Raw genomic sequence first — 72,089 nt, forward strand, 5'->3', positions numbered from 1 at the left:
AAAAAGGGCAGAAGACAAAAGCATAGAACAGAGAGACTAAACCAAAGTAATGGCAAGAGAAGAGCAGGATACATAGTTCCGACAAGAAAGGAAGAGAGAGTTTGCAAGCATGGTTGAAGGAAATTGTAACAAAGGAAAAGGGAAGATGTGTGGAAAAGAAAGAAGATCGGAATGGCCGCTAAATAGTGTTGGAGAAGAAGATGGTTGCGTAATTTCGAGAGGGAAGAAGCATTTCTCCCAGGATACATAGTTCTGACAAGAAAGGAAGAGAGAGTTTGCAGGCATGGTTAAAGGAAATTGTAACAAAGGAAAAGGGAAGATGTGTGGAAAAGAAAGAAGATCGGAATGGTTGCTAAATAGTGTTGGAGAAGAAGATGGTTGCCTAATTCCGAGAGGGGAGAAGCATTTCTCCCAAGTTGAAAAGAAACTTCATTTTGGTACCAAAGAGGAACTGAAAATTGGAAGAATAGAGGAAGAGAGTTTTGGGTTTCTTTAAGAAGAAGAAAAAAATGTTGTAGGAGAATTGTAATTGTGTTTATTATTGATAATAGGAGCCCTTTGAATAGGGAGTTACAAGGTACTCAAAAGGTAATAGAATCCGAATACAATTGAATACCTAGAACACTTTCCTATTACAACTCTAAACCCTAGTTTGTAGAGGCACACATTATGTCGACATCCTTCAACACTCCCCCTTGTGCCACTCAAACTTGGTGATGACGCTTTGATCATTGCCTCACTAAAAACCTTGCCAGGTAACAAAAATCCTGTGAGACAAAAATAAACCTTGTCGAAGGGCAAAAAGAGCACAACACTTCCTTTACTCTTCGGGATCGAACATGTAGACATCATACCTCCCCCTGATGTCAATATCTCCCCCTGATTGCTACAATCATGGGAGTTCGGATAACTTTCTTAATCCGATGCTACTCACATGTTTCTCGAAGGTGGATTTAGGTAACGACTTAGTAAATAAGTCCGCTACATTATCCTCTGATCGGATCTGAATCACTTCAATATTTAGAAGTGCTTGTTGTTGCTGATTGTAAAAGAAGTTGGGCGATATATGCTTGGTGTTGTCGCCCTTGATTAAACCTAACTTCATTTGCTCAATACAAGCTGCATTATCTTCATAAATGCATGTAGGTTCATCTGTGGTAGACTTCAAACCACAAGTTCCTCGAACATGTCTAACTACAGACCTTAGCCATATGCATTCTCGCACGGCTTCATGTAGAGCAATAATCTCTGCATGATTTGAGGAAGTAGCAATAAAGGTCTGCTTTGTAGACCTCCAAGATATCGCAGTGCTTCCCATGGTAAAGACATAACCTGTTTGGAAGCGACCTTTGTGAGGGTCAAAGAGATACCCTGCATCAGCAAAACCCATCAAGACATCGTTGTCATGTTGATGGAGGGGAGGAGGAGCACGGAAGGTGGCGTTTTGCCTTGTGGAGTCTGATCCCACACTTCCATTATTTCTCTTCTCTCTGTAGGGATAAAACAAGCCCATATCAATCGTACCTCTCAGTTATCGAAAGATTGTCTTTATTCCAATCCAATTACGGCGTGTTGGCGCAGAACTGTGTAGAGCTAACAAGTTCACAGCGAATGAGATATCCGACCTTGTGCATTGAGCTAAGTACAATAATACGCCTATTGCACTTAGATAGGGCACTTCAGCCTCTAATAAGTCTTCGTCCTCATCCCTTGGACGAAACAGATCTTTTTCAGGCTCAAGACTACGACCGATCATAGGAGTACTCACAGGCTTTGGTTTATCTTCATTAAAGCGCCTTAATAATTTTTGAGTATATGCTGACTAATGGATCATAATTCCATCACTACGGTGCTCGAGTTCTAATCCGAGACAAAACCGTGTTTTACCAAGATCTTTCATCTCAAATTCGGATTTCAAGTACTTAGTAATTTCCTTTAACTCATCTAGAGTTTCAATTAGGTTCATGTCATCGACATAAACTGCTACAATTGCAAATCCGGAACTTGTCCTTTTTATAAGCAGGCATGGGCATATTTCATTATTGACATATCCCCTCCCAATTAAGTAGTCACTTAGACGGTTATACCACATCCGTCCCGATTGTTTCAATCCATATAGTGAGCGTCTCAATCTTATTGAAAACGTGCTCCGTGGTTTAGAGCCACTTGACTTGGGTAATTGAAGTCCATCTGGAACCTTCATATATATATATATATATATATCTCTGAATCTAGATCCCCATAGAGATATGTTGTAACCACATCCATAAGCTGCATGTCAAGATTTTCGGAAACTACCAAACTGACAAGGTAGTGGAACGTTATAACGTCCATTACGGGAGAGTATGTCTCCTCGTCTCCTCGTAGTCGATTCCAGGGCGTTGTGAGAAACCTTGCGCCACAAGGTGGGCTTCGTATCTAACAACCACATTTTTTCTCATTACGCTTTCTAACAAAGACCCATTTATGGCCAACAGGCTTTATACTTGGGGGTGTCAGCATTATAGGCCCAAATACCTATCTCTTTGTTAGTGAATCCAATTCAACCTGGATAGCATTTTTCCATTTAGGCCAGTCTGCTCTTCGTTGACATTCTTCAACGGAGCGAGGTTTTATATCATCATGTTCTATAATTCCTTGAGCAATAGAATATACAAACACGTCATCAAGGATAACAGAATCTCGACTCAACGTCTCATGTACACTAGTGTAATTCATGGAGATCTCTCTATTCTCTGGAATTGGTTATGACATTGGATCGTCCCCCAATGATGTCTCTTGGACATAACCATAATCCCGAATATCTTCATAAGACGGGTTATTTATGTCGATGATTAATGGATCTTTTTGTGCCAAACTCGCTTTCTTTCTCGGGCGAGAATCCATCGAACCATTGGGCCTCCCACGTTTCCTTGCTGGGAGCCCGGCCTGAGCCACATTTCCATCACCATTAGTGGTGGTGGCGCCATTCCCAATACCCCTAGGGGTGGCGCCATGTCCACTATTTTTAGGGACATCAATCCTTACAGGCACGTTTGCAGCAGGTATATGTGATCTTATCACTTTAGCGATGTCAGAAAACGCATCAGGCATAGAGTCTGCTACGTTCTGAAGATCGAGAATTCTCCGCACCTCAATTTCAGACTGTGCGGTTCGGGGATCAAGATGAGACAAAGTGGGGACAGACCACAACAATTCTTGTCGTTCCTGTTAAACATTATTGTTCTTATCTCCCCCTAACGACGGGAAGACTATCTCATCAAAGTGATAATCCGCAAATCTAGCAGTAAATTGATCACCTGTCAAGGGTTCTAAGTAGCGGATAATGGTTGGAGAGTCATATCTAACATAAATGCCCAATAGTCTTTGAGGACCAATTTCGGTGAGCTGTGGCGGCGCAATTGGCACATAAACTGTACACCCAAATATGCGTAAGTATGAGACATCAGGCTCATATCTAGTAACCATCTGGGACGCAGAAAAGGGTTGAGTGGCAGTAAGCTTCAGATGAATAAGCACTGCTGAATGCAATATTGCATAGCCCCAAGCAGAAACAGGGAGATTGGTGCGCATAACCAATGCTCTAGCAACCATTTGAAGTCTTTTAATGGTGGCTTCTGCGAAACCATTTTTGGGTATGAATGTGAGGAACAGGGTATTCAACCTCAATCTCAATGGACATGCAATAGTCATCAAAAGTTTTTTATGTAAACTCTCCAGCATTGTCAAGACAAATTGACTTAATGGGATGATCAGGGTGGTGAGCCCTTAACTTAATGATTTGTGCTAGGAGTTTAGCAAATGCAGCATTTCTGGTGGATAAAAGCATGACATGTGACCAACGTGTCGATGCATCAACCAACATCATAAAATATCTAAATGGTCCGCAAGTTGGTTGGATAGGTCCACAAATATCACCTTAGATTCGTTGCAAGAATGGAATATTTTGTTTAGTGTCCTTTGCATAGGATGGTCTCGATCCTAATTTTGCTAAAGAGCAGGCTTTGCAAAACTAAAGATGGGCTTTAGAAGCAACCATGGAAGAATCCCGTTGAGCCACGAAGTAACAACTGACTTGAGAAGTAGAGAAAGGAACCAAGGAGGCATTAGTGGTGTCAATACCACTGTTGGGCCGCAGGGGGTAAGCGGCTCTGGCCCTCCCTTGGACCGAATTTTGGTTCAAACTTCTTTTCGTTTTGAAAAATGAATGTCCGTGTGAAGTCTTTAGTATACGGATCATCATATCACTACCTGGGTGTCCCAAACGATCGTGCTAAAGCCTATATGTGTCAGAATCCCATAATTCATCTCTCATGACATGGTTGGATTCAATGACTCGAATAGTGGTTGCATACAACCCACTAGAGCGACACATAAGTTTCTCTAATACTCGTTTATGTCTGTAGTCATTAGAGGTGATGCAAAGGTACTCTTGTCCATTCTCACAATGTGTTTCCACATGAAAACCATTGGTTCTTATATCTTTAAAGCTAAATAGGGTTCTTCCAGCCCTAGGAGCATATAGAGCTTCGGCGACATTAATACTTGTGCCATTTGGCAATATAAATTAAGCTGGTCCTTGACCATGAATCAATTGTGATGGTCCAGCCATCGTAGTCACAGAAGATCGACTAGGCGTCATCCATAAAAACAATTGCCTATGTCGCAATATAGTATGTGTGGTGCCACTATCAACAAGGCATTCCAACTCTCCAGGAAACATACTGAAAAATAATAATAAAGTTCGGAATTAAGACATGTCCAAGACATTCAATAATAAAACGATACTTTATTAATAAAAATAGCCAATGATTACATCAAAGGTTCCAAAAAGTCTAATCTAAAATAAAATCAAACTAAGACACATTGTACTCACTCTATCCGTTTGGTAACTCCAATCAAATATGACCAGGAAAGTAGAGAGAGATGTTGGTGGAGCGAGGCTTGCTTAAGTACCAATTATCTCAATGACTTTCCTAGACATCATATTTTATTGGGTGCGCCACATAAGAAAGAGTTAATACAATTGTCATTTATTGACTATTACATAATTCTTGGAAAATAAAAAGGACTATTCTAATTAAAGTCTGCAGCATCCTTGTCCACTTCATCTTCAGCTTTGAGGTCCTCTATGGTGTGATTAACATCTCCACCATTTTCTTCTTCTTCTTCTGCAAGGTATACTTCATGCTCTCTCAGGTCCCTGTATGCCCTGTATCTTGCAGCTAGTTGCTCGCTTGCCTTGCATTGCTTGAACCAATGCTCACTTGATCCACATCGATGACACACATCATTGTGGTTGCCTCCCTTCAATTGAGGTGCACGTTGTGCATAGGAGGATTGGCGCCACCACCACGGCTAGGGTTGCCATGACTCCCTCTCCCATGTGTGACATTGCCACCACGTGTATCTGCTCCAAACTTGCTGTTTCCTTCCTGATTAGGGCAGATATATGGACTCATACGTCTCTCATGTCCCTTATTCTTAGGGTTCTGCTCCTTGTGCCCTCCTTTGGGTGCATTATAATTCGCCTCATGAACGCTCTTAGTTCCAATGGGCCTTGAATTATAATTCCTTACGAGTATGTTATCATGTTTCTTAGCTACAGATATGATATTGATAAGCTGATGAAACCTCGTGATCCGTCCAGCATTGACTTCAGTACGGTATTGCTTTGATACCACAATGGTTGAAACGGGGAAGGTGGAGAGAGTCTTCTCAATTAGCTCTTGCTCTGTGATTGGTTGTCCACAGAATCTCAACATGGATTGTAAGCTAAAAGCCTCTGAATTATATTCAGCAACAGACTTGAAGTCAGCAAAGCGCAAATTGTTCCATTGAACCTTCAAGTCAGGGAGGAGGGAATCTTGGACATTGCCAAAGCGCTCTTCTAGCGCTACCCATAGCTCTCTTGCATCCTTGATCGACATATACTCCAATCTGAGTGCCTTGTCCATATGGCGTCGCATCAAGATAACTGTTTGAGCATGCTTTGTAGGTGTTCGGACGAACACAAGATCCTGGTTAGGTGCCTGGATTATGGGTAATATTCCCTTTTAAGTGAGGTGGTTCTCAACATCGATTACCTGACTGTGGTAATCCGAACCTGTTGAGTCAAGCATAGGAAAGTCGAGCCTTGGTTCATTCGACACCTTGAAAATAAGAAAAGAAGATATATTAGTTTCGGAGCTAAACTTCCACGAAAACTAAAAATAATAAGATTTCCGAGCCATGCTACCAAGAAATCAATTTCCAAGAATCTCTTTTGGATTAGACCAAACAATAATGTTTTAATATGGTCACAATTTGATGCTTACGGACGCTCTTAGTCCAAGCATTGTGAACACTCTTAGTTCACACGAACGCTCTTAGTTCGTTTAATTATGAACACTCTTAGTTCATACGAACACTCTTAGTTCGTTAAGCGTGAATCCCCACAATTCCGCTTTGTTAAATACTCAAAACCATTTGGCAACATATATTCCAATATTCTGCAGAAAATAAAAGAATTTAAAATACATGAAAGCAGCAACTTTTTAATTCACAAAAACTTACGTGATGGTTCTTGGCTTGAGGACACGCGCGTGTTGAAGCAGGCGTGTTGGGGCAGCAGCAGTAACAAGTGGCAGCAAGCAGCGGCAGCAAACTGAAGCAGCAGTTTCTGCAGCAGTTTTGGATAGTAGGAAGCAGCAGTTTCTGCAGCAGTTTTGGACAGCAACAAGCAGCAGTTTTGGACAGCAGGAAGCAGCAATTTCTGCAGCAGTTTGGACAGCAACAAGCAGCAGTTTTTGCAGTAGTTTTGCTGCAGGAGCAGCAGGGATGCAGCAAGGGCTGCATATGTGCGGTAGGAGGCTGTGGTGGTTTTAGGTGTTTTCGGCTAGGGTTAGAGGCTGCAACAGTTTTAGGGTTTTTTCTTTTTCTTATGGGCTAGGGTTAGAAATCGTGTTGATAACGTGTTGTAGGAGAATTGTAATTGTGTTTATTATTGATAATAGGAGCCCTTTAAATAGGGAGTTACAAGGTACCCAAAAGGTAATAGAATCCGAATACAATTGAATACCTAGAACACTTTCCTATTACAACTCTAAACCCTAGTTTGTAGAGGTACACATTATGTCGACATCCTTCAACCAAAAAAAAAAGGCAGCAATCACATGCAAAGTGAGGAATAGACTGGAAGAAAGCAAGACAAACGAAAAAGAAGGAAGAGAGAAACCAAAAATAAAGTAAAAGCAAGAGGGACATGAGGCATGGTGTTGACAAAATAGGAAGTGAGAAAGGGTGCTGGACATGGTTCATTGCCGGCCATAGATGTGGTAGAGAGAGTTTGCAAGTGTGTGGACAGAAAAAAGTAAACAAAGGGAAAATGGAGGATATGGGGAGCAAAAGAGGGAATAAAGATTAAAAAACAAGAAGGATGATCAAATTGAGAAAAGAGGTGGATTTGATTATACTGAGGATGAGTAGTGGTTTATTCTTGAGGGGTCACAAAGATGCATTGCCATGATAGGTGTGAGAAGAAGACAAAGAGTGAGTAGAGTACAGAAAGTGATTATGGAATTTCATATCTAAAAGGATGATGAGAGGAGAAGGAGCTAGAACAAGATATTAAAGAGAGGTAAAAGAAATTCTATATGAAATTGCTGAACAATGATCGATGAGAGAAACATATAAATAAGTGCAGTGGAAACATAGGAGAAGCAGATTGAAGTAGAAGAGAGATCATTATAGAAGAGCGGCCAATGAAGAAGAGAGATGCAGCAATGCTAATGTAGAAGAGAAGACTGTTTTATAATCAAAAAGTGAAAGAAGATCGTGGTTGTTGTGCAGCTAGAGGTGGAAGAGAGAACAGGTAGAGAAAATCAGTTTCTGGAATATGGAGATTTCTTGGAGCCTTGGATGCAAAAAAAAAGTGCTTGATCATCAGGAAACAACAAATTGTTGCCAATGAGTGGTATGAGAGGCTTCAGGAGAGAGAATAATATGTTGAGAGGAGGGAAGGTGCCATGAGGGGGATCAAAGAGCTTCTAAGCAAGAGTTCTAAATGAATGGAATTAGCTTTTGTAGAGAAATGAAAAAAGAGGTAGTTTGTAGGAGCAGAGGAGCTGAGAAAGCAAATTAACAGAGGAAAGTAGTTGCTATTCTCCAAACAAAAAAATCTAAGGTTAATCGAAAAGAAACTATGGAGGAGAAGGGTTGTTGGGATTTGGTGGAGAATTGAAACATGGTGCTTCTACCATGATGGTGCTAGAAAAGTTATCAAGGGAAAGGGAATTGAGACCGAAAAATTGAAGTGAAAACAGAGGACACTAAGAATTTAAAGAAGAAAGTAAACAGACTAGAAATTGAAATTGAACTGAGAAGGATTCAAAGATGTTGCAATTGGTTTTAGACCCGTGGGTGTATGGAGAAATTTACTCCATACACCCAGGGAGAGTTTTGGAGTTCACAGGATCAAAAGCTGTTAGGCAAATTGCTCTGATACCATGAAGAGAAATTGAAATTGCTTGATTGAAGTGAATGAACCATTACATAAGAGAACACATATAAATGCTACAATTGTGAGCAAGCCTAGCCGCTATGATACAATAAGATCACATGTGATTGTTAAGAGACATGTCAGTGGTGCAGTTCAATACGTGGTTGTGCTTGGTCTTCTTGGTCTGCAATGTAGCAACAAGCTTTGTCTATTGTACTTGGCTAAGAGAGCACGAGTTGTCTCCCAATTGTCTTGTGCGGAGTGTGTTGTCTTCTTGTGCAGCCCTGTAATCTTATGATTTGCTTCTAGTAATGTCTTCATCTTATCAAATTAGAGGATAGATCTAAATTCCTCAGTTTGGATAGTTTTGAGAAATGAATTTCTGAAATCATCCCTTCCAAATGATTATTACTCAAATCGATACCCTCCAGCTTTGATAGTTGTCCAATACTTTCCGGTATACTTCCACTTGAGTTATTACTCCTGAGATGCAATTCTTTCAACGATGTAAAGTCTCTAAGATCAGGCAAAGATCCTGGAATACGAAAATTTTCTGAGAGATCCAAACTCTGTAATGAGTTTCGAGCACATGAATTAGACAATAATCGAACAAAGTCAGAACATTGTCCTGCCAGATTTTTTAATGTACATGATTACTTGTAGATGGTTAATTAGTGTTAATTTTGTTAAGTGCATGATTAATTAGTTAGTGACCTACAGCTGTATTACACGTGTTGCTTTTCTGTGCTAGCTCATTCATCTACATATATAGCTGCTACTGTACTCGTTTTGGTTGTTGTAACAGAAACACAAGAATATAAAGAATTCTCTCATTTCTTCTCTCTCATTCTTTCTCTTCTTTCTTCAAGCTCTAAACCCTAGCTTTCATGGTATCAGTCGCGCAGGTCACGACCTCGGGTTTGCTCATGCTTGCTTCTGCTTCTCAAGTCTACTAGTCTTGCTTCGTCTGTGCTCGGTTTCATCTTCTGCACATTTCAGATAAGTCTTCGAGTTCTTGAAGAAGGAAAATCTAGATCTACAAATTTTCAGAGTGATTTCTTGACTGTGAAGCTTCAATTTTTATGCTTCTCAAGTCTACTAGTCTTGCTTCGTCTGTGCTCAGTTTCGTCTTCTGCACATTTCAGATAAGTCTTCGAGTTCTTCAAGAAGGAAAATCTAGATCTACAAATTTTCAGAGTGATTTCTTGACTGTGAAGCTTCGATTTTTGTATATTCAGAATTTGATTGTGAATCTATGCAAGTTCCTAGCTACTTGATTGAATATTGTGAGAAATTTCATACTTCTTGAGGTTCGATACTCTAGTCCTTGAAATATTTTTAGTATGAACTCATCTGCAAGCCATAATTGTGAAATTGAAGTCATAATTGTGCAATTGAAGGTGCTAAAGTTGTTATAATTTGATATAATCCTATGCGGTTTCAAAACCCTAGACTTTTCTAAAAGAATTGTGAAGATTTGTGAAGATTGTTGATTCTTTGATGCTTTGTGAGGTTTCAAAACCTGAGATATACTAGTATTGCACAGATATACACTCGATTTTAGTCTCTACTTCTTCTCTTACCAAGATGACTGCTTCTACAACTCAAGCCTCTACTGTTACTACTCAGACTACTGTGTATCTTCCAAATATCTTACTTGATGAGTCCAACTACCCTACATGGCTGTTTCGTATAGAATCCTTCCTTAAAGGTCAAAATCTATATGGATATGTTGATGGCTCCAATCCATGCCCCACTCAGTTTGTGTCTGCATCTGATGGCTCTGGAAATGTGGTATCAGCTGAGTATACTAACTGGAAAATACAAGATCAAAGCATTGTTAATATGATTGGTCAAACTCTTAGTCCTATGGCCATGTCATGCGCTGTTGGAAGCAAGTCTGCACAAGACATATGGAATAGGCTGAAACTCAAGTTTGCAGCACCTAATAGACAAAATATTCTGTAACTCAAGTCTAATCTACAGAATCTAAAGAAAGGAAATGATGATATTGAAACTTACATGGACAAGATTAAGGCTGCTAGAGATGCACTTGAAACTGTTGGAGTGTTTGTTGATGATGAAGATATTGTTGTTACAGTGTTGAGAGGACTACCTTCTGAGTATGCTGCCATTAAGACTGTAATCAGGGCTCAGTTTGTTGCTTGTTCTGTTGGTGAGCTCAAGACTTTACTTAAAGCTGCAGAGATTGATATTGAGAGTGAGACTCAAGCCTCATCAACCTCAATCCTTACAGCCATGATGGCCAAAAATACCATTTCTTCTGGTTCTGTCTCTAGCAACACACTTGGTTCTTCTACCTCAAGTGCTTCTTCAAGTGCACAATCTCAAGTTCCTCCTGGATTTCCTCCTGGCTTTGGTCCATTACTCACTATACCAACCAACAATAACATCCACCTGTCTTCACAAGCTCCTTATGCCTCCATTCCTGCAATGCCATATGGAAATCTTACTCAACTGAATCCATTCACTATAACTGATCCAAGTCCATCCATGATTGGTTTTTATGTTGCAAGACCAAATGGACAGTTTGGAAACCATAATGGTAGACTCAACAATAACACTGGAGGCTACAGAGGAAACAACAACTTCAATGGAGGAAATGGCATGAGTAGAGGAAATGGTATACCATTCAATAATCAGTTCAATGGAGGAAATGCAGGATTCAACAACTTCAGACAAAATGGAGGAGGCTCTAACTTCACATGTCAGCTTTGTGGAAAAACAGGTCATGGAGCCAAAACATGTAGGACATTGCCTAGCTTTCAGAATTTACAAGGAAACTTAAGCACTACTGGTTGTCAATATTGTGGCAAACCGAATCATACTGCCGATAGATGTTATTACATCTTTGGTTTTCCTAGCCAGCACCAACAGTCAACATCACAACTTCAAGCTACTCCAAACATGTAGTCCTTGCCAGCTCAATTTTTTCAGAATAATCAGGCATCCCAGCAGTTTCAGAATACTCCGCAGAACACTCAAAAGCAGGGAGTGGCAATGTTTGCTTCCTCCAGCAACACACCTCAATATTGGTTGGCTGATTCTGGTGCTACCAATCACATGACTAGTGAAGTGCAGCTGCTCAACAGTCTTACTCCATATACTGCCACAGATTCAGTGCAAGTTGGTGATGGTAAATTCTTAAATATCACTCACATTGGTAACACAAAACTGGGAAGACTGAAACTCAACAATGTTCTTCTTATACCTGAACTTGCTGCTCATTTACTTTCTATCTATCAATTGTGCAAACAGAACAATTGTTCTGTTTGGTTTGATGAGTTTATGTGTGTAATACAGGACAAGGTGCTGGGAAAGGTGCTATACAAGGGACTGAGTAATCAAGGGCTCTATCCAATACCATTTGATCTGCCACTGCATCTTCAGAAATCTCATGGTTCAAGTAGTAAATCAACTAGTCCTCAGAATAATTCAGCTTATGTTGGAAGAATGACTAAGCATTCCTTGTGGCATAAAAGGCTAGGACATCCATCAAGTGAAATAGTTACTCATATGTTGAATAAATGTAACATCTCAAGTGTGTCAAAGGAGAATTCTGCAGTTTGTGAAGCTTGCTTACTTGGAAAATTTCATAAGCTGCCTTTTCCAACCTCTCAATCCAGGAGTCAAGTTCTATTTGAGATTGTTCATTCAGATGTGTGGGGTCCTTCTCCTCATCTCTCTTTAGATGGTTTCAAATTCTTTGTGTTGTTCATCGATGATTGTACTAGATATACTTGGATTTTTCCAATGAAGAATAAATCTGAAGTACTTAGCTATTTTCAAGCTTTGTGTGCATTTGTTGCGACTCAATTCTCTACTCATGTTAAGTGTCTTCGTAGTGATGGAGGAGGAGAATATACAAGAAATAAATTTAAAGAGTTCCTATGTAAACAAGGCATCTCACATCATGTTTCATGTCCCTACACACCACAACAGAATGGCATTTCTGAAAGGAAGAATAGGCACATTAGAGAGACAGCTGTTACTCTCTTACAAGATTCTCATCTTCCAGCAATCTTCTGGTATCATGCTTGTGCTATTTCTATATATTTGATTAACAGAATGCCTACAACAACATTGGATATGAAGTCACCATTTGAGAAACTTTACTGTAAAGTTCCATCACTAGAGCTAGTCAGAGTATTTGGTTGTGCTTGTTTTCCACTTATGACTCCATACAACAGCAATAAATTGCAACCAAAAACTGCAAAGTGTGTATTCGTTGGGTTTGCAGCATGATACAAAGGTTACATATGCTATAATTTGACAAGTAAAAAGTGCATTATCTCCAGACATGTGTTTTTTGAGGAAGATCAGTTTCCCTTTGCCAATATGAACAATGCTTCTACTGCATCCTCAACACACAGTCCCTATTCAACAATTACTCAGTCTCAGTTCTCACAGCACCTTGCAGCACCTGTTCTTGTCAATACCAATACTCATCAGGTATCAATCTCTCCCACAATACATAATCAATTTCATAATACTTCATTGTTTCAGGATACTGATATTCAGGTTCCTAGTCCTTTATTTGCCTCTAATCACATTGAAACTGATAAGCACAATTCTTCATCTATTCCCTCTGATCATCATTTGCTTCCTGCATTTCATTCTGAGTCCAACACTACCATCAATTTTGGAGAGGATACTGGTACAGTTACTATTGATACTCAGCCAGGGAATGGCTCTATTTCAGTTGTTTTAGATCGTGCTCCTCCCAATTCTCTTTCCCAACTCTCTAGTTCCAATCTTTTGCATCCGGTTCAAGGTCTCTCTGAGTCCATAGTGAATAATCATACTATGCTTACCAGAAGTAAGAGAGGGATATTGAAAAAGAAATGCTTCCTATCCATACTGAATAACACATCTTGTGATGATACTTCTGCATCTGAACCTCAGAATTACAAACTTGCTATGCAATGTCCGGTTTGGAAAAATGCAATGCAGGAGGAGTATGATGCCCTTGTTAAGCAGCAGACCTGGTCTCTTGTTTCATTACCTCCAGATAAGAATCTTGTTTCATGTAAATGGATCTTCAAAATAAAGAAAAATGCTGATGGTTCAATAGCAAGACACAAAACTCAGTTGGTTGCCAGAGGTTTTAGTCAGGAGTATGGAGTGGACTATGATGAAACTTTCTCTCCTGTAGTGCGGCATACTACTGTTAGGTTGATTTTGAGCTTAGCGGCACAATCTGGTTGGATTCTACACCAAATGGATGTCAAAAATGCCTTTCTTCATGGCATTCTTAATGAGGAGGTTTATATGACTCAACCTGGAGGTTTTTAGGACGCTTTTCAACCTCATCTTGTATGTAAACTACATAAATCCTTATATGGCTTAAAGCAGGCACCTAGGGCCTGGAATGAAAGGTTTACCAATTTCCTCCCAAGTTTAGGTTTTAAGTGTTCTTATGCTGATCCATCTTTATTTGTTAAAACATCTGGCAGTTCCACAGCTTATCTGCTCCTCTATGTGGATGATATTATTCTTACTGGCAATAGTGAAGCTCTTATTTCAGAACTCAAGTTAGCATTGCAGACTGAGTTTGACATGAAAGACTTGGGGAAGCTACATTTTTTCCTTGGTCTTGAAATCTCATATACTCCTGATGGTCTCTTTTTATCCCAACATAAGTATGCTACTGAGTTAATTCATAAGGCTGGTTTGGATGACTGTCATACACATCTTACTCCTTGTCAGTCTGGGATCAAGTTGTATAAGGATGGTAGCTCCCCTTTGTCCTCTCATGATATTCCCTATTTCAGAAGCTTGGTTGGCTGTTTGCAATATCTCACTTTCACTAGACCTGATATTGCCTACAGTGTGAATTCTGTTTGTCAATTCCTTCATTCTCCAACAGAGGCTCATCTCTTGGCTACTAAAAGGATTCTTCGTTATGTTAAGGGAACTCTTAATCATGGCATCTATTTCAGGAGGGGTTCTTTGCATTCACCGCAGTACACACTTCAAGCTTATTGTGATGCAGACTGGGCAGGTGACCCCAATGATAGGAAATCCACCACAGGGTTTGTTATTCTACTCAATGGCTCCCCAATCTCTTAGTGTAGTAAGAAGCAAACGGTTGTGTCTCGTTCTTCTACTGAAGCTGAGTACCGAAGTATGGCTGACACGACCTCTGAGCTTTAATGGCTGCAGCACTTTCTGCATGATTTACACATTCCTCTTGCTAGCATTCCAACTCTTCACTGTGATAATATCTCAGCTCTTGCCCTTGCTACTAATCCTGTCTATCATTCCAAGCTCAAGCATATTGAGGTTGATGTTCATTTCACCAGGGACAAAGTCAAGGCTGGCTCTATCCGCTTACAATTTGTGTCCTCTCATGAACAACTAGCTGATCTGTTTATGAAAGGGCTTTGTTCACCTCAACATCTCTACCTATGCTCCAGCTTGATGTCTGCCTCCCATCATCAAGCTGAGGAGGGGTGTTAACGTACATGATTACTTGTAGATGGTTAATTAGGGTTAATTAGTGTTAATTTTGTTAAGTGCATGATTAATTAGTTAGTGACCTACAGCTGTATTACACGTGTTGCTTTTCTGTGCTAGCTCATTCATCTACATATATAGCTGCTACTGTACTCGTTTTGGTTGTTGTAACAGAAACACAAGAATATAAAGAATTCTCTCATTTCTTCTCTCTCATTCTTTCTCTTCTTTCTTCAAGCTCTAAACCCTAGCTTTCAAGATTGTTGCCCGAAAGTGCCAAGAATTGCAAACTACATAACTGGGCAAAGGAATGGGGGATGCTTCCTTCAAGTTGGTTAAAAGAGAGATCAAGATGTACAAGAGAGCTCATGGTTTGAAACACATCGGGGATTGAACCAGTTAAGTGGTTGGATATGAGGTCAAGATAAACAAGGCTTGTCTTAAATAACCATGGGAATATTGAAGAATTGAGATAGTTGAAAGAAAGATCAATTCTACCAAGAGTCTTCGAATTTATGTGAGGAAGAGAGGAAGATTGATCAATTGGAGGTAGCAGACACCTCCTTAATGCCAAAACTTTTAGCTTAGGGAGCTTATTAACTGTTTCCAACCAATCGAAAGCATTAGAGAGATTAAGAGAATTAATTGTTAAGTGTGTTAAAGAAGAAAGATGAGGGAGCCAGTTGAGGTTTTGCGCAGGAGTGGAGCCATAATTAAAGTGAAGTTTGAGATTTTGCAGGTGAGTCAGATTTCCAAGGTGGTATGGAATTTGACAACTAATAGAAGTCCCAGAAAGATCGAGGTATCTTAAGCGGCTAAGAGATCCGATGAACCTCGGAATTGGACCCGAACCAAAGTTATTGTCACTAAGGTCCAAATATTCCAAGTGCTGCAACATAATGAGTTTAGGACTAAGCTTACCTCGCAACATTTGTTCTGCAAGATCGAGTTTAATGACATGGCCACTTTGATTGCTACATGAGACTCCTTTCCATTTGCAACAATCTTCTTGTAGGGCTTCACTTCCCCATGAAGAGAGTGATCCATTGTAGTCCATGAGGTCTTGCTTGATAGCAAGGAGTGCTTGCCTTTCCGTCGCTATGCACTTCGTCATAATCTTCATGCTAGTATCTGGATGAGCGACTCCGGAATGGAGTCCAAGAGAAGGATTCGTGTGTAATACTAAAAGCACCACAAAAGCATTAAAGAGTACTTGGACTAAGCACCTTCCGTCCATGATGAATGAAATCAAGATGAACAGAAGAAAGATGCAAAACTTCAAACGTAACTGAGATAAAGCACAAATACTTGCAACACTTGAAGGTTGAAGCTAGTATGGTTTCTAGCTATGAGTACTTCTCTCAAAATTAAATACAAGCATCAACTATTTATATGCGGAGGTATGTATTGAGATTGATGTTCATTCTCATACAATTAGGACCCATGTAATAGTACGGTGCAACAACTTTTGACTGGGATGAATGGCTATAACATATTACAAGGCATCAAATGATACTTTAGGAAATTGGAGGTAAAAACGTGGTTCAATTTAGTACTGCTGTAATTTGAATAGGAATGAAGAAAGCAATTACTTATAATTTGGCAGTCTGATAAATCATTTGATGCGCACAAAAAGCGTTGGTGGGTTATGCATGAAAGTGAGACAAAAAAAGTGTAAAAGAGAAAAATTCTCTCACATGAGATATTGTGTTTTTGGGTATTTTATGAGGGACGGTACAAGAACTTTGAGATTTGGATTAGGAGATTTAATTCATGTATATTGTATTTATTTTATTCAAATAGTAAAAGAGAAATTATCTTGAGCGGACGTTGGCAAGAAAATTTTCGAATCATGTTAAATCTCATGTCAACTGTTTTTTCTCTTAGTTGTTTATGCTACTTTATTGTAGTATTGTTACAGAGTGTGTCAACTACTGAATCTCGATTCGTTCGTGGGGTTAAAATCTCGATAGTATGTTTGCCTAGTTGTATCTACACCTATAACTTGTAGCTTTGTTTATTGTAGTGTTTGTCATGAGACCTTACAAAGCGAGTGTGATGTCTCACGATCACATGCACCTGTTGCACGTCATTCAATATAAGTTATCTACATGTATAACTTAAAATTTCACCACACATGCAGAAACATATTTATATAGTGTTTATTTCACATTCTAATGTGAGATTTACAATAATGCTTATAAAAATTTAGGTTTCTCCAACCATTATCGATTAATTTGAGTGGGATACTCATATTGCTTTATCAACAACAATAAACTAATTAAGTGAAACTTTATGATCAAAAATATCATTTTAAATTCCTGTCCACCCAAATATTATAAGGTAGCTCCACCAAATGACCACATTCTTTGAAGATAATGGGTCTTCTACTCTTCTTTATGAAAAGCACCCAGACATAGGTGAGTCTTTACCAGAAATCTAATATTTTTTTCTATAGAATCGCTATAAATCTGTATGTAATTAGGATTTTATTTAATTAGGATATCCTGTAATTATGGAAAGATTGTTTCCTATTAGAGTTAGACTACTCCTTTGTACTTGTATATATACCCTCATTGTGGGATGAATAGAATCATCAAATTAACCATGAATTGAAGTATTCTTTTCTACTTGGTATCAGAGCAGGTTCAATCCTTTGAACTTTGCATCCTTTGAATCCTGAATCCTGAATAACACCACAAACCGCTGCGTACCACCACCATTGAATTCCAAACCACCATCACCCTACTTTTTTTTCGAAAAAAAATTCAGATCCATCTTGAAAACCTAGAAAACCCAATCCTGCAAAAATCCCGAATTCCTCAATGGCCGGACCTGTAATTGAAGGCGAACAGTCAAATCCTGAGACGACAATGGTGTCATCCTCACAAGTCATCCATCACCACTACACCACCTAACAAGACAACTCTGCGTTCCCAACAAGTGTTGTCTTGAATGAATCCAACTACACCATATGGGCTCCTCTCATCCGGATGCGCATTGGAGCACGAGGGAAGGTTGGTTATCTGACCGGAGAAAGGTGTGTAAATTGAAGAAGATTTTATGATGATTCTGATGAAACCCGGATCTTTGAATTGAACAAGAAGTGTTTTGAAGCAAAGCAAAATGGACGGCCTATTCCTACCTACTATAATGAGTTAGTGGCGATGTTCCAGGAGATTGATCAAAGGGTGGCCTCTCAGAATGATAATGTTGCAGCTGTAGTTCAAGAGACCTCAGCGATGTCCCTGATGCGTGTTCACATGTTTTTGAGTGGACTTGACCTAGAGTATGATCAAGTGCGTGGAGAAATCCTGCACAAGGAACCTAAATTCTCTTTGGAGCAGAGCTATGCTTACATTCGCAAGGTGCAATCAGAGAAACAGGCTATGGGGCATTCGATACCTACAAAATCCTCTGTTATGGCTGTCCAACGCAAACTAGGTCCTCCTCCAGGCTTCTCACATCGTCCTCTAGGTAAACCAAATCCATATGCAAATAGAAAGTGCATTGTGTGTGGGGAACTAGGTCATAGCAAAGAGCGGTGCTATGAAGTGATTGGTTACCCTGATTGGTGGGACTTCACCAAGAAACCACGAAAGAATCTGGGCAAGGCCGCCATTGCTACTATAGAGGAAGAGTGTCTAGACAATGCCTCCGCTAATGTAGCGCAATCAGGTATGAAGGGTAAGGTTACTTTAAATAATACATGGATAATTGACACAGGTGCATCTGATCATATGACCAATGACCCTAATCTTGTGAAAAACCTTAGACATTCCCCTCAGGTTATTGTCTCTACTGCTGATGGTACTCCAACTCCGGTCACCGGAGAAGGTTCTATTGTTTTATCTGATATATTAACCCTTGAATCTGTCTTAGTTATGCCATCACTAGCTTATAATCTCCTGTCTGTTGGTCAAATTATTTTAGCTCTTGCATGTATTGTGACCTTCTATCCTTCTTTCTGTGTGTTTCAGGACATTCTGACTCGGCGGATCCTTGGTTATGGTGTTAGAAGGGGGAAATTGTACTACCTAGATCTGACAGAGACTGGAGAGAACCAGAAGCATCTTTTGGGGCAAGCTAATCAGATCATTGGGGTAGAGAATGCGAAGGAAGCTGTATGGTTATGACATCGCCGTTTAGGTCATCTATCTTTTAGTTATCTTAAGCAGCTGCAACCTCATTTGTTTTCTATTGTCAGTGATTTGGATTTCCATTGTGACATTTGTGAACTAGCCAAGAGCCACCGTGTTTCATATTCACCAAGTCTTAATAAAAGTCCTGTTCCTTTTATGAAAATTCACTCTGATGTCTGGGGTCCTGCGAAAATTCCTTCTCTTTCTGGAGCTCGATATTATGTAACATTTATTGATGATTGTACTCGCATGACATGGGTATCATTACTAAAGAATAAGAGTGATGTATTTGGGATGTTTACCGAATTTCACAAAATGATGGCAACTCAGTATCAAAATCCATTAGAGTGTTTCAATCTGACAATGGTGGAGAGTTTGTGAATGGCCCTATGATTGAGTTTTGCCGGTCACATGGAATTCGTCATCAAACCTTTAATTCTTATACTCCTCAACATAATGGTTTAGCAGAACGGAAGAACAGGCAATTGATGGAAGTTGTTCGTGCTTCCTTGTTTGGCATGAAAGTACGTACCTCGGTCCTATTGGGGAGAAGCAATAAAATCAGCAGCATATCTTATCAACCGTACTCCTTCACGAGTGATTGAGTTTCAGAATCCTCATCAGAAGCTTCATACACTTTTGACCATCCCTTCTATGCCTAATTTGGAGCCCCGGGTGTTTGGGTGCACAGCCTATGTTCATATTCCCAAGCCTCAACGCAGCAAGCTTGATCCCCGTGCCCGTAAGTGTATCTTTGTTGGTTATGCTGACTTCCAGAAGGGTTATCGATGTTATGATCCTCTTACTGGCACTATACATGTCTCTCTTGATGTTGCTTTTCGTGAATCCGAGCCTTACTACTCAGAGGGAGCTTCTCAGTCTTCCCTTCAGGGGAAGAGAGGTTGTGAAGGAAATCCTCGTTTTCGTTCTATTATTGATTTTGATGTCTTTGAAGACTTGGAAAATTTGGAGGATAGATTTGAAGGTAGAAATTCGGAAACAGAAAATGTAGTTGCCGAACAGAGCATTGTAAATTCCGAAATAGACAATGCGACTGCCGAACAGAGCATTGTAAATTCGGAAATAGACAATGCGACTGCTGAACGAAGTTTTGCGAATTCCGAACAGAATGCGACTGCCGAACGAAGTGTCGCGAATTCCGAAATAGAAAATGTAACTGCCGAACAGAGTGTTGTGAATTCCGAGACAGAAGAGACAACTTTTTTGGATAGTTTGAATCAAAATCAAGACATATCTAAAGCTCACACACAAGATATTTCCCCTTCTACATCACCAACTGAAGATCCCGGTCAGAATGATCCACCTCAGGTACCCCTAAACTGTAATGAGTCTTCTAGGTTAGAAAGTGTCGAACCTAGGAAATCACAAAGGGTTACCAAGGGAATTCCTAAGAAACAATATGAACCAGATATCAAAGCCAAAGCTAAATACCCTATAGCTAATTTTATGTCTAACCATAGGATTTCTGGGTCACATGCACTTGTTGTTGATCAATTATCTACTGTATCTATTCCTAGTAACGTGCAGGATGCATTGACGGATCCAAAATGGACAAAGGCAATGAATGAAGAATTGGAGGCTCTTCAAAAGAATGCAACATGGGAGCTAGTACCTATGCCAGTTAGAAAGAAGACTGTAGGATGTCGTTGGGTATTTACTATGAAGCTTAATGTCGATGGAACTATTAATAGATACAAGGCGAGGTTGGTTGCCAAAGGATATACACAACGCTATGGGATTGATTATGAGGAGACTTTTGCACCTGTGGTAAAGATTAATACTGTCCGGATTCTAATCTCACTTGCAGCAAACAAAGATTGGCCCTTGCACCAGTTTGATGTGAAGAATGCATTTCTTAATGGTAATTTGGAAGAAGAAGTGTACATGGATGTGCCCCCAGGTGTTAAGAATTACCCAAGTGACGTTGGCAAGGTTAGGCCTCATCATATGGCCCTTGGGCCCTAAGCCCGCCCGGCCCGGCCCTTCCATTAGGGCGGGCCGGCCCGACCCTTTCTCAAATAGGGTAGGGTAAGGGTCTTGCAAATGAAACCCGGCCCTACCCTACGGCCCTGCCCGATTGAGCCCGATCCTAAAATTTATATTTTATTTTTATTATTTTTCTATATTACAAATTTACATAAAAAGAAATAAGAAATATGTTATTTTAGAGAATGGGTATTAGATTGAACATTTGAACCCAATTAATTTATGTAAATCTAATTTTTATATCATACACTCCAAAGAGAATGGACATTTATTTTTTTATAAATTTATATTTATATATCATACACTCCAAAGAGCAACCTCTATCAATTCAAAGAAAATGAGAAAATCAACCGTTGGATGTGATTATTACAATAAATTATGTGTGTGGTTAAAAATTTAGTCAATTTCACCATAGTTTCGAACCCGATCGGATTGGTCAACCATATTCACTTGTATGTTTTCTTGGTTGACCGATGGCGTGACAACCGCAAAACGTGCTAATTTTTTTACATCACATTTTTAAATATTTCATCAATGGATGTGCGTAGATATAAGATAAAAATTTCAAATTTAATTACAAATATGTTGGTCTATATCAATTTGCCTCATAAAGTTGTGTAACTTATACATTGCATTTAAATGATTGAGGTTACCCTCCATGAGCAAAATGGGGGACGAAATGGAATTTTTTAAAATAAACCGCTGGATGTTGTTTTCATATGAATATATGTTAGTGGTAGAAATTTCAGCAATTTCCGCCTTCGGTTGGACCTCGATCTACCCGGTCAACTCAATACCCTAAATAGAACATAAAACAAATATGCTCTTAACCGGTCCTTGGCAATTCACTTTTTTCGATCTTTCAGGTCCCACACTCTCAAGGGTAGGGGGTCTACTTACTGATGTCAAAATTCCGCAACGTTTGTCCGCGCATGGAGCCTCTCACCTTAGGGAAGTTTGCTTGTGCAAAGCGTTGACCGCTACGTTTGACGCCTTATTCACGGCAGATCGGCCTAATTTCTTTACACAATACCTATCAATGTTGTATAAACATATGAGAATTTTCAGATTGATCGATTTTCATTTCAAAATTTTTGGATCGCACAAAATCCTTATATGCCTTGTAATGTAGTATAACTAGTTTATTAGGCTTGTTACCCTCCATGAGCAAAATGGGGGACGAAATGGAATTTTTAAAATGAACCGCTGGATGTTGTTTTCATATGAATATATGTTAGTGGTAGAAATTTCAGCAATTTCCGCCTTCGGTTGGACGTTGATCTACCTGGTCAACTCAATACCCTAAATAGAACATAATACAAATATGCTCTTAACTGGTCCTTGGCAATTCACTTTTTTCGATCTTTCAGCTCCCACACTCTCATGGGTAGGGGGTCTACTTACGGATGTCAAAATTCAGCAACGTTTGTCCGCGCATGGTGCCACTCCCCTTAGGGAAGTTTGCTTGTGCAAAGCGTTGACCGCTACGTTGGACGCCTTATTCACGGCAGATCGGTCTAATTTCTTTACACAATACCTATCAATGTTGTATAAACATATGAGAATTTTCAGATTGGTCGATTTTCATTTCAAAATTTTTGGATCGCACATAATGCTTATATGCTTTGTAATGTAGTATACCTAGTTTATTAGGCTTGTTACCCTCCATGAGCAAAATGAGGGACGAAATGGAATTTTTAAAAATGAACCGCTGGATGTTGTTTTCATATGAATATATGTTAGTGGTAGAAATTTCAGCAATTTCCGCCTTCGGTTGGACCTCGATCTACCCAGTCAACTCAATACCCTAAATAGAACATAAAACAAATATGCTCTTAACCGGTCCTTGGCAATTCACTTTTTTTCGATCTTTCAGCTCCCACACTCTCATGGGTAGGGGGTCTACTTACAGATGTCAAAATTCCGCAACGTTTGTCCGCGCATGGTGCCGCTGATCCCCTTAGGGAAGTTTGCTTGTGCAAAGCGTTGACCGCTACGTTGGACGCCTTATTCACGGCAGATCGGCCTAATTTCTTTACACAATACCTATCAATGTTGTATAAACATATGAGAATTTTCAGATTGGTCGATTTTCATTTCAAAATTTTTGGATCGCACATAATCCTTATATGCCTTGTAATGTAGTATAACTAGTTTATTAGGCTTGTTACCCTCCATGAGCATTGTCAGATTGATCAATTTCCATTTCGAAATTTTTGGCCCGCCCGAATAAGCCATAATTTTTTTTTATTATTTCTATTTTTTAATTACGTTTCTCTTTTTTCTATAATATGCAATTTATCTCTTTCTTTGTAATTGATTTCATAAGTTTTGTTTTCTTTAATTTCTATTTTCTTTGTTACACAACAATTAATATTGGGAGATTTATATAGATGGTTAATTGAATATAACCACCTTAAGTAATATTAATAAATGTTATAAGTTACAAGTATTATATGAATATAAAATATATTCAATAAAAAACAATGAGTCTTTTATCACCAATATATACCATTAAGCCATATTTTGAGAAGAAAAAAATAATGTTTTTTTTTTTTGTTAAACAAAATAAGGCCCTTTTTGGCCCATTTCGGCCCTATTTGGCCCTATTTGAGGGCCGGCCCGACCCGGCCCTTTCGGCCCTAACGGATCGGGCTTTTCAGGCGGGTAAGGGTTAGCATATTTAAGTCCCGGCCCTGTAGGGTCCTAAATTTGGTTGACTTTGACTAGGCCCGGCCCGGCCCGACCCTAAGCCCTAAAATTTAGGGTAGGGCCGGCCCTAACCCGGCCCATGATGACCCCTAGGCAAGGTGTGTAAATTGAAGAAGTCTTTGTATGGCCTGAAGCAGTCTCCAAGAGCTTGGTTTGGAAGATTTTCCAAGTCCATGAAAGCCTTTGGATACAGACAGAGCAATTATGACCATACCTTGTTCATCAAGCGCAAGAGTGGTAAGATTACAACTCTTATTGTGTATGTTGATGACATGATTGTTACAGGGGATGATCCGAAAGAGATAAATGAATTACAAAAGTATTTGTCAAAGGAGTTTGAAATGAAGGATCTGGGACAACTGAAGTATTTTTTGGGTATTGAAGTTGCAAGGTCTAAGAAGGGGATTTCACTTTCACAGAGGAAATATGTTCTTGATTTACTTGCTGAAACGGGGATGCTGGACTGCAGACCCATCGAGACACCCATTGAGATGAATCACGGACTTGCTATCTATCCTGATCAAGTTCCAACTGATAAAGGGAGGTATCAACGTCTTGTAGGAAGGTTGATTTATCTTTCACATACTAGACCTGATATTGCTTATGCTGTAAGTGTTGTTAGTCAATTTATGCATTGTCCTAGTGAAGAGCATATGGATGCAGTCTTTCGTATTTTGAAGTACTTAAAGATGGCGCCAGGTAAAGGGTTACTATTTCAGAAAAAAGATGAATTGGAAGTTGTTGGGTATACAGATGCAGATTGGGCTGGTGATAAAACTGACAGACGTTCTACATCTGGGTACTTCACTTTTGTTGGAGGGAACCTTGTCGCTTAGCGTAGCAAAAAGCAGAAAGTTGTTGCCAGATCAAGTGCAGAAGCTGAGTTCCAAGGTATGGCATACGGAGTCTGTGAAATGTTGTGGATTCGTAATATCTTGAAAGACCTGGGATACAAGCTTAACAAGCCTATGGATTTGCATTGTGATAATACAGCTGCCATTGAGATTGCACATAATCCAGTTCAGCATGATAGAACAAAGCATGTGGAGGTTGACCGTCATTTTATTAAAGAAAATCTTGACAGAAAGGTTATTCGCTTTCCATTTGTAAACTCAAAGGAGCAATTAGCTGATGTTCTTACTAAAGGAGTGTCCAGGAAGGTATTTGACAGCTCAGTTGACCAGTTGGGCATGATAGATATCTATGCACCAACTTGAGGGGGAGTGTAGAATCGCTATAAATCTGTATGTAATTAGGATTTTATTTAATTAGGATATCCTGTAATTATGGAAAGATTGTTTCCTATTAGAGTTAGACTACTCCTTTGTACTTGTATATATACCCTTATTGTGGGATGAATAGAATTATTCAATTAACCCTAAATTGAAGTATTCTTTTCTACTTTTTCCGATTCACCGATGTAGTGCATCCACTAAACTGACAAAAGACCCTTGAAACATAAAATAGTTTTACCAAAACCATATCTTCCAAAGTGAATCTCTTTCCGAATATATATGTTTGGTATGAAGGTTCTCTTAAAGGTAAAATTAGCCTGCGCTTAACATGATCGAAAGCTCATGATCTTGGTCTCTACTATATACGCAGAATATCATACTATTCGTCGGAATATACAGTATTATCTTGTTGGTAAAACAGAGAGGCTACGGCTTACTGGAAAGATTAAGTTAGTAGAAAAAGTATACGTATGTACAGATGTACTGATCTTGGGCCGAAAATATCTTTGAAATCTGTAACAGCCCAAAACTCAGGATCGTCCATAATCTCTTAAAGCCTCCGTTTATAATTAATTCAGCTATTGGGTGCCGATTCAAATACCTCATTGCCTGCATAATATACAGGCTTATTGATATAATGTTCGTATGTAGCAGCCTATGAATATTTCAATTTTGCTTCTCTCTTCCTCAGCCTGATTGTGGATATTGAACTCAGTAGATCATATTGGCTACAAACATTATGGAATCAAATGAGGTTATTTGATTATTGGAGTTTTACTTGATTAATAGGTTGCTCTATCTTATAATTAGCCTTCTCTATTGCTTTGGTTCTATATGCATTTTATTTACTCATCTGCATCTGTTCAGTCACCTACATGTTACTAAACTTCTCCTTTTCCTTGTTTCTCTGTTGGTTAATCGTTTTCTGCAACTTTTTTCTTGCCAAAATATCCTATGAAATATTGTTGACTTCCAAATTTGGTTATTGCATTTATTTGTCTCACTATACAAATACCTGCTATTACATTAGTTTCAGAAATAACAAAAGATAACTGAAAATCTTACCTGGAATGTCAACACGGTAGTAACTGAAATTGGTAGTTCAAATCCAAATGTATGCATGCTAGTGTGTGAATAGACCGTCACAAATATTAAATTTCAACCCAGCTAGTACATCTAACCAAAGCAAACAGACATAGTAAAGCCTTGATGCATATTCCCTGGGGACAGATAGTTCTTACTTCAGAAAAATCCTATGTGGATTAATTATTTAGATATATCAAATGAGTTGGACTTTCTTGCTACTTGATTTCTATGTGGTATGGTGCTGATGATTGCTTCTACAAGCAATTCATTGATGCTGGAAACATGTTGTTTAACCCACAATTTTTGCCCGTTGTAGTTTGTCTAGTCTGATGGATGAGATGAAGCTTTAAATGATATATAACATGCCCAAATATGGCACATTGCAATGTTGCATCATGATACATCCCTTTCTGCAATAATGGAGGACAAACTACAATCAGCACTGAAGGAGGGGTAGTCTGCGAGCTTGAACGAAGACCACTGCAGCTGAGCACATTAAGTAAATATATATCAAGGCTCAGGTACCAAAACTGATACTTTCATTTTGACTTTCTGCAGCATATTTAGATGTTAACATAAGGTTCCCAAATCATTCACATTGCTCTGCTGTTTGATATGCTTTGGTCATTTTTAATTTCCAGTGCACTGGCTAGCTGTAAATGAATTCCTTTATGTCATATAAATTCGAAAAAGAAAAAACATGGATGAATAAGTTGTAGTAGAAGACAGTGGGAGGAAAACATGTTGTTCAGAAACCTGTGATTTGGGTATAGCCACTTCTTCTCTATTGCTTCTGTAGTTATCAATTATATATCATTACTTAAACTGCACCTCAGATATGTCTAGAGTACAAACTAGCTACATTATTAAATATTCTAGCCAAACTGTAGTTGCTTGGAGAAGTCCTCCAATATAGTTGTTATAGTAACAGTACAAATTAATCACATGCTAAAAGAAAATTTTAGGTTTCAATATGATACGAGGGATGAGTGAATGAGTGATTAAAAATATTTTTTTTGGAATCCTGGACGATACCACACATATATATGACAAACCCCACAAGGAAACGACAAGATAAAGATGAAGAAAACAACAAAACAACACAACAACAAAACAGAAGTGAAGAACATTAACAGAGAGACTAGTACGTATATCTTTATTCCTGAACATATACTTGTCCATCAAAACTCCGTACTCTTCAAGAAGAGAAGCATGCATGTTCTACTTGGCTTACAAGATGCTGGCCCTGTGTATAAAAAGAAGTCACAAAACAGTAGTCAGGTTGGAAATTAAAAGACCAAACTATGATGAATAGATATATGTAGAAGCTAGAGAAATTACCTGCCTTGGATGTATTATATATTAAGCATATCCTTTAAACGCCGTCTGATCAAAGCTACCCTACGTATAGCCAGTCATTTATAACATTTAAGAACATGGTGTATGCATACTGTTTGGCTCCAAAACCAGCTGGTGTGCAAACAGTCTCTTTTGAGCTTGTGATTGCGCAGGCGTGCCAGCATCACGAGGTGCAGTCGTCGGGGTAGTCCCTTGACCTGACTTCTTCTTCAAGCACTGTGGACGAGGAGAGCACCAACCTCGTCACAGGGTTCTTCTCTTGCCTTTCGGAAAAGGACTTTTGCCTTACGGATAAGGACTTTGGGTGTGATCTCTTCGGTCACCAAAATCGATACTCAACGTTGTAGGTTGAGCAGAGCAATCACTGGGAAGTCTTGAGAAAGCACGGGGTTTGCTAAAGCGTATCTTTAGCTTCGCTGGGTTGCGAGGGCGTTACCCTTGCTTCGCTGGTTGTATCGGTGGCAGTAGTACTGGCAGTCGGCTCGCGAGGAGACTAGGACTGGAAGCACGGTCGCCGGGTTGATCTGGTGAGGCTGACAGTCGGTTTGCGAGGAGACTAGGACTGGCGGGCGGTCACCGGGTTTCAACGAGGTTGAAGGTTTGCTCCGGGGAGGCTTTGTAATCGCTGGGATTGATTGATTCGAGAGAGGTCCCTGATTTTCGCCGCTTAACCCTGTACTTATACCCTAGGGTTTTGACTGCTCCTTGCCTTAGAAGGATTCTTAATTGAAGTTTCCTATTTAATCTCTACTACTCGATTTCAAGAAGGTTTCGTCTCCTTATGAGTCACGGAATGGGTGAAGCTATAACCCAGACCCGAGTAGTTTTATTTTTGAGCCGCAGGTATCGGTCCACTGGCTTAAACCCACCAAAGGATCTTGCCAAAAATACTTTTGGGCTCAAACATTGCCCCCCAGGCCCCGAAATCAGGCCCACGAAGATGTAGCTGATTGAAGGGGACTAGAACGACGCGCCGGTCGCTTGAAACGATGCCATTAATGAAGGTCGCGTCCTTTCGTTTGCGAAACGCTTTCTGTCGCATTGTTTCCCTCACAAAATCCTTTATTTAAACCCACAGCCGCAAGACCTGTCACATCAGAAACCCTTCCAGTCTCTTAAACCCAGAAAAACCCATTTCTTCCAACATCTCCTTTACAGAACCCAGAAATGGCTCCCCCAAAGAAAATCATCATCTATCAGGAGGAAGAGTTAAACGAAAAGGCTGCTCAGACTTGGGGCATCAACATCGGTGTCCGCATTCGTCTTCAAACATCTATCCATCGACCCCTACTCCTTCGCTTTTCCGACCATCAAACCGGACTGGGTCCAGAGCCGCAAGATGCTATTCCAGCCGACGCCATCGCTCTATACGGCCTACCAGTTCGTCGGCCCATTCCAGTCCTCCGAAGGACCCCTGGAGATTTTAGTGGCTAGGGTGCCCAAAACCATCGAGCCAAAATAGGGAATTGGCCATCCTCCATCAGTGCAACGGAGACTTCCTGGTATCGCGAAATGCGCGCGCGGGATCTGGCTCGCTGGAACGCAACAGGTATCACGCATACTATCGACCTGTGTTTCCATCTTCCTCGCGGTGGCAACCACTCGCCGCTCGCTGCTTTTCTTTGTTTCTGGAATACCGCCACCAACACATTTGACTTCAGATTTGGTCAAATGAGCATCACTCTGTTGGATATCCTCGCCATCACTGGCCTGCCCATCGATGGCGAACCCTATGTGCATGGTCAATTTGATTCTGTCAACTTCACCTCGACCATGGCCCAGCACGGTCGTAGCGCCCACAGTGGCTCTTACCCACGATGGTTGGCGTATTACAGCCGGGAACACAATGCAACCGGCGGAATTGCTTTTCTTGAATATTGGCTCTGTAAGTTCATATTCTGCACCTCTTCCTGTAAGCCCACTGGCACTTGGACTTCCCTAGCGACGGCCCTCTACAACGGCCGCAATGTCGGGCTCGGACAACCGGTGCTAGAAGCCCTTTACCGCATGTTATACCAGGCGACGATGCATCCATTCGAGACCAACATGTCCGGCCCCTTTTGGATTTTGGACTTCTGGATCCAGACTTACTTTCCATTCTTCCGCCGTGATGACATCCCGCTACTTCCACCGGCCGATCAACTCTTAGGTCGATGGTTTAGCCGCGAGGCAAAATACTCATCTCCCCCTTATTCCGAGTGTTTTTCTTATCTGTACCTCCTGGATGAGATGCCATATTGCGACACAATTCTGGATAGAAGATTCCCATCTTTACTTGAATATGGTTTTCTTCCTGGCGATCCTCGCTACTCCGACCGCGCTCGCCTGGCTTTTCACCTTGCGATCTCCTGCTCAGACATCAGGATCGCCGCCGAGGAACTCAGCTACGAGCCTTTTGCCCCCAACCATTTTGCCCACCAATTCGGTCTTGTCCAATTTGTACCATTCCCTCTATACGATGCCTGGAACTACAACACTTCCTGGCACAGATTTGGGCCCCCCTCTGGGCCCGTGCCATCACAGAGTATGCTCGCGCTAGTTGATCTTCCTGATTGGGCTCAGACCATCGATGCCGTGGACGGAACTAAAGAAGGATACGAGACTTGGTGGGAAGAAGTCTCCGTCAATTGCTGGACTCAACCGGACGATGAACTCTTCGCAACACTCTTCGGAGAGCTGAGGAACCCCTATCCTGCCGATATTGAGATGCTCGCTCACTTCTCTGAGGATGCTGCAAGACCCCAGCCTCTTCTGGCTGTACAAACGGCGCGAGCCCCTCGCCCGGCCCAGGCTGGTATCGTGATTCGCGAACCCCCTCCAGAGGTAAATATCTCAATTCTATCTTCCGCACCTTCCTTCACTGCTTTCCCTTTACTCATCCTTCGCTATATCAGGGGAGTGCGCCGCGCTCTGGCCGCCGCGCAACCAGCGCTTCCCCAGCCGCCGGCCAATCTGGAAAACAGAAAGCTGCGCAGAGCCTGAAGTTGAAGATTCTTCTTCTGATGACGACAATCCACAAACCGTAAGAATCCTCTATCTTTAGGATCATATTTCCGCGAGTTAAGTCTTAACTTCTTGATTTTGACAGGTCGCAGCTGCTCTGGCTCGCAAGCGCAGCCGCTCGGACCCTCGCACCGACCCATGGGCAGAAGATGAACCACTCGCTGATCGATTGGTAAGAGACAGGGAGTTCACACTAGAAATTATCTATGCTTTCGCCCACACTCCACTAAACTTTTGACTCGCAGGTTCGTCGCCGGTCCTCTGGACATGCTGGGGAAGGCTTTTCAGCTGCTAGTTAAGGAACATCTGCTTTACAAGCGCAAGCGCCCACGGACTCCGAAAATCTTCCACTTCCTGCCAGCACCTCCAGCGATGTGCATTCGGCTCCGATTCCTGTGCAGATCATAGAGGATAGTTCGCCCGAGCTGGAAGAAAGTACAACCCTTCTGGATGCACCACCTGAGGAGCCAATCGCTGCACAACCTTTAGCGCAGGTATCGCTTGCTCCCATCCCCGGTGAGGCTGTTCAGGAGCCTGCACCGATAGCAATTCCAGACGAGCTTCCGGTCGCAGAGGTACACCCGTTCCAAAACCAATGCCTCAGTTCTTGTTTATCTCTGTGTATCTGATAATCCTTCCTCAATTGCAGAGTACTGTTCCTGCTGAGGAAATCGTTGTATCTGATCCCACTGAGCCAGTTGGTGAAGACATGGTGGCCCAAGAGCCTGCCCCCCACATTCTTGAAGTAGGAGCTGGGATAAATGCAGAACCGGAACCAGACACGGCCCCCATCATCAAGCCTCAAGAAGCCCCTGTTGCGGCCGCTGCTGACGCTGATGCTAATGCTAATGCTAATGCTTCCCCGCCCGAGCCTCCTAACAGGCTGGAAAGGCTGGTTCGCGTACTCGAAGTGGCTCCTCCGAGAGTTATAGATGAAGCGAGGGATGGGCTACAACGACTTCTGGATCCTGACATTTTATTGTCGGGCGCGCCTGCCAGAGCTCAAGAATATTTGATGGTGCTTCGCCGCTAACGAACTATCACTGAGGCTGAGTTTACCGAGATATATGAGCTATTACAAAATCTCCCTGCGCGGATTAATGAAAGAACAACCGCGACCGCGCAAGCTAGGCAAGTTCAGGCTCACTATCGAGGCCTTGCACAACAGACAGAGGCATCTCGCGACTCTTTAGGCGATAGAGCTATTCTCGTCAGGGACCTGCGGATCTCGCAGACCCACCTTCGGACCCACATTCAAGAGCTTCAGGCCCAACTGATCGAAGCAAAGGCCCAGTTGACTGCGGTGACGGCCCAGCTTGAGTAAGAGGAACCTCAGCTAAAGCAACCCCTAGCAGCCTTCGAAGCAATGTCTCAGAACTTAACTCAGGCACGTGAAGCAGTCCGACAAGCGGAACGAGTTGCTGCCGACGCTAGTTTTCGTCTGGATGAACACTTACTTCGCTTAACCCATGCGGGTCGAAAACTTTAGGCCTCTTACTTCAGGCCCATTTTGCTTTGTATGAACGACATTAAAATTAATATTTAGTATTTAGCCCACTTTGCTTGGCCCAAATATCATTTAAATTCCGGTAGTTAATGATATCGGAACCGTTGAAAAGATAACCCCAATTTGGGCAGTTATCTCCTTGAAGACTGCCCCGCTTCCCACGCGTTTTCAATATCTTCCATTTTCGAGATTCTAGCATTTAACTCCATTAATTCTCTCATTGATGGCGTTGAAAGTACTTCAACGGCCTATCGCGCGGCATGGGATTACTGCAACTGGCACTATAAATACCTGTACTCAGAGAGCATAGGCAACCAAACAATCATGTCTTCTCCAAAGATAACCTCGCAGGCCCTGCTGCTATTTCTTCAGTTTCTAAAATCTTCCTTCCATGATTTCACCCTTAGCCACAAATTCATAGGCTTCATGGCTTAATCACAAGACCTGGGTAGGCCTTATGGCCTAATCTCAGGTCCAACGGCATGTCTTTGGTTTTTGAAAATCTGGATGAACTTGCCAGTCTGAGTTCAACCGAAAAACATACCGCGCTCCTAACGCGGCGGAGCCAGAGTCCGAGGAGTCCGTCTCCTCCGATTGTCCGCGTGGAGCATGGGGAAGAAGGGCGGAAGGCCACTTTGAGGTCTACTGTTCTTCTTCCGCGGTCTTCCTCCGGGGCCCAGTTACGAGGCTTCTGTTTTTCCCCAATATGTAGATGTGGTTGTGAGTCGCGCTCGCTCTGGATACCAACTCCAGCCCGGAGGAAAGGCCCAAGGAGGGGATATGATGGATTATTTCCTTCCCTCTTCCTCCGGTACCGATGACAGCAGTGGCGACTTAGATCAGAGGAGGATCTGAGTGAAGAGAGGAAGAATGCCAGCGGTAGCGCCCAAATCCTTCCTCCTGCAACCAAATCCAGTCACTTTTAAACTTTATGTTGTTTCAAAGCCACATTTGGCCTTATAGTTGCAAGTGTACTTGTATTGATCTGTTTTGTTGTATGCTTCTGGCCGTAAAGCCACTTTATGAATGAAATTTCCGCTTTGAGCCAAAATCTGCAAAAGATTGTTAGCCTAAAAATAAAGCCTCTTGTATAGGCTCTTATACTTAGTCTTAACACACTTTGTCAAGGATAAACAAGTAGACTTAAAATGTGAAAATGTGAAAAATTTGAAAAAATTTGGACACAATAATAAAGCCTCATGTATAGGCTATTACATACATCTCTGGCCTCAAATAAGGCTTGAATAGATATTGAGTTGCCCCCCAATGTTCATCGGGGAAGCAAAGACATGAATCACAGGCCACAACGAAAAGGCTGAAAGAGTATAGAGAACTGATGTGAGCCAATGAAGATTATGTTTGCCCCCCAGCCTGGGCAGGAGATTGATCAGGGGGATCTTCAAACTCCCAAACACTAGGATAATATTTCTTCAAGAAACGCCCGTTAATGGGGTTGCGATGGATGTCGCCCTTGACGTCTCTGAGGTGAAAAGCCCCGCGCTCCAAGATCCGGTGGATAACAAAAGGTCCTTCCCATCGCGGCGTCCATTTACCGCGACCGGTTAACTTTTCGCCAAGGGGTAAAACAACCTTCCAGACGAGGTCGCCTTCTTTGTAACTACGACCACGCGTCCTCTTATCATAGGCGCGGGCGATACGCTGTTTTTCCATTACCAAATTGTCCAAAGCCGCCAAGCGCTGCTCGCTTAAATCTTCGTGTTCCTACCACATTGCCTGAACGTAATCTTCACCGATCAAATGATGCTGCTCTTGCACGCGTAGAGAATGAACGTTAATTTCTAATGGTAAGACAGCGTCATGACCAAACATGAGTGCGTACGGCGTCATCGCGGTGGGATTCCGTTTAGAAGTGCGATAGGCCCAAAGTGTCTCAAACAAAGTGTCGGGCCATTGTCGAGGGTTCTCTACTGGCATCTTCTTTAGTAAGGTAATAATTGTCTTGTTGCTCGCCTCCGCTTGACCATTGGACTGGGCATAATACGGAGTGCTGTGGATGAACTGGATACCAAAATCATTGACAAGCTCCTCGACGGGGCATCCCATGAACGCTGCCCCCCGGTCCGAAACAAGCACCTCGGGGATACCAAACCTGCAAAGAATGTTACAAAAAATAAACCGGCGAATGGTGGCACCGGAAGCCTCTTTCAAAGGCTCAGCCTCGACCCATTTGGTGAAGTAGTAAGTGGCGACAATGATAAACTTGTGTTGAAGAGAAGAATGGGGATGGATCATCCCAATCAAGTCCAATGCCCAACCTCGCGCAGGCCAAGGCTTGATAATAGGTTGCATAGGAATGGTAAGAACATGCTGGACTGGACCGTGCGCTTGACAATCTTCACAGACTTTGGCAAATGCGATACAATCCTTTAAAATGCTGGGCCAATAATAACCATGCCGTCTTAGAAGCCATCGCATCTTAGGCCCCGCTTGATGGGCCCCACATATCCCCGTGTGTACCTCACGCATTAATTGTTTGGCTTCGCGGCCATAGACACACCGAAAGTCTATGCCATCTTCCCCACGTCGCTGCAACTCATCACCTCTAAGGAAGTAATTTAGAGCGAGAAAGCGAATCTTCCTGTCAGCTGTTGGGTCTGGTTGCTTGAGGTACTCAACCAGCGGGATTCGCCAATCCACATCGATAGGTTCTAGCTCCGCGACCACAGGATCATCTGGTGGATTAGGCCGTGCGAGCCATGAAGGTAATGTGCGACGCTCAACCTTCAGAATACGCTCGCGCACTCCATACTTCAACGAAATGCCTGTGGCCAGCTGAGCGAGCTCATTAGCTACAAAATTGCACTCGCGGGGAATATACTCCAAATCGACATCATCAAATTGGTCTAGAAGTTCAATGGCGCGATTCAGATATGGTACAAGCAACCAACTTACACATCGATACTTTTCCTGGAGCTGGTTTATAACGAGCTGAGAATGGCCGCGAATCTGAACGTCCCTTATGCCCATTTCCAATAAGACTTCGAGTCCAATAATAAAAGCTTCATATTCAACCTAATTATTTGTGCATTTGAACTCTAGTTGGAAGGAATAAGAGAAACGGTCACCGGTTGGGTTTTCCAAAACAATCCCTGCTCCGGCCAGTGTGTCTGTTCTTGAGCCATCGAAGAACAGTACCCAGGGCTGCAAGTAGACTGTGGCTTGGTACCAAACTACGTATTCTGGGATGCGCGCCAAATCTGGTCGGGTCATAGTGGTGGATGCTATCTCTAATTCCTTTAGAGTGGGTATCTCTAACGTAGGATGATGTGCGAGAAAATCCGCGATGGCCTGCCCCTTGACAGCTTTCTGAGGTACATATTGGAGCGAAAACTCTAAGAGAGCTATTACCCACTTGCCAATGCGGCCTCTCAAAATAGGCCGTGACAACATGTATTTGACCAAATCAGTTTGAGCGATGATGCAGGTAGTAAAGGATAACATGTAGTGTCGCAACTTGCACGCTGAAAAGTACAGAGTTAGGCACAGCTTCTCCATAGGGGTGTACCTTATCTCGCAATCTGTCAATGTCCGGCTGAGGTAAAATATAGCATGCTCGATGCCTTCCTCATCATCCTGAGCGAGCAGGCTGCCAATGGAAGCCTCAGCTGCCGAAATGTATAATTTTAACGGGACCCCAGCTCTGGGCGGAACCAGCACTGGCGGGCTTGCCAAGTAGGCCTTGATACCGTCGAAAGCCTCTTGATGTTTAGGCTCCCACACAAACTCATTCTGCCCTTGTAACCTCAGCAACGGCGAGAAAGGTTGGATTTTACCGGCAGAGTTAGAGATGAAACGTCTTAGGAAATTGATCTTACCCAACAAACGCTGTAAGTCTTTCTTCATTCGCGGGGGAGATGCGTTGATGACTGCGCTCGCCTTGTCTTCAGGGACCTCAATTCCTCGCTGATGAACAATGAACCCCAGGAAGTCTCTTGCCTGGACCCCAAACACGCATTTGGCCGGGTTCATCTTGAGTATATGGCGTCGCATGCGCTCAAATACTTTCCTGAGATCGGCGATGTGGTCCCCTTTCTTCTGAGACTTGACCACCACGTCATCGATGTACACCTCTAAAATCTTCCCCAGTATGTCGTGGAAGATCAAGTTCATGGCTCTCTGATACGTCGCACCAGCGTTCTTTAGGCCAAATGGCATGACCACATATTCAATAACTCCCACGAATCCAGGGCAACGGAACGCGGTCTTGTGTCTGTCTTCTTCAGCGACCGGAATCTGGTGGTATCCTGCAGTGCCATCCATGAAGGATAACAACTCATGTCCTACCATAGCATCTACCAACATATCCGCGACCGGCATGGGGTAAACATCTTTAGGTGTAGCAAGATTCAAGTCTCTATAATCTACGCAGACTCTCATCTTGCTGTTCTTTTTCCGGACATGCACTATATTAGATAGCCACTGATTGTACTTGGCGACCCTGATAATGCCTGACTTATGCATTTTCTCTACCTCCTCCTTGACGAGAACCTGGGTCTTTGAATTCATTCGTCGAGGTTCTTGCTTGACGGGCCTCTTGTCAGGAAGGGTTGGTAGTTGATGACAAACCAAATCTGGTGACAGGCTAGGCATGTCTTCATACTTCTCCGCAAAGCAATCCTTAAATTCTAATAACAATTCAGTGAGCCTCTGTTTCTCGCTAGGCTCTAAGTAAGCGCTGATAGCCACTTCCATAGGCTCGTTCACTGTTCCCAGATTAACCCTCTCAGTAGGGTCTCTGACTTTAGGAGGTGTATCATCCAACGCTGCCGGGGCGAGTTGAATGCTGACTTCATCTTCGCGCTCCAGATCAGAAAGTTCTTCATTAACGACCTCTAAGGTCGCGATGCGATCATAAGCCTCTTTTTCCACCATGTATGACGATAGCCGTTCGTGTATCGAGTAGAAGGCCTCTATCGCCTCCGCCGAAAGGTTGTAATCCATTAATCGATTAAAGGTTTGGGCACAACGTGGCCAGGCCTTTCCAAGCCTTCTTTTGCGAGCGTAAGCCCCCACTGTGCCAGTTCAGAGGCCGTCACCCCTGTGGGGCGGCCCTTATCATCAATGCCACTAACCTGTAATGGAGTGATAGGCTCCAAATAGTATCTGGCATCTACATAGTTTGCGGAGACCGGGAATGGACGAGGATCTGCCTTGATCACCTCCGCCGTATTTGTTTCCCTATTCCACATAACCAGCTCTTGATGGAGTGTTGAGGGTACGCAGTAACCCCTGTGGATCCAGTCTTTGCCCAAAATGGCACTGTAGGCCGCATAGCAATCCGTCATGAAGAAGGCATAAACTCCCTCTGCTGGTCCTACCTTAATACGTAAGAACAATAATCCCAAGGTTCTTGTTACAGTACCAGCGAAATTTTTGAGCGCGAGGGACGTGGATTGGATTTTCTCCCGCTTGATCCCAAGCAGGTGCATGGTCCTGGTAGTGACGACATTAACGGCGGCTCTAGTGTCAATCATGATTTTACTAACTTTGATACAGCCAACGTCTGCCATGATGTATAGCGATCGCATATGCTGGACCATAGCTGGCGTTGGCTTGGAGAAGTTCATGAGTGACCCCTTGTCCGGAGCCTCTTCCGTTTCCGGAGGGACCGTGTCTTCTACAGGTGTCGCGGCTGCTGATGTGACTTGTAATGGCTGTACACTCTCTTCTTCGGCCCCCACACAATCCTAAGCAGCGACTGGTAATGCATATTTCGCGGGGAGCACATAGACCATATTGCAAGGAACGCCAGTTGTCTCTGTTTCCTCCATGTCGTCTTCCAAGTTAAGCTTAGGCTCCTCGGCCGGGATATCGGTTTGCAATTGCTTAGCCAAACAATCCACCAGCGATCCTTCTGTGAGGCCTTTTACTTCGCAATGTTCAAGCTCTTGCGTCACGGCAGCCGGCTTAGGATTCTCCGGTTTCATGCGCTCCTCTGAGGCAGAGATGACTATATTTTGGACTTTCTTGGGCCGCCACTGTAGGGTGTCGCTAGCCCTGTCCTTGCCCCCCAGTCTGTCAAAGACCGAAGCTTTGACCACTGGCTCCTCACGGAAAAGCCTGCGCTTGACATGTGGCCGCCGAGTTGGCGAGTTCTTCATTCGTGCAAGAGCGCTCCTCAGTAATCCTGCAAAATACACTGGGCTTTAAGGCCCCTGTTAGTGAATCTATTTGTTTGTCAAAAGCTACGGGGAGGCCTCAACGGTTTAGCAGCCAACACCTCCATCTCTCTCTGGTATTGCTCGGGCGACTTGACCAGTTGTGAAGGCTTGATCAGGCCCTGATCTAGAGCCTCTAGAGCGCGCTTAGCTTCCCCAAACCTGCGTTGTAGCTTCCTTTTTCTGGACGAGCTAATCTCTACCGCCTTGCCCTTTTCCCTGGTGTACCATTTGCCCTCCTTGATAGGGTTAGCTGAAGCAGGTGGGATGTAGGGTTTGGTCAGAATATTCTTGCACTCGCTCTTGGCCCTCTCTTGTTTCGGACCGCCTGCGGCTGCTTTCAGTTTCATGAATAAGTTGGAGTCTTTGGGGGATGGTGGTGATTCCGTTTTCTCCCTTTCTCTTGGACTGGAAGGCTGATAGTTCCGCGACGACGAAGCCCACTTGATTGGTGGTAGGGAGCCAAAGTGAAATGTCTGCTCGACCTCTTCGTGCGACACTTGAATATCGCATTCCTCTTTACATCGCGAGCACAAGATCACGGGTGAGGCCTGATTGGTTGATTCAATTTTACCCTTTGCGGGTGTCTCATCCGCGATGGTCTTCTCACTCTGCTCATTCGAACCCAAATCCAGAGTTGGTTTCCGTCGCTGCTGTTTGGTCCAATCTACATTGACCATGTTGATCCCAGTGTCTGGAAAGGGATCTACGTCAACTAGTGCCGCCGCTGTGACTGGAGCCTCTACCTACAAACTACCATTATTAAGCCATACCTGAATCTGGTCTTTGAGCTTTACACAGTCCGCGGTATTGTGATTCCACAGATTATGGAACTTGCACTATTTCTTCCCCTTCAACTGCTCTGGCCGCAGAAAAGGTCCAAAATCACCATCTTCGCAGCGATCATCTCGTCAAGAATCTCGTGGGCCTTATTGGCATCATAAGTATATGTCGCAAACTCCGGTTTGGTGAAGGCCATCGATTTGAGCTTAACAGGCTCCTTGGAAATTTTCAGCTGTTTCAAGGACGGATTCTTTTTCCCGGTTAACTCGTAAGCCGTTATATCATTATCCTCGTCCTCTTTATCATCCTGGACCACTTCTTCAGCGTTATGATGGTAATAAGGGTCGTAGGTGGCTGGCTAGTAGCTCAGGGCTGCTACGGTACGATGTTTACCTGGCACGTACGTCCCTCTGGAGGCATTCTTCCTCGCATCTGTTTCTCTGAGGAGATGCTCGAAACTGCCCACCTCTGTGATGAGTTCTCCCATTGACTGAATCATGCTTCCATGCTGCTTCTTTCGTTGACGGGGCTCCAAACCCTTGACCGCCAACTTGACTAACTCCCTCTCGGGCAGGATGACATTCAGCTTGGCTTTCTGGATTTGAAAGCGCTGAAGATAGGCAACTGCTGATTCTGTAGGCTGCTGGGCCATCTAAGTAAGAGAGGCTAGGTCTACTTCAGGCTCGATAGTCCCAAAAGTCTCACGGAAGAGCAGTTTCAGTGCTGGCCAATCCGCCACTGTTCCTGGTCGAAGCTTAGAAAACCATCTGAAGGCGGCGCCTGACAGAGAAGTGCCGAAGATCCTGCATTTGAGGACATCATCATTCTGGTATTGGCCACACTGTACCCTAAACCTGGCCAGATGCGTTGCCGCATCTTTAGTGTCCTCCCCTAAAAAAGTAGAAAATATGATATTCTTATAACCCCGGGGAAAAGGTGCGAGCATGATGTGTGGCGGGAAAGGTCTTTCATAGACCCCATCTGGCTGGGCCCTTGGGTTGGCCAATCTGATCATCTTCTCTACTTCATCACGTCTTACATAATCTGGGCCCGGAGGAAGAAGAGGTGTCGCCGCAGTCTGGCGGGTAGCTTGCACAGGTACTGCCTGGTTTACCATTGCCGACCCCTCTCCGACATGCACAATGCGGGTAGTAGTCTGTTGCTGGAGAGTCATCGCTGGCCTAATCTCTTCCTTTGACAGAGCTGTTATCTTGATCGGGGTGCCGGTCTGGTCGAGCCCATAATAACTTCCCGGCAGTTCTTGATACACCATTTCTGTTCCGTCGCTGTCGTACTGAACGAATGTAGCGGGGTTGGACGAAGTCCCCGCGCCTTTTGAGGCCTGATGCCTCTGTCTGGTGGCGTGTCCACCTGATAAAGCAGTCTTTTCCTTGCTGCCACTGATAACCAGTGCTTGTTCTTTATTCTTCAGCGGTGTAGCAGCACCAGTAGCTGAGGAAGAAACAGCATTGTTGTTAGTCTTCTCGTGCTGATTTGGCGGCACGTATTTTCCTGAACCGGATGGTTGGCCAAGAGAGCCAAGGATAGCATTAGGATCCCCTAAAGCTTTGTTCAATACTTCTCTTGCTTGATTCAATTCTGCTCTCTGCATAGCCACCTCGGTTGCTAGGTTAGCCCCATCCTTGCGAAGACCTGCCATGTCCGACGCTGTCTGCTTGGTGTGGTCTGCTATAGCCTCCAAAATTTCCTTTTGACGCTAATCCTGCTCTCTAGCGATACCTGCGGCGTGTGCCTTCACAGCACTTTTTGATTGTGCGATCTGCTGTCGAGTATCCTCTGTATGTCGAGTCATACACTGATCCAGTTCGCGTAGGAGCTTATCCGCCTTTGCAGTTTCCCTGGCAAAATCAGCGTCCATCTTCTTGCGATGGTTCTCGATATTCTCCATGATGATTGTGAACCTGACCTCAGAGGTCGCTCCTTCCGGAATAGGCTTCGGAACAAAAGCCTCTTCTTCTCCACTTCCCACTGCAATGTTGACAGTGGTGGGGATAACAGGCTCGCTGGCCTGATTAACATTGACTCTCTGACCCTCAGTAGTGGTCGAGCGATTCTCATCTTGTCCAGTTGACATACCGGGTGATTGGGGCTAATGAGAGAATCGTTGCGTCACTTGTTCTTCAGAAAGACCACGACAGTCCGCGCGAGAATGCGGTCTGTAACTGGAGGTCTTATGTTTTGAGCAGTTAGCGTAGCCCTTTTGGTAAGGGTTATCGCTAGACTTCCCAATGGTTGCGTTCACAAAGAAACACTATTGAGTCCCACTGGGCGTGCCAAAATGTTTGGCTCCAAAACCAGCTGGTGTGCAAACAGTCTCTTTTGAGCGTGTGATTGCGCAGGCGTGCCAGCACCGCGGGGTAGTCCCTTGACCTAACTTCTTCTTCAAGCACTGTGGACGAGGAGAGCACCAACCTCGTCACAGGGTTCTTCTCTTGCCTTTCGGAAAAGGACTTTTGCCTTTCGGAAAAGGACTTTTGCCTTACGGATAAGGACTTTGGGTGTGATCTCTTCGGTCACCAAAATCGATACTCAACGTTGTAGGTTGAGCAGAGCAATCACTGGGAAGTCTTGAGAAAGCACGGGGTTTGCTAAAGAGTATCTTTAGCTTCGCTGGGTTGCGAGGGCGTTACTCTTGCTTCGCTGGTTGTATCGGTGGCAGTAGTACTGGCAGTCGGCTCGCGAGGAGACTAGGACTGGAAGCACGGTCGCCGGGTTGATCTGGTGAGGCTGACAGTCGGCTCGCGAGGAGACTAGGACTGGCGGGCGGTCACCGGGTTTCAACGAGGTTGAAGGTTTGCTCCGGGGAGGCTTTGTAATCGCTGGGATTGATTGATTCGAGAGAGGTCCCTGATTTCGCCGCTTAACCCTGTACTTATACCCTAGGGTTTCGACTGCTCCTTGCCTTAGAAGGATTCTTAATTGAAGTTTCCTATTTAATCTCTACTACTCGATTTCAAGAAAGTTTCGTCTCCTTATGAGTCACGGAATGGGTGAAGCTATAACCCAGACCCGAGTAGTTTTATTTTTGGGCCGCAGGTATCGGCCCACTGGCTTAAACCCACCAAAGGATCTTGCCAAAAATACTTTTGGGCTCAAACACATACCTCCATGACCTGTTGAATATCAAACTCCCACAAACTCCCCAGAATCCAACAACAAACCCAAGCACCATACTGATGTAAAACCCCTTTGTTATAAGCTCATCCTTAGCTTCCAAGATCTGTGGATTTGTGTCTTCTTGAGGACATGTCTTTTGAAGTGGAGGTCCACACAGTTGAGGATTTCCTTCATAAGCTGCATCAAATGTTTGGAGCTGAGGGCCACTTGGAATTTTGCCAAACAGGTTGTTATAGGATAGATCCAAGAAACTAAGCCGATCTATCCAAGCAAGGCTAATCGGAATTCTTCCATCTAGCTGGTTGCTTGATAAATCGAGAGAATCTAATGACCGCAACTTTCCAATGTCTGGACTGATTTCTCCTGTAAGATAGTTTCTGGACAGATTCAAAGAAATCAACCCGACGAGATGAGTGATTCCTCTTGGAATGTGTCCTGTGACTCCTGTCAATCTATTGCTTGAGAGATCAATTCTTTTTACCAGTCCCAGAGTGCTTTTGTATTTGGACATTGTTCCTTTCCATATAAAAGATACTTCGTTGTCATAATCGCCAGAGAAACCAATTTGATCACTATAACCAGAGGATCTGAATGTATTGTGGATAGTTAGACTTGTGTATCCTTTCGTAGCCAAAGTAGTCAAATTGTTCATCTCAAAAAAAAAAAAAAAAAGTAGTCAAATTGTTGAGGCATTTCGGGGTATTTCCGGATAAATGGTTCATAGAGAAATCCAAAATTTGAATGTATGTTAGGTGACATAACTGTAATGGCATGCTTCCATTGAAGTGATTAGACCGTAGGATAATGACAACCAAATTTGGAAGTCCAACAGCTAACCATTTAGGTATCAACAAATTGTTTTCTCCAAGTCAATGACTTCTAATCTTGTGCAATTCTTCAAGGATGAAGGCAATTCTTCCCCCAGTCTGTTGTTATTTAGTTTCGGTGTATTGATGGAAGACAACAGGCCCATTGTTGTAGGAATTCTTCCAGATAAAGTATTGTTACCCAAATCAAGAAAGACTAGACGTTCAAAATGCATCCAACAATCTGGAAGTTGATCTCTAGATAAGTGGTTGCTAGAAAGATAAAGAAAAGGTTAAATAACTCAAGTTGGTTGCACACAAAGAAAGACTCCGAGTTTGAGAATTTATTGTTGAAGAGATCTAGAGATGATGCTCTTGAAAGAAATGAAGGGATTGGTCCTTCGAATCGGTTCCAACTCAATTTAGTTTAGGGTTATATTCAAACTTCAACCTTGAATCTGCAATTTTCCCCTAAGTTGATTGCTTGAAAAATCCATAGTCAAAACGTTTCGGAATAAATCCCAAAACCAACTTGGAAGGATATCAGCAATTGCAACGTTAGAAATATCAAGCTGAATAACATTCTTTTGAGTTCGAAGCCATTCTGGGAAATGAGGCCCCATCATGCAAGACCCCAACAATATGAAACCCAATTGAAAAGGGGGAGCCCAGTCAGAATGGAAGTTTAAAACTAGTGAGTACGTTAGAGGATAAATCCAATTCCCATAAGTTGAAGAGTTTTGAGAAATGAGCTTGAGAAATCACCCCTTCCAAGGAATTGTTACCAAGATAGACGGCCTCTAGCTTGGAAATTTGCCCAATACTGTCAGGTATTAATGTTCAGCTTAAATTGTTCCTATCTAGATATAATTCTTTCAATAAACTTTGAGGGCATGTGGACAATATTTGAATGAAATCAGAAAACTGTCCACTGAGGTCATTTTGATTAATATACAAGTTCTGCAAGCTACACAACTTGGCAAATGAATGCGGACTCTCTCCTTCAAGCTGGTTAAAAACTTAAAATTGAGACCAAGATATTCAAGATGGGTCATGTTCCCCCAAGCAGTGGGAACCGAACCACTTAAACCAGTACTATGGAGAGCAAGATGGAAAAGGGTGGAATTGTAGTTGCACAACCATTTGAGTGTTGAAGGAGTGACTACACCATAGTTGCCAGAATTCTAGCAAGAGATTTTGAAGCATTTATGAAGGAAAGAATAGAAGACATTGGGGGAGGAAGACTACAAGAGGACAATGTCAAGTTTCTTAGATTAGGGAGCTTGTTTACTGTTTCCAGCCAATCAAAAACCTTGCTGAGGTTTGCGAAAGACAAGTCCAAGTGGTTCATAGAAGAAAGAGGAGTAAGCCAACTGAGGGTATATATCCGCACGAAGAAGATCATATTGGAGGTCCAGATATTGCAATTTAATAAGGTTCCAAGCTGATATGGAATTTGACTACCAAAACCTGCCCAACTTAGGTCAAGGTATCTTAAATTGGTTAGAGAACCAAGGACCTCTGTAATTTGGCTCCCATTGAAGTAATTTAAACTGAGGTCCAAATACTCCAAATGCTGCAATTCAATGAGTTTTGGACTGATTGTACCTCGTAAAAATTTGTAATGAAGATGAAGTCGAATAACATGTCCAGTTTGGTTGTCGCAGTAGACTCCTCTGCAGCAGTCTTGCGTCTGGGCTTCTGTTGCTGAACCCCATGAAGTCAGTACTTCCTTCTTGCTATCAACCATGACACCTTGTTTGAAAGCAAGAAGAGCTTGCCTTTCCCTTTCTATGGCTCTCATCCTGCTCGTGGTAGCATCCACATCCTGGTTCCCAAATACTACTCCTGATGAATTTTTGAATCCAAGGAACAGCAAAAGCATCAGTAATATCACATAAGCAAGTTTCAGGTACCGTCCTACCATGTTAATAGCATGCATACATATAACTAAAGAAGAAGCACAACTAGTCACAGATTTTGTAATGACTAGCTAGCTATCAAGCAAGAGATTGATGATCTCACTGCGAGTATAATTGCCAAATTTGTCAAATCTCTCAGAATACAATTAAGCTTATCATCATGAATTCATATTTTATAGGAGTCTGCTGCTTCATAATGATTGAGAAACTGTTTCATGGAATATTAAAAAGGACATCGCCTTTTTGCCGGCCGGTGCCTCAATCGTTTGGAAAACTGCGTGGTATTGACAGACTCGACTTGCTGAGTCAGTCATAAGCATAGTATATTACCATGATAGAGAACTTTCTTGTCTTATTTATCTTGTTTTGGAGCCAAACAGTATCAACTTGTGTGTTCGTCCGTTACTGTTTAGAATTATTCAGAATACTATGCTTCTATTGGCATGCTGAGTCTCTGACGACAGAAATTAACATTTGAGAAACTGACAATTGGACATGATTGCTCTAATATTTGTTGTGTGCATGATAGAAACTTTTGTTGACTTTTTATGGATCACTTCTGTTTTTAGTAAGGTCGAAAACTGAAGTTTGTTATGTAACTTGTACTTTAGGATTTTGCATGGACAGAAGGTAAGCAATGCTGTCCTTGCATGTGTTGAGACAAAAAATATACAATTCCAAAATTTATTTTACCCCAGCAAGTTATATGTGGGTGAACACACAAAAAAAAAATAAATAAATAAATAAATAAAAAACAATACAAGCACAAGGCTTCTAAGAGAATTCGGAAGTAGCAAAACAAAGGATATAATGTCCCAGAATGCTTCTTCCAAAGAATACAGATTTCATGTTTGGTCAAATACAAAAAGCAAAAAAATACAATGGGGATGGGAGTGTAGAACCAGTACAATTACCGCCTCTTTATGTGGATAATTAATTGGTTCATATCTATCTCTAAAAAAAAAAAGGCAGTATACAGCTAGTGATATATCTTGCCCATGCAAGTTGGTGCAAAGGTGGAGTTTGAGACTGATTCAAATTCAAAGTCTCATCTATCACTCCTATAAAAGAGACTCTACATCAAAATACGAAGACGAGGAACAGGAGGACAATGGAGCACAGCAGGGTGGAAAAGCAGCGAAGGCAAGAAAACAGCTTGGAAGACGAAGCTCGGAGAGATATCCAAGACACCACAAAGGTTGAGATTCCCTCCCTTCCATGCTCCACCTTCTCTTTAAATTTCACAAGCTCCACCTCCTCTTTGGATGTTCACAGGCCTCTCAACGATGTCATACCAAAGTGAAAACAAAAGAACAAAAAATATCGTGCCGGAGCAGCGCCTCCGATGACCATGCCGGGCAGCGTCCCGATGAACTCATGCCTGGCAGCGCCTCTGATGCAGGCCTTGCGCTCTCAAATCCCAGCAGCAAGCCTTCCCATATTGTAGCAGCGTCGACTTTGCTCCTTCAAATCCTGGCAGCACCGTCTCGGCAAAAAAAAAAAAAAAAAACTGATATATGAATATTATGGTTCAATGTCCAAACTTTTGCAGCTCAGCCTCATTTATGACCTGCTAGCTAGATCATGCCTCTGTTTAGCTAGATCACGCCTCGTTTATGTACTACGGCTAACATATTTTCGGGTGGGTGATCGATCACATTTAGACTACTAATCACTTATCTTGTTTCAAAAAGTGATGAAACAATAGTGCCAAATGTGTGTATAAGATAAGAGTTTGAAGCGCTATGACAGGAAAATAGGTCATTTACGGCGCGCAAAAAACGCCGTAAATAATTTTTTACCGCGCTCGGATAAGCTTACTTAGGTCCCGTTTGTTAGTTAGGGAATCAAATATGGAATGTGAAATAATTTCTCATTCCATTAAATTGTCATGTTGGTTAAGTCATAAGTCTAGAAAGGAAAGTAAAATAATGAGTTGACCGGAGTTTAATTCCATAAAAGAGGCGGAATAGAAATATCATCTAGGGTGTGATATTTCAATTCCTTCACTCAATGGAATTGAAAATTTACTTGTTTAGCCGCTCATAAAATCTGATCAATTAATAATTCCTATCTCTACTCATTCATTTTTAATCTTCCATATTTAATTTGATTGGGCATCATTGGAAAATCATTAACAAATTAATTCTCTCAAACCATTTTCTAATCTCAAGTTTTGAATCCTTCCAAACCCCACAAATGGAAATGCTAAATCAATTTCATTCCATCCTTGAAAGGAAAATTAGTACAATTCATTTTCCCACTGTAACATTCATGTCAACCAAACGGAACCTTATAGACCGCGTCGTAAAATTGAACTGAATTTTTCAATTTTACGGCGTTCAAAATGCACGTTGTAAATGTACTCAAAAGCACGTCGTAAATTTTTTACGATGTGCATTGCCAGCTGTAAATATCTTTTGCAAAATTAAAAAAAAAATCAATTAATTTCCAGTTGCTTCAGGGTCACCCCAACATTGCAGCCATTAGCCATATCATGTTCAGACACTTATTGAATCAAAATAGATGTACAATATACCATGTTCAGACACTTATTAGTACAATATACCATATGTAAAAGAAACTCTTCATCAAAATTATCTCAATCAACTACAATTAGAGATCCTTGGCTATAACTACTCACATGGAAATGGGGTCAAATTAGATAGGACATGCATAAATAACAGGTGTTCTTAACCTTCTAATGACTATAACTACCTGAAGACAGTAAAAGAGATCCTTGGCACATTTGTCATACTCCTTAGTACCAACAAGACTGATAATATCAGCCGGTGCATTATCTGCACCAACAAGACTGATAATAGCAGCTGGTGCATTATCTGCACATCAATATGCTTCCTTCACTCTAAATTCAATCCCATATATCCCTTCTAGGAATAGTTGAACTTCTGTTGCCCTGGCTACAGAGAAAAAGCTAGCACCAACTTTTTCATATTAACATACTTTGATTTACCACATCGGATTATGATCAAGTGCACTAACTCTAAAAACATGAGTACATATCTGTATCAAAGTCGTAGGAAAATGAACCAAATGGAATCATAGAGCTAGAAGATTTACCTCTGTAGGAATCAACCATGTAAATTGAAGTCATGATGAAGGCGAAGAAGCACAAGAATTACAAGAAGTAATCAAGATCCAAGTAGCACAACCAGAAAAGCATGGATGCAACTGTACGTGCCAGCATGGTAGTCCGCGTACATTTCAGATATGAAAGTAACGACTATCTGTATGCATAACAATCTTGCAGCTAGAACAAACACTTTTCTTCTGCTTGACACCATTTTTTTTTTTTTGGGTTACTTTGGAGGGGAATCAACCAATCACCGTAGTTAGGTCCAACAATTCAATATTCCAGATCACTCTAATCACCGTAGTCATGATTACAATGAAGATCATGATTGCAAGGATTGGTGTATTGGTACTGCAATACTATTTTGAATAACATCTACGTCTATCTACAAAAGCATTTGGCATCATTTGATTACTCCATGATGTCCATAATTAAACAATACGAGCTTATGTCTACCAGATTATGTCTTTGATTGCCACTTCAGTTCTCATTTCAGCATAGCTTATGACTTTGATAGCTATATTGAGCATAGTTTGAACAATTATATGACAGGGTAAGTTCTTTTGAGAATGTGTTTTAGCCTTGCTCTCTCAAGACGTTTAATTGCTAGTTGCGACTTCAATAGTTTAATTCTGATAATCTGTCAATACTCAATATAGGACGACCATTTTATGCTGCACATGTTGACATGACTTTGACATCTTGATTCTCTACTTGTAAATAGTTTCTACTATGCTCTGCATAGTTTCGAGTGTTGGAAGGTTTAAGAGCTTAATGCCAACATTCTCATTTTTTTTATGAGAAATCATCCAAATTCTATGCACTTGCTGTTTGCTATAGTTGTCAAGTCTAGCTCAGTCTCTTTGGTTATGCTCGCTTTTGGACATGAATGACATGATACCTCAAAATGAACTTTGAGGACCTCAGTATTATAGAGTAGGCTCCAGCAAGAGGTTGTAAAAGGTCTCTTCGTGTGGAAATGCCTGCCCTGATTGCTATGTCATCATCATAGGAAACTTCTTTACTAATTTAACTTGGAAAGGCTTAACTGAAGTCTCGCACACTGTTGTATTGAGTTTGACAGGTTAGAATGTCACTCTATAAACTTGGTTATGCCTAGTTCTGTGGTGCATATTGGATATAATCAATATGTCTAACTTTTGAGTTTTTACAACAAAGAAAGAGAAATATTATTTGGTAGGATCATTACATTTGGGCGTATAACCTGTAGACTATTGACATTTTTTTTTTGTTTATAAGATTCTTATTTGAAATTAGTTACTATTATTTTGCTAAACTTGCTTGTGGTTTGACACTGTTACATTCGACCTTACTGCATAGCTAGTTTGACAGGTTAGGTATTGGCCATTTACTTCTGAATTACCACCGTTCATATGTGCACTTACTATTCTCATGCTCTCTGTAAATGCGAACTTTCTGACAATGCATGGTCTTTTGATTGGTGATATTGAAGATGCTGTTTAGATCTCTTGAATTTTAATGTTTTTGTTATTTAATGCTTTTGAGATGTAGTCTACAGCATGCTGTTTTGGTTCATTCCGATTCAGCCTCTTAATGATGGAAATGCTCCCGAGCAAACACAAGTGTGTCATTTTGCATAATGCTCCTTTATTTTTCTGCATGTTAGTTATATTTCTTGACTTTTTGTGTAATTGTACTCTTCATTTCATCTAGTGTATGATATTGAGTGCTTTATTGATTTGCAGGTTCTCCTTGCATGACATAACTTTGACGTAATGCATATTGAGAAGAATATGTGTCATGGTATTCTTGGTACACTTTTGAAATTGAAGGGGAAGTTTAAAGATGGTCTCAAGTCTCGTAAAGATCTGGAAGCTATGCAGATCAGACAAGATTTACACCAAAGTAAGAGGAAAAAAGTTTCTGCTTTTTGGTAATTGGAAAAAACCTATACTTAGCATGTTTTGTAAGGAATTATGTATCAAAACTTTAATGAAATGTACAATTTTCTTTTACATGGTTATAGTGTGTACTAATATTGGCATGTGAATGTGTGTAAGTTATAGTGAATGTTTATAGACCCAGCACATTGGGTGCAATATCCTGAAACGTTAAAACAACGTATTCAATAATATGACAACATACTATGTATGTTGTTGAAAACTAAAAACAACATACCGAGAGTGTTGTTAAAACTTACAACACGCGCTTGAAACGTTGTCAAAGATTTATTACAACTTGCAAAGCCCATTGTTGAGTAATTACAACAACTTGCTTGGCCTCTTTTCGACAACATGCAAAGCGTGTTGTTAAGATCTCTTAGACTTTTGATGACTCTGGCATCTACAACATGCGCGGAATGTTGTCGAAAGTGATTGGCAACGTGAATTGCATGTTGTTAAACATGTTTTTTCTTGTAGTGACACCTAATTTTGAGATAGGATAACTAATTAAAGTCCAATATTTCACTTTCTAGACATGGTTTCAATGGTGACGTTACTAGTTTTAGCGCTCAAAAAAGTAATCACTAGTATGATAATTCTACTTGAACCTCGAAGGTGCGAGGGTAAATTTATTAAAAAGAAAAAAGAGTACACCCAAGTAGAAAGGACATAAACCTTATCCCGCCGAAACAAACAATAAAACCTATAACTCACAACTAACAAAGAAAGCTAACAAAAATGAAAGTTTGGAACACCCACACCCCAAAAAAAAAAAATCCAATCATGTTGAAGGATGTCGACATAGTGTGCCTCTACAAACTAGGGTTTAGGATTGTAATAGGAAAGTGTTATATGTATTCAATTGTATTCGGATTCTCTTACCTTTTGTATACCTTGTAACTCCCTATATAAGGGCTCCTATTATCAATAATAAACACACAATTATATTCTCCTACAACACGTTATCAGCACGAGTTCTAACCCTAGCTGGAAAAAAAAAAAAAAACCTAAACAGCCTCACTGCCGCAAAGCCTGCAGCCTCCTCTGTAAGCCTACTGAAGCCTCTGCCGCCCTAGCCTCCTGCCACGCCTCCTGCAGTCCACTACTGCAGCCCCCGCTCACCCTGCAGCCATTGCACACCGCTCCAGCCACCTCCCTGCAGCCCGCACTGCACACCAGCCCTCAGCCCAGCACGCCCCTGCTGCAGCCAACTGCCCTGCACGCTTCCTGCAGCCCCCGCGCATCCTGCAGCCTCCAGCCACCTCCGCACCAGCCCGTGCTGCACACCGCTCCAGCCACTGCACACCGCCTGCAGCCCTGCGCTGCAGCCCGCCCCCAGCCCACGCCACTGCACCAGCTTCCCCCCCCCCCCCCCCCCCCCCCCCCCCGCGAAGCTGCTGCCTGCCTTGTAGTTTCTGCCCCGCCACCTGCAGATTAGGAGGAGGAAGAACAAAGGAAAGAAAGAAGAAGAAGACCCGAAGGAAAAGAAAGAAAAAAAAAAAAAAAGGGACCCGGCCCAAAAAAAAAAAAAAAACACGCCTACTCCAACACGCGCGTGTCCTCAAGCCAAGAACAATCACGATGTCGAATGAACCTAGGCTCGACTTTCCCATGCTTGACTCAACAGGCTCGGATTACCACAGTTGGGTAACCGATGTTGAGAGCCATCTCACTTCCAAGAGAATATTACCCATAATCCAGGCACCTAACCCGGATCTTGTGTTCATCCGAACATCTACAAAGCATGCTCAAGCAGTTATCTTGATGCGACGTCATATGGATAAGGCACTCAGATTGGAGTATATGTCGATCAAGGATGCAAGAGAGCTATGGGTAGCACTAGAAGAGTGCTTTGGCAATGTCCAAGATTCCCTTCTCCCTGACTTGAAGGTTCAATGGAACAATCTGCGCTTTGCTGACTTCAAGTCTGTTGCTGAATATAATTCAGAGGCTCTTCGCTTACAATCCATGTTGAGAGTCTATGGACAACCTGTCACAGAGCAAGAGCTAATTGATAAGACTCTCTCCACCTTCCCTGTTTCAGCCATTGTGGTATCAAAGCAATACCGTACTAAAGTCAATGCTGGACGGATCACGAGGTTTCATCAGCTTATTAATATCATATCTATAGCTGAGAAACATGATAACATACTCGTGAGGAATTATAATTCAAGGCCCATTGGAACTAAGAGAGTTCATGAGGCGAATTATAATGCACCCAAAAGAGGGCACAAGGAGCGGAACCCTAGGAATAAGGGACATGAGGGACGTATGGGTCCATATAACCGCCCTAATCAGGCAGGAAACCGCAAGTTTGAAGCGGATACACGTGGTGGCAATGCCACACGTGGGAAAGGGGGTTGTGGCAACCCTATCCGTGGTAATGGAGCCATAGCTCGTGGTGGTGGCGTCATGGGTCGTGGTGGAGGCTCCAATCGTCCTAGGGAACGCCCACAACGTTCACAACGTGCACCTCAATTGAAGGGAGGCAACCACAATGATATGTGTCATCGATGTGGATCTAGTGAGCATTGGTTCAAGCAATGCAAGGCAAGCGAGCAACTAGCTTCAAGATACAGGGCATACAAGGACTTGAGGGAGCAAGAAGTGTACCTTGCAGAAGAAGAAGAAGAAAATGGTGGAGACGTTAATCTCACCATGGAGGACTTCAAAGCTGAAGATGAAGTGCACAAGGATGTTGCAGACTTTGATTAGAAATAGTCCTCTTTATTTTTCAAGAATCATGTAATAGTCAATAAATGACAATTGTATTAACTCTTTCTTATGTGGCGTACCCAATAAAATATGATGTCTAGGAAAGTCATTGAGATAATTGGTACTTAAGCAAGCCTCGCTCCACCAACCTCTCTCTCCACTTTCCTGGTCATATTTGATTGGAGTTGCCAAACGAATAGAGTGACTACAATGTGTCTTAGTTTGATTTTCTTTATTTTGGATTAGACCTTTTTGGACCATTTGATGTAATCATTGGTTACATTTATTAATAAAGTATCGTATTATTCAATGTCATGGACATGTTTTTAATTTCTAACTTTATTATTTTTCAGTATGTTTCCTGGAGAGTTGGAATGCCTTGTTGATAGTGGCACCACACATACTATATTGCGACATAGGCAACTATTTCTATGCATGACACCTAGTCGATCTTCTGTGACTACGATGGCTGGACCATCACAATTGATTCATGGTCGAGGACCAGCTCAATTTATGTTGCCAAATGGCACAAGTATTAATCTCACCGAAGCTCTATATGCTCCTAGGGCTGGAAGGACCCTATTGAGTTTTAAAGATATAAGAGCCAATGGTTTTCATGTGGAAACACATTGTGAGAATGGATAAGAGTTCCTTTGCATCACCTCTAATGACTACGGACATAAACGAGTATTGGAGAAACTTATGTGTCGCTCTAGTGGGTTGTATGCAACCACTATTCAAGTCATTGAATCCAACCATATCATGAGAGATGACTTATGGGATTCTGACACATATAGGCTTTGGTACGATCGTCTGGGACACCCAGGTCATGATATGATGATCCGTATACTAAAGACTTCACACGGACATCCATTTTTCAAAACGAAAAGAAGTCAAAACAAAAATTAGGTCCAAGGTAGGGCCAGAGCCGCCTACCCCCTGCGGCCCAACAGTGGTATTGACACCACTAATGCCTCCATGGTTCCTATCTCTACTTCTAAAGTCAATTATGACTTCGTGGCTCAACCGGATTCTTCCATGGTTGTTTCTAAAGCCCATCTTTCATTTTGCAAAGCCTGCTCTTTAGCAAAATTAGGATCGAGACCATCCTATGCAAAGGACACTAAACAAAATATTCCATTCTTGCAACGAATCCAAGGTGATATTTGTGGACCTATCCAACCAACTTGCGGACCATTTAGATATTTTATGGTGTTGGTTGATGCATCGACACGTTGGTCACATGTCAGGCTTTTGTCCACCAGAAATGCTGCATTTGCTAAACTCCTCGCACAAATCATTAAGTTAAGGGCTCACCACCCTGATCATCCCATTAAGTCAATTCGTCTTGACAATGCTGGAGAGTTTACATCAAAAACTTTTGATGACTATTGCATGTCCATTGGGATTGAGGTTGAACACCCTGTTCCTCACATTCACACCCAAAATGGTCTCGCAGAAGCCACAATTAAAAGACTTCAAATGGTTGCTAGAGCATTGGTTATGCGCACCAATCTCCCTGTTTCTGCTTGGGGCTATGCAATATTGCATGCAGATGTGCTTATTCGTCTGAGGCTTACTGCCACTCAACCCTTTTCTGCATCCCAAATGGTTACTGGGTATGAGCCTAATGTCTCACACTTACGCATATTTGGGTGTGCAGTTTATGTGCCAATTGCACCGCCACAGCGCACCAAAATGGGTCCTCAAAGACGATTGGGCATTTATGTTGGATATGACTCTCCAACCATTATCCGCTATTTGGAACCCTTGACAGGCGATCAATTTACCACAAGATTTGCGGATTGTCACTTTGATGAGACAGTCTTCCCGTCATTAGGGGGAGATAAGAACAATAATGTTCAACAGAAACGACAGGAATTGTCGTGGTCTGTCCCCACTTTGTCTCATCTTGATCCCCGAACCGCACAGTCCGAAATTGAAGTGCGGAGAATTCTCGATCTTCATAACGTAGCAGACTCTATGCCTGACGCGTTTTCTAATATCGCTAAAGTGACAAGATCACATATACCTGCTGCAAACGTGCCTGCAAGGATTGATGTCCCTAAAAATAGTGGACATGGCGCCACCTCTAGGGGTATTGAGCATGGCGCTGCCACCACTAATGGTGATGGCAATGTGGTTCGATGGATTCTTGCCCGAGAAAGAAAGCGAGTTTGGCACAAAGAGATCCATTAATCATCGACATAAATAACCCGTCTCATGAAGATATTCCGGATTATGGTTATGTCCAAGAGACATCATTGGGGGACGCTCCAATGTCAAAACCAATTCCAGAGAATAGAGAGATCTCCATGAATTACACTAGTGTACATGAGACGTTGAGTCGAGACTCTATTATCCTTGATGACGTGTTTGCATATTCTATCGCTCAAGGAATTATAGAACATGATGATATCGAACCTCGCTCCATTGAAGAATGTCAACGAAGAGAAGACTGGCCTAAATGGAAAAATGTGATCTAGGTTGAATTGGATTCACTAACAAAGAGACAGGTATTTGGGCCTATAACGCTGACAACCCCAAGTATAAAGCCTGTTGGCCATAAATGGGTTTTTGTTAGAAAGCGTAATGAGAAAAATGAGGTTGTTAGATACAAAGCCCACCTTATGGCGCAAGGTTTCTCACAACGCCCTGAAATCGACTACGAGGAGACATACTCTCCCGTAATGGACGTTATAACGTTCCGCTACCTTGTCAGTTTGGTAGTTTCCGAAAAACTTGACAGGCAGCTTATGGATGTGGTTACAGCATATCTCTATGGGGATTTAGATTCAGAGATATATATGAAGGTTCCAGATGGACTTCAATTACCCAAATCAAGTGGCTCTAAACCACGGAGTGCATTTTCAATAAGATTGAGATGCTCACTATATGGATTGAAATAATCCAGACGGATGTGGTATAACCATCTAAGTGACTACTTGATTGGGAAGGGATATGTCAATGATGAAATATGCCCATGCATGTTTATAAAGAGGGCAAGTTCCGAATTTACAATTATAGCAGTTTATGTCGATGACATGAACCTAATTGGAACTCTAGATGAGTTAAAGGAAACTGCAAAGTACTTGAAATCCGAATTTGAGATGAAAGATCTTGGGAAAACACGGTTTTGTCTCGGACTGGAAATCGAGCACCGTAGTGATGGGATTATGATCCACTAGTCAGCGTATACTCAAAAATTATTAAGGCGCTTTAATGAAGATAAAGCAAAGCCTGTGAGTACTCCCATGATCGGTCGTAGTCTTGAGCCTGAAAAAGATCTATTTCGTCTAAGGGATGAGGACGAAGACTTATTAGAGGTTGAAGTGCCCTATCTAAGTGCAATAGGCGCATTGTTGTACTTAGCTCAATGTACAAGACCGGACATCTCATTCGCAGTGAACTTGTTAGCTCGACATAGTTCTGCGCCAACACGCCGCCACTGGATTGGCATAAAGACAATCTTTCGATACCTAAGAGGTACGATTGATATGGGATTGTTTTATCCCTGCAGAGAGAAGAGAAATAACGGAAGTGTGAGATCGAACTCCACAAGGTAAAATGCCACCTTCCGTGCTCCTCCTCCCCTCCATCAAAATAACAACGATGTCTTGATGGGTTTTGCTGATGCAGGGTATCTTTCTGACCCTCACAAAGGTCGCTCCCAAACGGGTTATGTTTTTACCATGGGAAGCACTGCAATATCTTGGAGGTCTATAAAGTAGACCCTTGTTGCTACTTCCTCAAATCATGCAGAGATTATTGCTCTATATGAAGCCGTGCGAGAATGCATATGGCTAAGGTCTGTAGTTAGACACATACGAAGAACTTGTGGTTTGAAGTCTACCACAGATGAACCTACATGCATTAATGAAGATAATGCAGCTTGTATTAAGCAAAATGAAATTAGGTTTCATCAAGGGCGACAACACCATGCATATATCGCCAAAGTTCTTTTACAATCAGCAACAACATGCACTTCTAAATATTGAAGTGAACCAGATCCGATCAGAGGATAATGTAGCAGACTTATTTACTAAGTCGTTACCTAAATCCACCTTCGAGAAACATGTGAAGAGCATCAGATTGAGAAAGTTATCTGAACTCCCATGATTGTAGCAATCAGGGGGAGATATTGACATCAGGGAGAGGCATGATGTCTACATGTTCGATCTCAAAGAGTGAAGGACGTGTTGTGCTCTTTTTGCCTTCGATCAGGGTTATTTTTGTCCCACAGGGTTTTTGTTACCTAGCAAGGTTTTTAACGAGGCAACGATCAAAGCGTCATCACCAAGTTTGAGCGACACAAGGGGGAGTGTTGAAGGATGTCGACATAGTGTGCCTCTACAAACTAGGGTTTAGGATTGTAATAAGAAAATGTTATAGGTATTCAATTGTATTCGAATTCTTTTACCTTTTGTATACCTTGTAACTCCCTATATAAGGGCTCCTATTATCAATAATAAACACACAATTCTATTCTCCTACAGCAAATCACTATTACAAAATGAGAGAACAGAATCCAGTAAGCAAGTGACAAGTCCCACTATGTCAAACATGATGAGTTAACCCCTTGATTTTCCAAAGCATCTACAACTCTGTTGCCTTCACCAATAATATGAGAATAGCTAAACTACAATTGAGAAATCCAGTGCAAGCAATTACTCCACTACAGCCTTAGTTGCCAAGGCAATAAAGTAGGAGAGTGAACGAAATCAAGGACTAGCTCGGACTCCACTTCCAACCAAATATGTTTTCACTCTTTAATCAAGCTAAATCAATAGCTTGGATAACAGCCATAACTTTAATGGCAGCCGAACTTGGAATGTCAAGTTAGAACAAAAAGTTACCTAGAATTCCACCAAAACCATAAGTTAAATATGAGGATTACCAAATTCACTTTCCACCCAGGAATTGATTGGAGAACTTGTGATACTTCAAGATCCGAGTTAACTTTTTGAGCCCCTTATAAGTTTCACATCCGAGTTAGTAAGTAGAGTTTCTTTTTTTTTGTCGTGCATGCCATTATGTAGGGCCTTTTTTTCAGTGTATAATATAGGCTAGACAGTCGAGCAACACCAACTCGGATCATGCCATTATGTAGGGCGTTCTCTTGTTTCGCTAGAGATGTACAAACCAAAGCCTTTTGTTTTCTCTCCCCTCTTTTTCTTCGACAGCGGCGGCTAGGGTTTCTTTCTAGTCACCGTTTTCAAACACCTTGGGGATTCTGCTGCCCTCGGCCCTCGTCCCTCGATTTCCTACCTGTTGGAGAATTGGTTTTCTAGTTATTTACGTATTTGTTTCTTTGAAGAAGAAGAAGAAAATTTTTGTATAAATAGGCAGAGTGAGAGGTTTTGTTTGAACGAACAGCTACTTTTTCTCTTTCTACTGAGACCGCTCCGGGTACAATTTTCCTCTGCGATTCAGGTTTTGCTCGGGATTGAAAGATATGGATTCAGGTATGTTCTCTCAAAGGATCAAATATTATATTTTTCATTTAGGTTTTTTTTATTTAACATCAAATTTTTGATATATATCACAAGGCCCTCTTTTATACGATCTAATATTCTGATATATGGTATATATATATGTACTACATCACCTTTCAAAACAAGATCAGTGATTATTACTGAAAATGTGATCGATCACCCACCCATATGTAATCCGTACTAGTTTGTTTAGAATTGCAAGGTGTTGATGCCATGAATAAATTGATACCCTAATTTCCCAGATAGGAAACTAATATACAAATCTTTATGCCCTCGTATGCAACTCATACTTTGAATGATTTAGTTTTAGGGTCATGATATCCCTATTGTTTATAGGGATACATACATGTGTGTGTGTGTAAACAAGACTATTAAATTAAAAGCTTAATCTACAAAAAAGCTTTACAAATAAATTTATAAGAGGGAAGCCTTCAGCTTCATCGTTTATTTCATATAATGGTCAAGAATCCCAGTCTCCATTACCATCTTCATCTTTAATTCATTTTCTTTGTTTTCTCAGATTGGGCAAATCTGCCAATGCACCTTCTGGATTCAGTGTCTGACCGATTGGTGTCGTTATCAGACTATTTGCGATTCAGCATGGTTTGTAAGTCATGGTATTGTGTAGCGAAGGATAATCAAAAGGCGCATCACCAATTTCCGATGCTTTTGATTTCTACAGATAAAGAAGGTACATGGAATGTATACAGTGTCACGGATAACAAGGTTCTTGATTTGCAAATCAGATTGCCAAATAAGCGATTTTGCGGATCTTCAAAAGGATGGCTGGTAACTGTGGAAGAAAATTTTGCAGTAACCTTGTTGAACCCATTCTCTAGGGTTATAGGCATAGAAGAGAAAGAAAATTCAATAATTCATCTTCCCCCTCTAGAGGGTCCAAAGCAAGGAAGGGAGGAATGGGTTAAAAAATGTGATTATTATGTCTACAAGGCTATGATTTCAGCAGATCCAGTAGTGAATGCAGAAGATTGTGTTGTTGTGGTCATATATGAGGAACAATGCCGACTGTCTTTTATTAGACTTAACAAAGACAAAGCATGGACTTATGTCCATAGACCGCGCCCAGTTCAAGATGTTCTTTTCTTTGGAAATAGATATCATGCTGTTAACTATTGGAGCAATCTTTACTCTTTTGATATTACTACTCAATCCAACTCAGATGTAAACTGTTTTGTATCATCGATACCACTGCAAAATGTATACACCAAGAGATATTTAGTGGACTCAAACGAGAAAGAATTGATGATGGTGCAAAGACATATGGCATATGAAGGTAGCAAACTCGTGACAAAGAAATTTAAAACTTTCAAATTTAAGTTGGATGATATATTTGACTGGATTGAGCAAGAAACCTTGGGTGATGTTGCTCTGTTTGTGGGCGATAACTCTACAGTGTCTGTTGTTGCTTCAAGCTTTTCAGGATGTCAACCAAATTGCATATACTTCAATGACGACAATAATTGTATGAAGGGCTGTTTTGAAGGTGATTTTGGTGTTTATAACGTTGGAACAAAGAGCATTTCACAGCTTTACACCGTAGATGCTATGAGTTTATTGGAGAAGACCAAACTACATCCAATATGGATTGTGCCAACTCTTCAACTGTAAAATAGCAGCCTGCTTCCAGTGCTTGTTCTAATCGGTTTATATATATATATATATATATATATATATATATATATATATATGAATAAATTCATTCACGCTAAGGTCTTTTGAGCAGTAATTATTCATTCTGATGTCCCCCAAATTAATTTTGCAGAAAATTTCATTTGCTAATCATTGAGTTGTAAAGATAGCAAATGCGACTATGTGAGATAGCAAGAAAAGATCATAAGCTGTTGATTTTTTTTATTTTTTTATTTTTTTTTTTTATAAATGTAAAAATGAAAGGAAAAAAAAAAAAAGATGAGAAGAGAGAATTCCGACATCATGAACATTTTGCAGAAAATTTCATTTGCTAATCATTGATTTTTTTGGTGAGATAGCAAGTAAAGACCATAAGCTGTTGATTTCTTTTATTTTAATTTTTATAAATGTAAAAATGAAAAAATAAAAAATAAAAAATAAAAAAAGGAGAAGAGAGAATTCCGACATCATAAACATTTTGAGTACACCCTCCAGACATCTGATACAAGTCTGCCCTGCACTTCCGGCTCATCTCAGCCTCAATGCTCAGTGAGCCAACTTTTCAACCTTAAAAATGGCTAGTCTCCTGCTAAAAGATCCAAGAGGTTTTGTGATTTTCCAGAATCCAATGCACATTGTACTTCCATTATCATCCCCAAAACTGGTCTTCCAGTTACCATTGTAATATTATGATTCCAAATATATACACATCTGACTTTGGTATAAAGATCTCCCAATCGATGAGAGAAATTCAGGATCCATGTAGGCGAAAGTTTGGTTACTTGAAGCTTCACCATGAGACAATAGCCAATGATTCCCAAAGTCACTAACGCCTTGCTAACAGAGTTGCAATGTATCAAGGAGAAGATCGGAAAGTTTCAAATCAACATGTACTATGCTGTGAGGTTTACTTAAAATTTTGGGGTGGAGAAAGATGAGGACAGAGCACAACTGACTCTGTAACATGCTGATTCGAATGATAATGCAGAAGTATTGTCCTGATAGCTGAGTCGATCTTCAAGGCTTCCATTGGGAGATACTTATAGACCAGAACTTCTGGGCAGGCTCCAAATGAGTGTTAAAAGATTGGAATGCCTCGACTTGCTCAATGAATCCACCTGAGACTCAATCAACTTATGTCATCAATAGCAAACATGTGAATTAATAAATTTTTTTCAAAAGCGGTTTTCTTCCTCTAATTTTCAAGTACTTGACGAAAAATATAATAATAGATGTCCCAAAAAGAAAAAAGTTTCAGGCTCTGCAAGGAAATCTAAAATGATCTGTGTCAATTAATAGCTTCTCAATGCGATCAACATATTAAATGATTTTAAAGGCTACAAAACTTCCTTACGATAATACCATTGTAATGACAACATAAGAGCAGTCAGGACTGTCCCTGCTCCAAAAAGAAGAAAGTAGTTCAAGAATCAGATGCATGAATTTAGCCAATAAACTCTGAATATGTCACGTCAAGTCGTGTATCCCAGATACTTAGCTGGCCATCTCGACACATACATCTCCATCAGCTAGCCGATGACCACAAGGGCTCTTCCTACCCTGTCAAAAAGGTATATTCACAACATGAGCATCCAATAAGGTGCAGTAACCTTGAATGAGGCAGCATGGCATGACCAAATTACTAGTTACATTCTTTAAGACCCAAATATATCTGAAAAACTAGTCAATGTTTCATTTCATGTTCACAGATGACGAGGAAAATCAGCCAAAATTTGTTTTAAGAAACAGATCTAACACTAAACTGAAAGGCATCATCTATTTTCATTGTTTTAAGACAATTACCTTCGAATATATCTGACAACCTAGTCAACGCTTTGTTTTATGATTACAAATCTACAGAAAAATTGCAGAAATCATGAATATGTAATGGAACTTTGAAACATTTATCAGTTCATGATGCCTGAATCTAATGCATAGAACATGTACATGAAACATGCTTCAGTCTAAATCACACATGAAACCATGTATTAGACCTTGAAACCTCAGAGCAATACAACCTGGAGTTAAATCAAATGGAACATAAGGAATATGCCTCAATGAGTAGAGTCGACCTTTCTTCAGATCATAACACATGCACCTACATGACTTAACAATTTTCGATTTACTAGCTGGAAGACTCTTGGTTATACACTTATACGTTATAACGGATCACTTGAACACTCTCGTGGAAATAACGACTACCAACAAAACTAAATAGTTATTCTGTCATTTACATAGCATGATTTCACCAAGAAAGCAAAGTCAAAGTTTAGAAATAGTAGCGGAACATGGATGCCATGAATCGAGGTGTCCTCATTGAGCAATTCTTGTTCCATGGCATCCATCCTCCAAAATGCACTTGAAAAGAATTAATTCCCAGAGACTAAGAAGATAACAAGCTTACAGAATAGAACATAGTATTACAAGCTTACAAAATTCACCCAAAAGAAAACTAAAACGAATTAAAGATCCGCATTTTTCTAAACTCATAAAGAATTGCACACAAGGGAAGATATGACAAAGGGGTTTATCAATAGCAAATTAATGACTAAAAATTATGCACATTTGAGAAGTCTAAACATGTACTACTCAATTCCAGTTTAGATATTTCTGAGCATTGATCTATTTATATCATTACACTGTTCAATAAAATAACTCAATTTTCAGCCAATGTCAGTAAAGATATCAATCCCTGACCTGTGAGCGAAGGCGTTCCTTGTTTTGTCCACCAAAAGTTCTATCTTTTCCCCACGATCAAGAACCTGCAAGGGAACACCCATCAATCACATGTCAATGGTCATAACACCAACTTGATCACAACTTATAGGTTGTTACCTATCTATGGAAAGAGATATATATCAAAGCCTTACCTTTTCAATACTTTCCATCATAACACCTTTAACTTCCGAGACCTGAGCTTTCACGTTTGCAAGTTTGGTGATCTCCTCGATCGGGATGATCCACACAATATTGCACATGCTCCTTCAGCTTAATTAGACCTATATAATTGCCACCAAAAACTTAATAGCAAATGAGAGGCACATTCCATTTGATGAATGAAAAGATAAAACAACTGTTACCCAAATTCCTTGTTCAGCTGCCGTTGCAGCTTTTCCTACACCATATCTCTTGGTAAAATCCTCCTTGATTGGCTCAAGGAAGGCAATAGGAACTTGTCGACCAAGAGCCTCAACTGCAACTACGCAGTACGCTGTGGCATTCAAAGGCGGGAAGGTAGTTTAACTCATATACAGTAAATGTAGTAAAGATCAAAGAGGTGATCGAGTAAAAGAATAAGGAGATCCTATTATCTAACCATGCATTTACAGTGATCAATTTCTTATATTATAAAACCATATATCACAAAAAATTACCCAACATGAAATTGTCTGCTTGTGTTTGTGGCCAATAACCTGAAACTATCTATAACTAGTAGCTCTAGGTAGTCCTTTTCTTTAAAATTTGCACGTCATAAAAGAACGGTTCAAGGCCATGCATAGTCACATAAAACTAAATCAGAAAGGAAAAGGAAAGAGATAAATCTCTGGTTTGCATATGAAATTGTAACCTAGGCTCTTATTTTGGAATCCATACACCCAAATGTTAGCTAATTAAATGAACCAAAGGAATATCATAACTTGGGATATATAGTAGTGCGAAATACTCCACAGTTTTTACCAATTTGCAGTGAATAACTAGAACAAGTGATTATAACATCTCTAAGTTACCAGGAAATGCAGAAAAGGGTAAGAAGAATCTTCGCGAAGGAGCATGACTCTTACTTTAACATCTCTACCTGATGCCCTCATCAATTCCGGGCCATTCCACCCACGCGCCTCTACAACCCCAACACCACGCCGTCCACGCGCCTCCCACCAAAAACAAAACGGAGGAGCTAGGAGGTTTTTATAAACCGAGAAAAGAAAATGCCACGTGGGACAGTTTTTTACTGTTTTACTCTTCTTCTTTGTTTTTTTTTTTTTCGTTCTCTCAGGTCAAACAAAAGTCAAAACTTGTAAATGAAACGAACAGCTGAAGCCAGTAGTAACCGAATAATATTCCGGCCCGAGTATTTCTCTTTTATACACACTTCCCAGTAGCAAAGCAGCTCACCACGCTCATCACACCGATTGGTAACTACCTCTCTCTCTCTCTCTCTCTCTCTCTCTCTCTTCTCAACTAACCTCCTCCTCCTCCTCCTCTTCTTCTTCTTCTTCTTCTTCTTCGATCGTCTTCGTCTTACTCTGTTTCGACGGCATTTTGTTGCAGAGGTCTTGATCGTCATCTTGACTTCGAGCGAAATCACTAGGTAACTAGCCTCTTCTTCTTCTTCTTCTTCTTCTTCTTCTTCTTCCTCTTCTTTCTTCTTCTTCTTCTTCTTCGTCTTCGTCTTCTTCTTCTTCATCTTCCTCAGGTTTACTAACTAAAATTGCAGTGCATTTGGTGTTGCAGACTATCTCAACCGTGATTTTCATTTGGAGACCAGTCAAGAAACTCTAAAATGGAGAAGAATTACGGTAATTTGCACCTTAATTTGGGAATTTACTTCTTAATCAAGAAATCGTATCGTACTAAACTTCATTGGAAATAGCATGATGAGAATCCGAAGGCTTTTGTGATTTTTTTTTTTTTTTTTTTTTTTTGCTTTAGAAATGTGCGTGTGATCTTCCTGATCCTTTCAGATCTCTCATGTTGATCGTTTAGTTCCTTCAATTTCTTTTATGACCTTAATTTCTCTGTGACGGTTGGGGATTCTGCTAATTCCATGATTGATAGATGGTTTTTCATATACTATATTGCATTTGATTTGGTGTTTGCTAGAAGAGAGATGTGTGGGTTACCATTTTAGTCAGTTAAACAGTTTCTTAGTTAGAGATCGATTATTGCTTAATTCTCACGGTAATCTGGTATAGTATAAAGGGGGTTACTAGTTCTGTAATTAAGGTGAAAGGAGAGAGAGCCAGAGAGAGGGAGGGAGAGAGAGAATTGAGTGAAGAGGTGAGAGACTGTTAAAGAAAGAGAGTACGTTGTTGATTCATTGTGATATGAGTGCCTTATGAGTCCATTTAATCAAACATTATGTCATTTTTCATACCTGTGCTATTGAATGAGTTAGACCAGAAAATAGGCTAGTTAATACTCTGCATATGAAAATAGGCTAGTTACAACTATAGTGTTAGATTAACAACATATAATTAAATCTAGTCATGTGCTTGAGCTAACAAAATAGTCAATGGCAGGAGATTTCTCGGAAGCTTATCTTGCACGGCTCTTGGATGAGGAAACGAAAATATGTGCCGAGTGCCTAAAACTGTTCTCCAATGATCTGGAGCTTGATAACCATGTTTTGGAAAAGCATATCAGGTACGTACATTCACTTCTTACTTAATGAGGAGTCCCAAGTCCTGATTTAGATGGAATATATCTCATGCATTCATAAAGAGAGACTAATACATGCATAAATTCACTTTACTTCTAGGAGCAATGAGGACAAGCAGGCTGCTGCTGCGGCTAAGTTGATCAAAAATGTAATTGAGTGCCCTTTGTGTAAAGAGGAAAAGAAGTGCTCCAAGAAATTTAGCAAGTTGGAAGAACTCAAATCACACTACAATGCTGTTCATCACTTCAGTGCTTATGGGCATTGTAATATATGCAGCCAGCCCTTCCGCTCCAAGGCGGAGCTGGATTTGCATGAGTGCAACTATTAGATTGCTGCTGGCCCAACTTGGTCTAAAACTGTAATAAGAAAGAGCAGAGTAGCAAACTGCATCTCCTTTCCTTTCTAAACAGTTAGTTCAGTAATTCTTGATCTCTTTGTGATCTCTAGTTTTGTTACTATATTAGAGTATTTGTCAAAATGAAAAATCTTGTGTTGTGGCTGTACGATTTATGGATGACATTTAGACCTACATCAGAAAACTTTTACAACAGTTTGTACAGATCCTTCTTTCTTGTTACAGTGAGTGAACTCTGTTCTAAATGTAGAAATAGAAAGAACTTACAGTGAAAGAAAAGTTGGTTCGATTCTTCTACATTTTTCCAGATCTACCTTCTTGTCCATTCCATTTTTTGTCATGAACTACTACTAGTTCCTCTCCAGTCTACTGCCTCATTCTTTCCGAGGCTTGTTTAACCTTTTCATATGTTAAATTGGCCACAGCCTATTTTTCGAAAAACCAAGTCGTTTTGTACACACTAGAACTTAACGCTTTGTTCTAGTTGGTTTGGCAAACAATGTACAAGAGGATCAGTGTTTACAAGGACGTCCCAAGTATCACCAAATTCCCTACAATATTAGCAGTACTGTTCGTTAGCTTGGGTCAAAACTCAAAGGGGCTAGAATTATGATAGCTAGGTTAGTATAATTACTATTAACTTTTAGTTCATGTTAGGTTTGTTACAGTAATGATACAGATGAATAGACTTGTCAGAGATGAACAATGAGAAATTATAGTTTACCTCCACTCTCATACTTGTTTTGTTACCAAGAAAGAAACCCAAAGAGATAAACCAACAATGTAATAGCTAAACAAGTTTATGTAAGTCACCAAAGCTTGCCACCCTCCTCCAACAGCAACACCTGCAAATCATTGTGTTATTACTTCAAGTACTTCAAGGGATGATATCCACATATTATGCTTTCGGAGTGTCAATAAAAACCGCACACTAAGACACGATTTTAGTCAATCAATGATCCTAATTCGTAGTCTGCTTATTACAAAGTATGTATGTGACCTGAAATAACCGGCTGAACACTATCGAGTATCATTGTCATACTGAGAAGGAAAGCTAAACGAGAAACTGCTTGTTGCATCTCTTTAATTTGCTCACAGTAAAGATGATGGTAAACTGGTCTTTGGCCTCCAAGATCATCACCTCGAAAAAGATTCCAATGATGAGAGACTCAATGATCGTGACAATGACGGAGTACTTTGCAGCTCTAGGATGTGTGATCCAAGCTCATTGGAGACTCGTACGCTGCCCAAGGACTGACATGCATTGAAGAACTTGTCTCGTAGGAGCTGATAATAAGAAAATAATATAATTAGTTGCCAAATGAACATTTTTTACCTTATTGCTGCATGGATCCCAACAACATGCCTTCCCAACCATTCAGACTCGTGCTGAAACAGAAACACACAAATCATATTAAAAGTTTAAACTATAGTATATATGGTACTAAAAGGTCCTCTATGTAGTACATATATATGTATGTTGTTAGACTATGATTCTAACCATCGATCAAGTAGCTAGACTCGCTTGTATTTTAAATCAAGAGTCCAACGACATAACTTTCGAGATATCATATCTTATAAGAGAACATTAACGTTTGATTTGAAGCAATCAAGATTCGTATATATTGTGTATATATGTGGTGAGCAATAGTAACTCAAAATAAGAGTAGAAAGGGAGACAACTAAGCTGAGGAATACATTTAACATATTGAAAGGGAGCCAACTGCAATAACAGGATCATCAAGGTGACCTTAAGCTTTTAGAATTTAGTGGTTACTTATAACGAGTGACCATGCAAACAACTGAAGAGAATTTAATGACATAGTTCTAGCAACAAGTTAAATCAGAGACTATATATATATGTGTTAAATTACAGTAGTTAGAAACATGATGAGTAGCTTTGCCAACAAAAAAAAAAAAAAAAAAACCATGATGAGTAGGGGAAGAAGGGCAATCAATTATCAGAAAGCAAAAAGAGAAATTTGCAATGATCTACAAAGAAATTGCAAACCATACCTCATGTATGATGTATCCCATCAAAAATTCTACTATACATACATATATCCCAAAAAAAATCACGCACTTTTCTTTATGTGACATTCAAACATTAAAGAATTATTACAAATTTACAGAATAGTATCAAATAAAAAGTTAGTAAATTAGTTGGGCCCCTCAACTCTTAAACAAAAACGTAGGATACTAAATTTTGAAACGACCACGTTTTGGGGTGACCATATAAGAGTACTATAAAAGCTTGTTTTTTGGAAATGCTTGACCGTTTGTCACTCGGGGAGGGACTTTCGTTCTTATTTTGGATCTCCACCCTTGTTGTGTTGTATCTTGTATGTAATTGAATTTCTTTTGGCATGTATTTGGTATTGATCGACTTCTGTATTCTCAATCTCCTTGATTCTTGGACGAGTTGAAGTTTTATTTTCAAAATTATCAAATTGTTCTCGATTGCTGCATGTATTTGGGTGATATAAGTAGGTCAATTTTGTTCTTCCTGTCTGACTTCCTTCAAGATTGCCTCATATATCTTTTTGGAGATTTTGCCCCAATTGTTTGTTCAAGAACTCTAAATCTGTGATGAGATTGTACTTGCAACCATGAGTTCGGACCATCACCAATGATTTCAAAAGCAACAAGTACAATTGGCCAAAGTAAAGTTTTAGTGAGCCTCCCCAGAACCACCTCGATCAAAGTAAATTTTGCTCTCTGTGGCGTTAAGCTTGGGCTCTTAAGTCTCTGTAGAGACAGTTGAAGGAGAGCTATAAGGGCAACTCAACCAAAGTTATTACAACGGTAGAAGCAGATTTAGTCCCTGATGGATAAAGAAAGGGGACCTGGTGATTCCACCATGATTTAATCAAAGGGAAACGTCAAAGTGCATTGTTTATATCAGACGGTGATCTGAATATAGATAACCCTAAAAATTCAAGCATATTTTCAAAATGATTTTGAGCTTAAATTGGCAGATCTCAAGTAATCATTCACTAAACTAGAACCGTCACCAATGATTTCAAAAGCAACAAGAAAAACCGACTGGTCAATTGGCCAAGAGGAGAGCCGCCTGTCTCCAATCACAATCACAATAGCTATAGCTGTCTAAACAATTCAACTCCATGGCAGATAACTCATGAGAAAGGGTCTATAAATAAATAAATATATAAATAAAAAATGGGTAATTTTTCTAGGCCCTCCCATGACAAGCAATATATAACTGTAGCTCCCAAAGGATTTCATGTAAAAGAAGATGACATACCAAACAAATCAGAGTTTTACAACATTCTTACTGGGTGATCCCCTTTGATATATAAAGGGGTGCTAAGAACTAACAACTACTATTAATGAAAACTTTCACCCAATGCAATTGATCAAATTATCAGCTTAAGTCCCATTATACTAATATAGCGGGTAGGCTTCAGGAATTTCTTCTAGCATAAACAGCCAATGTCTAAATTCCATTCAGGAAACATCATCATAGCAGTGAGAACATTTTTTACTCATTGTTAATGTATTTCAACGGCCCATAGTGCTGTAGGATTATGCAGTTGTCAGCTTTGCTGCTTGTGCTCGAAATGACTCCTTTGTCATACCATAATAGACTGGTTCCGTGGTGGAAAAGGTGATGAAGTTCCAGCCAAAAGCTGATCCTCCAACAACATAAGTCCCTTTATTTTGTTCATCTTCAACCTGCTGCTTCTGACCAGATATACCTGAAGGAAGATTATGTTCTGATGGCGCAGCAGATGAAAGCTGCCCTTCTGGCACATTGTCACATCTTGGTGCGGAAAGTGCTTGTGCTGTCATCTGTTTGTATAGTTCCATCAGAAGCTTCACCTCTGCATAAATGCCACATATAGTCATAAGTACATCTCATGAACCCATAAACATTTAAACCTGACTGTCATATAAAAGGTAAGAAACAATATCTCATGCAAGTAACTCCATCATAAAACCCTGGATTGTCCAAAAGGATCCAAAACTGGAGCACAAGCATACATGGAGCTGAAGAATCTAACAATGTGTAAATTTCAGAAGATGCGACATGTATCATTAGCTATAGTACATCAACTTTGAGAAGATGTGTAAATTAGTAGGTTGCTTATATGGTTTCAGCTGTGTGGTTAGTTTCTTTTTCTTGTACTCTATTTACTCTTCAAATATCCCCCTTTGAGAGAAAAATAAAGGCTCGTATCATACTTTCCTTTTGTCTCTATCACAAATCTTAAGATGGCTATTCACAAACCATGTATGCTATGCTAACGGTTTCTAAATAGGTGGGCAATGTGAAGACGACAAACTGACTTCAAGGATGAACTCTATATAATCATTCACAAATAATTGTTAAATCAAGTTAGCACATGGGATGAAACTTGTATCTGATGATAAACCATCCACTATGTATGCCAATTTAGGTCAGTTTTATTGAACATAATGTCACTGCATGAAAAACCCAAAAAAGAAGAAAAAGGATGAACTCTATATAATCATTCACAAATAATTGTTAAATCAAGTTAGCACATGGGATGAAACTTGTATCTGATGATAAAACATCCACTATGTATGCCAATTTAGGTCAGTTTTATTGAACATAATGTCACTGCATGAAAAACCCAAAAAAGAAGAAAAATATCTTGATGAGCTTACGTTCTTGAATTTCGTTGGCTGCCTTACACTTCTGAAAGTCAGGGGTCCGGAGAACCTTCAGGACAACCAAAGGAAAAACATTCAAAGTCATTCATACATGACACAACATAGCAAATCAAATAAGCATTTCAAAACGCTAGGATGGAAAGATCAATTGAGTGAGGTTTCATCCAAAAACTAGATACATCACATATTCTAAGAACCGAGTTAACACTGATTGGTCTATCCACTGCAGTCTCTCGGCCACCTAATGCACGTTTAACCAGCTATGGTCTCCTATTTCCACTGATGGCTTATTAGATTACTAGTTACAATGCATTATAAATCAAACTTCAAGTTCAGCTCAAAGAATCAAGCTCAATCGAAAATTACACCAAATAATCACTAAATGTAAGAGTTGCATGCAATTTCATAAGCCTAAATACACTTTGTCACGTAAATGGTCATATTGGTTCCTCCATTAACATATGCATTTTAAACAAACCCAAATTGGGTGCAAAGATCAACTTGATAAATGAAATCAAGTAAAGAAGTCCTATTCCATAAGATGAAAAACCCAGAACCCAAATTCTCCAAAACTAGAAAAAAATGGGATAAAGACGCAAACTTGGAGAAATGGGTGTGAATAATTGTACCTCAAGAACATTAGGACGAATGTCTCTGAGGACGGCACGAATTTTGAAGTAGCCGGAGTTGGGGATTTGGGCATCACTGTCGAGGGGTCTCTTCTTGGTCTTTGGATGAAGATGAGGGGGAGTTTCGACTGCGTTCGGAGGAGGATTTGGGATTTGGGTCGGTGGCGTTGGTTCTTCCATTGATGATGCTCTCTGGGTATTTTGGGGTGTGTTCGAGACCCAGGAGTCACTTTGTCACCAACACAAAAAAGTGCACGACAGTACTTGGCTTCTTACCAAATATGGTAAGAGTGTAAGAAGCGAGATTTTCAATTTGGCCCATAAACTTTTCCCCTTGCGGCAGTTTGATCCCTCAATTTTAGACTCAACCAAAAAAAATGGAAAAGAACATACTTGTTGTAAATTTATTATCTATATGGTTGTCCACGTAAATACTCATTAGTTATGTACTTTGATGTAAACCCTACCTCTATATAAAGGAGGCTAATGAGACTGAATGAATATACTTCTACTTCCTCCCAATTATTCTCTCTCCATCTTCTTCCTACTTTATAACATGTTATCAGCACGTTTGCTCTATTTTTTTTAGACTCCATGATGATCTTAGAGTTTTTGGTGCAAGCTTGTTGCTTTTGACCTTAACTTTGATCTATGAGTTTAATTTGTCTTTCGATTTGACTATTTGATATGCATACTAATATAATATTTCCATTCACTGTGCAATCTGCTTCTCTTGTTAGCTATATATATTACTGGGTTCATTAATTTAAATAAGTAGACAAGATGTCTATGCCAACTAGTAAATTGATTATGCTTTTGATTTTCATTATATGTACATGTTGTATATCAGTGAGTTTTTAATCAGCACGTTTGAAAAGAATGATCAAAGTAAGGTAGTTTTTCACATACAATTGCAAGCTATGCATCTGTAATTGGACGAGCTTCTGTTCTTATTTGCAATATATACTTGTTTATTGTCTCTCATATATAATCACTAGTGAATCAATATATTTGTTGTTCCTTATATCTTATAATGGCATATGTAGTCTGATGATCATATGTCTGCCATGATAATATCTACTCTGTTTATGATGGGTGCATGGAATTCTCTCCGCCATAGTATATTAACGATATAGTCTTACCATGGTTATCTCCTCTGTTTATACCTACAAGCTATTCTGCATGTTCGAGACCTTCAGTGATATTTACCGGTGAGCAATTTCAACTACCAGTAAATAAGGCTATAAGAATTTCCAAAAATCCAGTCTTTCAATTGAAAGAATTTCAGGTACGTATTTATCTATTTTGACCATTTGATTCATCTTCTTCTTTCATTCAATTTGGAAAAT

General features: G+C 40.9%; 3 protein-coding genes across 3 annotated transcripts; 1 reads left to right on the plus strand and 2 right to left on the minus strand.

Annotated features, from left to right (window-relative positions):
• Positions 1-33,732: 33,732 nt before the first annotated feature.
• LOC112168335 lies at positions 33,733-34,998 on the minus strand. The gene is made up of 2 exons (XM_024305465.1): positions 34,529-34,998; positions 33,733-34,120 (listed from the first exon to the last, which is right to left on the minus strand). Exons 1-2 carry the CDS (start codon positions 34,996-34,998, stop codon positions 33,733-33,735), a joined length of 858 nt encoding a protein of 285 aa, XP_024161233.1.
• Positions 34,999-57,714: 22,716 nt separating this feature from the next.
• On the plus strand, positions 57,715-59,696 carry LOC112188241 (F-box protein SKIP23). Its single transcript, XM_024327326.2, has 2 exons — positions 57,715-58,037; positions 58,588-59,696. The coding sequence occupies exons 1-2, from the start codon at positions 58,028-58,030 to the stop codon at positions 59,694-59,696; spliced, it is 1,119 nt and encodes a 372-aa protein (XP_024183094.1). The 5' UTR covers positions 57,715-58,027.
• An 8,976-nt stretch (positions 59,697-68,672) lies between these two features.
• Positions 68,673-70,998, minus strand: LOC112174328. The gene is made up of 3 exons (XM_024312072.2): positions 70,741-70,998; positions 70,106-70,160; positions 68,673-69,297 (listed from the first exon to the last, which is right to left on the minus strand). Exons 1-3 carry the CDS (start codon positions 70,918-70,920, stop codon positions 68,999-69,001), a joined length of 534 nt encoding a protein of 177 aa, XP_024167840.1. The 5' UTR covers positions 70,921-70,998; the 3' UTR covers positions 68,673-68,998.
• Between the last annotated feature and the right edge of the window lie 1,091 nt (positions 70,999-72,089).

This window comes from Rosa chinensis, chromosome 1, assembly GCF_002994745.2.
Source record: "Rosa chinensis cultivar Old Blush chromosome 1, RchiOBHm-V2, whole genome shotgun sequence".
NCBI lineage: Eukaryota > Viridiplantae > Streptophyta > Magnoliopsida > Rosales > Rosaceae > Rosa > Rosa chinensis.

Bases quoted from the DNA above. Each gene is read 5' to 3' on its own strand.
- LOC112168335 (XM_024305465.1), bottom strand. From the start codon at position 34,998: ATGGGCATAAGGGACGTTCAGATTCGCGGCCATTCTCAGCTCGTTATA. The intron at 34,121-34,528 runs GTGTGTCTATGG...CATTCTTTGCAG, and splicing joins GAAGATGGCATAGACTTTCG to GTTTGGTATCCCCGAGGTGC.
- LOC112174328 (XM_024312072.2), bottom strand. From the start codon at position 70,920: ATGGAAGAACCAACGCCACCGACCCAAATCCCAAATCCTCCTCCGAAC. The intron at 70,161-70,740 runs GTACAATTATTC...GTTGTCCTGAAG, and splicing joins TTCGTCCTAATGTTCTTGAG to GTTCTCCGGACCCCTGACTT. The intron at 69,298-70,105 runs GTAAGCTCATCA...GCATTTATGCAG, and splicing joins AGCCAACGAAATTCAAGAAC to AGGTGAAGCTTCTGATGGAA.